Source organism: Phoca vitulina, unplaced genomic scaffold (assembly GCF_004348235.1).
Source record: "Phoca vitulina isolate PV1807 unplaced genomic scaffold, GSC_HSeal_1.0 scaffold4, whole genome shotgun sequence".
NCBI classification, from domain to species: domain Eukaryota; kingdom Metazoa; phylum Chordata; class Mammalia; order Carnivora; family Phocidae; genus Phoca; species Phoca vitulina.
In genome coordinates this window covers 24,717,537-24,789,625 of record NW_022589707.1, presented here as the reverse complement: position 1 = coordinate 24,789,625, position 72,089 = coordinate 24,717,537, and the positions used below count along the sequence as shown (strand labels likewise).

Sequence of the window (72,089 nt, the reverse complement as noted above, 5' to 3'; positions counted from 1 at the left end):
GTCACAACTTCATAGGACAGTTCTGCCACACAGGTTTCTGCACGGTGATTTAGCTCAAACCCAGTCAGTAGATCGGGGAGGAGTGTCAGGTCAACAAAGCACATTGGTTCACACCAGTGTCTCCTTAGCCAACGGAGAGTAGAACTATACTCGTCAGCAGGAAGAGAAAGCCCAGCTTGTATCCACAGCGGCAGCTGGAGCACTTCTGGCTTTAATTTTTAAAATGTGAAGCAAACATCTGCACTCGCAGAGGCACGCGGACCCTGCACAGCTCTTGGCTCACGGCAGCTCGTGCTGCCCTCAGTGCCTACTGTACTACGGCCCCGGGGCTCCGAGCTCGGCTTCCAGCCACACTGGCTCTGGGCCATCCAGCACTACTGTCTTCTCTTTGTTCTCAACTGGTTCAGAATCTTGAAGGAGAAGGAGAAGTGAGGGATTAGATCCTCCTCACCTTTTTTTTAATTAAAAAAAAAAGATTTATTTATTTATTTTAGGGAGAGCCTGTGTATGAGTGGGGGGAGGGGCAGAGGGAGATGGAAAAGGAGAGAGAATCTCCAGAAGACTCCCCGCTGAGCACAAAGTCTGACTTGGGGTTCCAAGCCATGAGCCCTGAGATCATGACCTGAGCCGAAACCAAGAGTCCAAGAGTCGGATGCTTAACTGACAGAGCCACCCAGGCGCCCTTATATCATCCTCACCTTTAACTCAGCGGACACGGGCTCTGGTACAAGCAAAGCTCAACCCAGACCTTCACTTACGGATGCTCAAACAGCAATCATCACAGTAACAGCACCATGCATTCAGAGAGTGTTTGCTATTTGTCAGGAATGTTCTAAGAGTATTACACAGTCTTATACACTGAAGGGGATCAGGATATGCCATCCCCAAAATATGCCACTTTAACAGGATTATTTTGAGCTGAAGGCATTTGAGTTCTTGAAATCCCTTATCTGCCTAAAAGCAGGGCCTCCCAAAAGGACTCAGTTGTCACAAATCCCCTCCCAGAAGCCACTCTACTAGCTTCTGGGAGACAAGAAGTCGGCACCACACCCAGACACACAGTGTCACAAACTATCATATCTCCCGTATATGCCTCGAAGGACCCATTTATCTTTCCAAAAAGCCATTTGCTCTTCCATAAGTGCTCTTTCCCGTCGTTTCCCCTGCTAAGTTAGGTATATAGACCCCAAATTCTAACCACTCCTTTGAATTCCTCATCTCTAAGTGTTCCAACTGTATTCAATGTACATGCTAAGAACCTGTTTTCAAGTTAATTTTTTGTCAGCCAATTTATAGGGCCCCAGCCAGAAGGCCTAGGAGGGTAGAAGAAAAAAACAATTTTTTCCTCCCCTACAGTTTTGTGTATGAATTCATTTAATCACCACAACCCCATGAGGTAGGTGCTTTCAGCTGAGGAATGAGACATGGAAAGGTTAAGTGGTTTGGCTAAAGACACTGTTATTACAATGGCATAACCTGGAGCAAAAGCAAAGTTCTAGAGATGGAATGACAGCTTTGGGGGGCTGGAGGCAGTGCTGAGTGGATAAAAGGAAAAAACAAAAAAAAACTAATATCAACATTCTTGGGTTGGCATCAAAGGGAAACTGTGGGCTCAACCTAGATAAACCGGAATTTTGGAAAGTCCTATGGTTTGTGAATGTCATCCTGGGGCTGGCTGCCCAGATAATTGATAGCTTATAAAACATACTAATTTTTTTTTTTTAAATCATGTAACACCAAAATGAATTCAAGCTAGTCTTCAACTAGAAGAGCAGCCTAAAACAATCCTTAAATTTATCGAAAATAGATTTCTGATAGAAGAGCTGAAATTTTCCACAAGGGTAAAGCAAAGTTATTACCCCCACCATTCTTTATAACTTGATTCTTAACGATCAGATGCTGCTTTCAGATGAGTTGGACACAGTCCCATAGAGAACAGAAAGATGAACAATGTTTTACAGGCTAATGATGTGCTTATATTATTATCTCAAATCGTGAGTAGCTTGAACAAACAACAGGTTCTGCAAGCTCATTATTGCCAGAAAAGAGAGTTACTGACCAACTTTTTAAATGTGAAAATAGTTATTTTTGGAGGATGTCCCAGAACCTTTAACCAATTTATAAACAACAAGCCAATACACAAGTTGTCTCAATTATCTTGGTGAATACTGAACAAATAGAACATCTTGGAAGATGTGTGAGGAAACGGCTCTTCAAGGTCAGGTATTCTATAGGTGCTAAAGGGAGGTTTTCAAGAATTCTGTTTTTGTGGTTTTTCACCTGAAGCAAGTATCTGATTATAACGGCTTTAAATTGTTTTCAAGCTAAATCAATCATTGCCATGCTACACAGAGCAGAACTTTTGGATTCCATTTTATGTTCATTTGTATGCTAGAAAAGATCCAAACTGTATTTTGGGGAGAACTTCAGCCTTTTGCAGGTATTTTTCTATATTCATCTCAAGAGATGACAAAGGCCAGCACAGAAGCACATGTATCTGGATATATATCTGCTCTGGGCCTCACCCTGTTACACTGCTTTTATTTTAATTCCAATACATTCTACCTGGTCACATTTATGTATCATTTTAAGTAGCTATAAATCATTTTTTGAAGATGATATACAAATAAATTGTAAAAGAAATATAACTTAAGTGATTACTTCAAATATATATCTTCAAATATAAATTCAACTAGCAGTGTAAATACACACATATACATATTGAAACTATTCCAAAGTTTGCATAAAAACTTCTCTCAATTGAACAACTGAATTATTTACTGAATTAAGGTGCCAGCTCTTAGCTTATACACCACATTTAAAGGTTTTGCACTGAATATTTTCTTTTCCTAAAACAGGAAAATTTTACAACAGTCACCTTTCCTAAGGGGACAGTATTATCTTTACAGTAAAGTTTAATCTATCTTGAAGAAAGGAAAGTTGTGTGCACATTTAAATGCACTATTTCTAAATCTGGAGCCATCCAACTTCTTTGCAGGAATGGCCAAGACAGAATGAGTCATCCTATCCAGTTGGTTTCCATTTAACAAAGGACTAAACTTTCCCCACCACTTCAATTAGCTTTATACACTGAAACACATTTTCAGCCCTTAGACTATAAACCCTTTTAATGAAATGGAAAGATTGGAATTTATAGACACAGGTTCAACCATTTTCAGAAGTCCCAACTTTCTTCTTTAAAAGAAACATGAAAGGATTTTTCTCATTATTAGATAAAATGCCTAAGTTTGTTTCCCCAAAAAAGAAGAGTCAGAAAGATCTTGAATGCAGGTAGTTTATTTGGGTGGAGATCCTAGGACATAGGAATGAGGGACCAAGGAAAATGAGTTCAAAAGGTAGAAAAATCCAATATAAGTGTCCATAACCAAAGTTCTCTGGGCAAAAGGAGCTCAATTTTTTTTTTTTTTTTGTAGTTTTTAATTTTATTATGTTAGTCACCATACAATACATCATTAGTTTTTGATGTAGTGATCCACGATCCATTGTTTTCGTGTAATACCCAGTGCTCCATGCAGTACGTGCCCTCCTTAATACCCATCACCGGGCTCAATTCATCAGGACATACTGAGGGTCCTAACGCATAGATCATGCTTCCCAGAATTATCTTCCCCAGGGACAAGAGGCTGGAGCTTCCATCTCCCACTGATATAAGGTTGTTCTAGAAGTTAACTCACCTGTATTTTCAGGTTCCCTGGTATCAGAGAAGGATTTGGGGCAGAGCGCCGAAAAATCTGGCTCTCACTTTTAGTGAGAAGTGCAAAGTTAGCCTGAGCTTGTACAGAAGTATACACTTCAGCTTCAGCTGAAACCAGAGGTAGGCCTAAGGAGTGTGATTCAGTGTTCTGGAGGTGTCTAATGAAAGTACCCAATGTGACAGATAAGTTAATGAACCACACTTCTTGTGCAGTCCTGCTTCCACAGTCTCTGGGCTGGGCTTCTGACTACTCTAATAGAATAAAACAGAATTGATACTATGCCTGTTCTGGGTCTAGCCCTCAAACGACCCAGAAGCTTCTGCTTCCTACTTCTTGGAATGCTTGCTCTTGGAACCCAGTCACAGTAACTTGAAGCTCAATGTAAGGACCATGTGGAAAGAACTGAGATCTGGCTGAGAGGTCTGGCTGAGCTCCTGGTCAAGCCTTCAGATGACTGATGCTGTCTCAGTGACCCTGGACAATACCATGTTGGGAAGAACTGCCCAGGGACACTGTGGAATTATAAGCCATAAAAAAAATTATTTTATTCCCTAACATTTTGGGTTACTTATTTTAGTCACAGCAATCAATTAAGATATCAGTCAAGAAACCTTAAAACAAGTAGACGAGTAGGGTTGTCAAAGTCCCTAAGAAGAATAGCTTCCAGATACATCCATAGGAGAACCGAATTTTCCTAGTTTTGCCTACTCCTCACCAAGCCCTGTGGCAACCCTTATCATATCTCTGACCATTAGTTATGGCTCTGAAGGATTTCAAGTAATTTTAGTGATTCTGAGAGGAAATGTTTTTTGATATTTTTTGCCAAATTACATTGCTGAGTATTATTGTGTAACAAATTTTCATGTCTACTCTAACCTTTCTCCCCAATGTGGATGGTTATAGGGTTACCAGATTCATTTGATGTTCACTCAACAAGAGTCATTTAAAATTCACTAAACAAATATTGAGTACCTACTGTGTGGCAAGCCCTGTTCTAGGTACTGCTATTATAATAATGGACAAAACAGACAAAAATCCCTGTCCTTTTGGAGAGGGAAGATTGACAAACAGCAGAAGAAATACACAGAATATAAATATATATAAATATAAATACTATATATAGTATCTAGAGAATGTTAAGTGTTAAGGAGAAAAACTAAAGTAGGGAAAGAGTATAGAGAAAATGTTTAAAAATAGGTGTTAAAATTTTGCCCTTAGGAAAAGGGAACCACAAGGGAATCTAGGGGAAAAGCAGAGGAGCAGCAAGTACAAAGAACCTGAGGCAAGACTGTTACTGAAGTATTCAAGAAACAGTGATGAGGCCATCGTGGCTGGAGCTAGATGAGCAAGGGAATAGTAGTAAAGAAGGTCTAAGAGTTAACAGAGGCCTAGAACACACAGGATCTTTTGGAAGTCAGTAGAGAATTTGAGCAGAGGGGCAATATGATCTGACTAAGTTCAAGAGGATTATTCTGGCTTCTATATTAAAAGCAGAATGGGAAAGAAGACCAAAGAATACTTAGGAAAATCAACCAACCCATCACTGCAATACCAGGTGAGAGGAGAAGGACTTGTTCCAGATTAGACAGATTTGGGATATAACTGAAAATAGAGTCAGACAATGGAATTTGCTGACACTTCAGATGTGAGATGTTTTTAATACAAGAGAGGCAGTATTACGCATTACTCCAAAGTCTGGGCCTCAGCAAATGAAGAATTACATTTCCATTATCCGAGACGAGGAAGTTTGGGAGTTTGTATATAGAGTTTAGTGTTAGACACATTAATTTTGAGAGGGAACTAAAGAGGTTGAGGAAGTTTAGGCAACAAGCCTGGAATTCAGGATAGAGGTTTAAGCCAGAGATATAAATATGGGAATCATCAGCATATGGTATTTAAAGCCATGACATTGGAGAAAATTATGAAGAAACTGAATATAGATAGAAAAGGAAGAGTTCTCAAGACTAACTACAGAGCACTCCAAAAATATAGAGGTTGGGAGAGGAAGCATGTAGAGGGAAAGCAAGAGACTAAGGAGCAAACAAAGCAGAAAGCAAGCCAGCAAGGTGTGGTAGCTAAGAAACCAAGAAAATGTTTTAAGGAGGAAAATGTAACTGACCATATCAAATGCTGCTAATAGTTCAGGGAAGATGAGGTGTGAGAGCTGGTTATTGAATTTAGCAATACGAATTGCCCTGGCGAAAAGCACAGTTTTTGTGGAGCAGTGATGGTGAAAGCCTGATGGACCTTGTTCAAGAGAAAATGGAAGCAGAGAAAGTCAGCCGGTCAATATAGAGGATTCTAAAAAGTTTATAGAAAAGAAGCAAAATAAAGCTGGCACAGTTAAAAAAAAATTAATGGGAGAAATAACAGCAGTTGGCATGGTGATAGGAATGATCCAAAAGAGAGGGAATAATTATGATCCAAGAGAATGGGTGAGAATTACTGGAATCATGCCTTTAGTGGTGAAAAGGGATGGAATATAGTATATCAGTGAGAGGTTGGTCTTAGCTAAGAGTACAGATGGTTCAAGTGCATGCTTAGTAACGGAGAAAGAGGTAGACTGAATGGACACAGGTGCATGAGGTGAGTAGATGAAGTGTGAGTCCATGAAAGTTCTCCTATGAAGGCTTCTATTTTGGCAGTGAAATAGGAACCAAGATCATCAGCTAAGAGTGACTATGGTGGAGAAGGCCTTGGAGGTATGAAGCTCAGAAAGCATGAAGTAATCAACAAGGAAAGCATGGATTGGGGATATACATATTGCTGCAGGGCAACATCACCTACCCTGGAACAGTGGTAGTAACAGCAAGTGAGAACAGTCAGCACCATTGTGGGCTTCATTCCCTTCAGCTGTGTAGGTGAAGGAACAGCACAGTTGGTTTAGCCAGTCTGTGTTTGGCTAATCACAGCACCATCTTCCCCTACCCCCACCCCCGAAACCCCTCGCCTCCTCATGGAAATATTAGCTATTTTCTCCCTCACAGAGAACAATACTGTTGAGAGAGCTTGGTGATTCTGACTCAGCTTTCAATACTTCTCCCAATGATGTCTTGCAAAAGTTTTGTGTCTTGTCATTTACTTTTTCTCTCCCCATCCCACAATTCATATGTTTTTCTATTTTCAATGTTATTACATTCAGTTGTATTCTGACTAATTTTCCAAAGGGGCGAAGACAAACTGTGGAAGGGGGGATATGACTGGACTATTCACAGTATCGCAGTAATGTTAAACCCCATTTATGCAGCACCTTTTATGTCCTAGGTATTTTACATACATTTCTAATCCTCTCAACAAGTTTCCCATTTTAAAGGAATGGAAACTTAGACAGTAAAGTGAGTCACCTAGCTAACAAATGCCAAAGCCGAGATCCAAACCCTGGTCTGCATGTCCCACAGTGCTGACTCTGGCCACTTGCCCTCTAACCCTTATTAGCCAAGGCAAGATCAAGCTTGTGTTGTCCTAGCTCCAACTGTACATATTCAAAAGCCGTTCAGTGAGCTTGCCCAAATATCTTCAATCCAAGGTGCTGTTTCCAGCCTTTTTTCTCCCAAACACCAGACCTCATCTGCTCCTGATCTTGAGACAAAAATTATAGCTTTCAATTTCCAAAATGCTGAATTTTACCTGTATTCTCCTGTCCAGTTCTAAACCTCTAGGTTCATTTACCTAGTTACAATACCTTGGTGCTGTTGACATTTTGGGCCAGGTAATTTTTTTCTTGTGGAGGCCTGTCCTGTTCATACTAGGCTGTTTAGCAGCATCCCTGACCTTCACATACTCGATGCCAGCAGCACCCTCTCCCCAACTGTGACAACGAGAAATGTCTCTAGAGGGGGGCGCCTAGCTGGCTCAGTTGGTACAGCGTGTGACTCTTGACCTTGGGGTTGTGAGTTCAAGCCACACAGTGGATGTAGAGATTACTTAAAAATAAAAAAAAATTTTTTTTTTAAATGTCTCTAGACATTGCCAAATGTACGGAGGCAAAATTGTCCCTGGTTGTGAACCACTGGATTATAAGTAAGGATTACATAGGAATTAGTTTCATTTTTTGAGACGCCTGGGTGGCTCAGTCAGTTAAGCATCTGCCTTCGGCTCAGGTCATGATCCCATGGTCCTGCTCAGTGGGGAGCCTGCTTCTCCCTCTGCCTCTGCTCTCTCCCTCTCTCTCTCTGACAAATAAATAAAATCTTTAAAAAAAGGCAATTAGTTTCATTTTTTGATTTTATTTTAAATTTTACATTGTCACTTTATCCATAACAGTAAAAGATAAGTTATTTTTGTACTTTTTGCTTTAGATTATGTTTTTTGTTTTGTTTTCTAGGAGATAAGCTCCTCCTCAGACTTTTACATTCTCTATAACTTTCCAAGAACTCCTTGCTTGTCTCAATGTCATTGTCACAGGCAGAATTAATTTTCATAGTCTTTACGTCCCATTATACTTTAAAATAAAAAATCTATAATAATAGTGTTTACCACAGTCTATTAGTGCTTTAAAAAACAAAAAGACCTCACACCTATCTCCAACTATCATCTCTTTGGTGACATAGGTCATATAACATTCATTTTTGTGTCTCCAGCATTTACAAAAATCCTAACATGTAAGTATCTGCTTAACTTGTGTATTTAAACTGTATTGAAAGGAATTCCATATGTTGACTTTTTAAATTATCTATGCCTACAGAATGCCCCTTTACAGTGTTTTCTGACCCACATGCATATTACCGTCCTGCCATCTAGTGGCCAATTACCCAAATTGTAATTGCAACACCTAGTATAAAATAAACCATATTATCTATGCCTACAGAATGCCCCTTTACAGTGTTTTCTGTCCCACATGCATATTACAGTCCTGCCATCTAGTGGCCAATTACCCAAACTGTAATTGCAACACCTAGTATGAAATAAACCATATTTCTCAAATACTAACTTTTAAATTCCATTCAATATCATAAGATAAAGAAACTTCTATACCACTTTTACACATATACACTTTTCAACTAATGAAACGTTCCAATTTTTAACATTTTGCCTCTGAGTAAAATTAATTCACATGTATAAGGTTTTAGCTCCAATATACAGCATTTTTATTTGCTAATAAGGAATATATAATGTCCACATTACCCCCCCCTTTGATTTTATCCAATGTCCTTTCCCAATAAAGCTCAAACTTTACTGCTTTTTTCTCTTAGAGACCTATCTCAAGAGTCTTAACCATTCAACAAAACACCTACCTGGACACCAAACTCAGCTAAAATCAAGACATCAGGACAAACTCCTCAGCTGGTAAGATCCATCATCTGATTGGACCCAAAGTTGTTCCACAACCTGGACTGAAATAAAGTTTTTAACCAGTAGGCTATTAGTGTGGTTACAGGGTTGACTGAACTGATCCATCAGTTCAACTAAGTAGGTTAGTAGGAAATTAGTCTAAATACTAAAAAACTTGTGAAGCATTTTCATTCTTGATTGAATGAACCTCAATAACTCATTGCCTTCACCAATTATAATTGTATACTTTCAAGTATCTCATTCATGCATTATTCTACTGTTATAATAGCAATAATACAGTTAACTAATGATATAAACTGAATGGGGAGGGGAATAAGAATGGAAAGAGGATGGGAGATAAGGGTTGGCAAATAAGTTTCAACTTTAATTACTACTTAGCATCTGAGATATCATAAATCTATTACTCTTTCATATTTGTGAGTTAATAAAGTATATTTGCTTTAGCAGGAAGGCATTACCAAATATCTCTAAAATATGCTGGATTGTTCTGTCATGTATCTCTGTTTTGCTGAAATCATTAACATACTTTGAAGCCAAATGAGGCATATGTATAAACTCTCAGATATCTTTCTATCTAATATTAACTCTTGATACATCATTGATTTGCAAGATAAATATTTATTTCTAATACTGCAAGCTCACATGTGGCATGACCCTATTCCTTTACTCTCAGGTATTTAAGATGCCTGAAGTTCAAGAGATTATTTAGACCAATTCCTTGCAGCATAGATGGAAAAACTGAGGTTTTGAGAGGTTTAGAGGCTCACCCAAGCTAACTGAGCTCATTGTAACAGATGAATCTAGAACTTTCAGTTACTGAAAGAATAACCACTAGTCCCGAGGCCAATACACCACCAAGAGGATTACAAGGTGAGTCTCTTGGGACCGATGCCATCATGCTTCACTAATTTGAAGGAGTCCCAGCCCAAGTCATTCTTTTTCTCACAAACTCTTAATCCATAAGCTGTATATCCTCTCCACCTCCCTCTCTTCCCAAACAAACGCTTTGAGTGTCTCCTGTGACCCCAATATGAATAAGCAATTCCTTGTTCTTCAAATATTTATTCCCTTTACCTCCTTGCCTTACCTGAAACCTGCCTGGGCCCTGAACAAACATTAGGGCCAGGAGTTGATTACACTGAGTTGACTGAGGTAGGTGTACTCCTTGCTCCCCTTTTCTGTTTCCAAATTATCTCACCCCTTCCCTCCTGCAAAAATCACTGTTCTTTCAATGCTAACGTCATTTGGGTAGATCACTGTTTCCTACACCTTCTTACATGCTTTTCCCAACCTCTTAGTCCTACCTCCACTTTCACTAGCCTTCTGTTCCTGGCAGTATTCCATTCCGGTTTCCTTTCTTTATCCTGGGTGATTTCAATACCTACGTGGATGACCCATCAAAAAGCCCCAGCTTCTCAGTTTCTTGATTTCTATATTCCATTGACATTTTTCTTTTCCACTTCAGTCCCTTAATTTATGGTCACACCCTGGACCTTTACATCTCTTAAAAAATGCAAACCTTTTAAAAAATTTCCTATTGAAACATTTAACTATGGCAGCTTCCTATGTATTCAGCAGCACAAGTACTTCCATATGACCACACAATTCTTCAGTGATGTGGGGACATCTGATCCTCTCATCCCCCCACCTTCTTATTATCCATCAGTCCCCTCCTGTCATCACTTTCCATCGTGTTTGGCACAGATTCTGTTATCATCAACATGATGCCCTTTTACAAATACTTTCAACTCTCAGTTCCTTCTCTCCCTCAATTGAGCTCACCCTACAAAACTCCAATCCATGTATGAACTCCTCTGGCTTCAGACTTTCTCCTTGTTTACACAGGAGTGTTAGTGACCACAGATTTTGTAACCACATAACTAGTTTCACCGTGAAGTTGTAATCTCAGGCCACAGTTTGAATCTTGATATGACCCAGAAATCTTGCTATAGTTCTCCAATAATTTTACGTTTCTGGTCCCCAGAATGGTCATATTGATCTGGATCCTCTTTCTTTGATCTTCTACTCTGCCTCTTCCACCTTTGTCTCTCAGCAGGTATCCTTGTCCATCATCTACTGAGAATATGGAATATCAGACAGAAGCATTCTCATTCTCCCATAACCAAATCCCCAAGCCCACCTGCCACCGAACCATCTTTCCCACTGCCATCAAATCAGGAGATATCAAGGAACATTATCAGACTATAGATGGAAACTTCAGAGTTTGAGGCAATTGACCCTAAGTGGTAAGTTAGTAATGCCAGATTTAGAAGGATGGTGAACATTATGTTCTATAGAAAATGGAAAGGCTTTGGTGGGGAGATACATGATCCAAGTTATGTTGTAGGATAGGGGTCAGCAAACTATAGACCTGGGCTTACTAGCTTACTATTTTTATAAGCAAAGTCTTATTGGAACACAGCCATACCTAGTCATTTATGTATTCTTGTCTAGTGACTAGCATATTACAACAGCAGGGTTGAATAGTTGCCACAGAGACCACATAATCCACAAAGCCTAAAATATTTACTATCCCTTTCTAGAGAATTTATCAGCTCTTTTTTAGAAAGATAACTCTGGCAGCATGATGAAGGATAAATAGTAATGGGGGAAAATTAGGTGCATGGCAAATATTTGGAAGGAAACTGTGTTAATTCAGTAAGAATAATAAAGGCTTGGTCTAAGCCAACGGAAGTGGATATAGAAAAGAAAAAAAAAACAAACATTTTGTATATAGAATCAGGATTAGATAAACAATTAGGAGAAAAAACAAGACAGAAATAGGTTATAAAAAGTTATCTCACGTTTTCTATTCTCGGTGACTGGGAGAGTGGTAGTGATTTCAACGGTAGTGAAAAGAGGTGAGAGAAATGAGTTTCCATGAGTAATAACAATGGGCAATTTAGAGAAGTTCAATACCTACAAAAAATATATACATGGAGCTTGCTGAAATTATCCCCAACTTGATCGCTAAGGCCAATGGAGTTGTGGAGTCAGTGGTCTATAACTGGTAGCTGGTGTGATGGGAATAGATGAAATCACTTTAAATAATAACAACAAAGTCTCTTAAAAGTTTGTATTCAGGAGTTGAAAACAGGCCCACACAAAAATGTGCACACAGATGTTTATAGCAGCTTTGTTCATAACTGCCCAAACTTGGAAGCAGTATGCCCTTCGGTAGGTGAATGGATAAACGAAGTGTGGTACAACCAGAAAATGGAATATTATTCAGCACTAAATCAGAATGAGATATTAAACCAACAAAGACATGGGGGAACCTTAAATGCATATTACTGAGTGAAAGAAGCCAGTCTGAAAAGGCTACATACTATATGATTCCAACTGTAACATTCTGGCAAAGACAAAACTATGGAGGCAATAAAAAAGTCAGTGGTTGCCAGGGGTTGGTGGGGAGGAGGGAATGAATAGGCAGAACACAGACGATTTTTAGGGCAGTGAAACCATTCTACATGAAACTGTATGGTAGATACAGGTCAGTATACATCTGTCCAAATTCATAGTACTTACAAAACCAAAAGTGAACTGTAATGTAAACTATGATTTTGGGTGATTATGATGTGTCAATATAGGTTCATCAATTTTAACAAATACCACTCTGGTGGGGATGTTGATAATGAGGGAGGTTATGCAAGTGTGGGAGTAGAGAGTATATGGGAAATCTCTATATTCCTCTCAATTTTGCTGTGAATCTAAAACTGCTCTAGACAATGAAGTCTTAATTAATTAATTAATTAATTAATTTTTTAAAAAGATTTTATTTACTTATTTGACAGTGAGAGAGGGAACACAAGCAGGGGGAGTGGGAGAGGGAGAAGCCTGCTTCCCGCTGAGTAGGGAACTCCATGCGGGGCTTGATCCCAGGACCCTGGGATCATGACCTGAGCCAAAGGCAGACGCTTAACAACTGAGCCACCCAGGCGCCCCTGAAGTCTTAATTTAAAAAGTCTGTATTTAAAGGGTAGTTAAAACTGTCATTAATTTATAAACAAAAGATTACAGAGAAATTAAAATGAATTAACTGAATCTAGATATATCAAAATAGGTAAATCTCAAATAATGTTCAGGAAAAGCAAGCTACAAAAGATGCTATGATTCTGTGTATGTGAAATTTTACAACATAAAATAACATACACTGTACGTGGATACACAAATGCAGAACAGTGTATCGATGATAATACAACTTCAAAATAGGAGAATAGATTGGAGGGAGAGAATAGGAGATTAGCTTCGTTTGCCACATTATATTTCTTTTTTCAAAAAAGCTTGCAGTAAAATACACCAGAAGAGAGAAAGGGGTATGCACTCTCAGGAGAAAAATTAAGAGGAGAAAGTAGGTCTTGGACATCACAAAAGGAAGGAGGAATGTTTTCAAAAGAACAGCAGAAAACAGACCAACTCTGCAGTCAAGTGAAAAGAGGATTAAGAAGCTCTGTTATCAGTCAGAAACCTAACAGGGTTTCAGCAGAATAATGGAGGTGGGAGCCAGATGGTAGGGGGTGGAGAGGGGAGACTTGGCACCAAAGAAGTGGAGGCAGTGAGAGCAAATGGCTCATTCAAAAAAGCTGGCAATGAAGAAAAGAGAAAGATATACAGCAGTTTGAATGAGAAATATTTAATGTGATGCTTAAAAAATTTCGGGCAGGTGGGTACTCAAATAACTCAACATTTTTTTGCAAAACATTGAGTCCTTACATTTTCAAAAATAAAAGACAGAAATTAATATCTTTTTTTCCTTAAGAGGATAGCTGCAAACTACCTCACATGGTAATATGGCATAAAATAACATTAAGGACTTGGTTCAAATCACAATAACATGAACAGCATAGTTGAAAAAGTTAAGAGAAAGTGAGCCTGGAGACGTCGGGATTTTCCAGATGTGCAGTTCACCCAGATCCCCACAAAGTAAGCATGTATGTTCATGCAATCACCAGTCCAAGATCTGGCCTTCAACCTTTCAGATTTAGACACTTAATCTCATCAATGTGAATATAATTAGCTTCTCAAGAAGCTGATCCACACTACCAGCGCTCATCACAGACTGCTGTTTGAGCCACTTTACTTATTGATAAGGAGTGTAACTGCCAAGCAGTCTAGATACCGCAGTCTGACCACTGAGCCCAATTATCACAAGGGTGTTTGGGAAATGAGGACGCAGAACAAGGACTTACATTACTGGAATGTGTAACGAAATCTGGCTGCCATGTGACAATAGCAATATTCTTGTCAAGTGGCTTCTTAGGCCAGCCTAACAGAACATCCTCTCTCTAGGTGAGGGCTGCTCTTGCAAACTTCCTTTTTCTGCACCTATATTTCTTAACGTCCTTCTTCTAAGGTACATAGCCATTCTTTACAGTGTTAATACCTTTCTGCCAAGGAGAAATCAGTTTATGGATAAATAATAATCTCTGTAAGCGGATTCTGCTTTTCTACACTTTTACTGTTTAACTTTCTGAGTTCTTTGACAAGTCTAGGATCACCTTCACGTAGAAGATAACATTTCATTTGTATTTACAAGCCCATTAGCACACCCTGAGGGGCAAAGTCAACATTCCCTGAATTTCAATCATACCTATACCACCTTCATGATGTTACTCCACGTGAGGACATGTCAATACATACATATATACATATATATAAATAAATATAATGACATATAATTTCATTATTTTACTTTTCTTCAAATAAACTCACAGTGTTACCTAAATTTATCTGTAAAAGAAATTTTATATTACTACCATTAATTAGCAACCCAGGCTATACTTGACATAAGCAAAAACAGTAAGAAAAAATAATAAAAATAATGTTTTAATAATTTCACTACTACTATATATGCCACCACTGACTATCACAGCCCCTAAAATGTGACAGATTGTTTTGTCCCTTATGGAAGGTCTAATACAGCCCACGCAGAACATCAGCACTGCTCTGATTCGTCAGACCCTGCTGTGAAGGCTAGTTCAACATTTAAAAAAAAAAACTTTTTAAAAAATTGTAGAAAATATGAATTGTTTATATTGTTAAAAAGAAACAAAAAGCCCCAAATGGAGTCACCTGCTAAGCCCCACCAACTTAATGTCTAACCTAACTGCAGCTTCAGCCTCTTCCAGGAGTGGAATTTTAAAGCAGTCTGGAATTTCACGGTCAGCACTAGTGAGGTAATCTGCCTGATAAGACCCCCTGACCTCCCCTGGGAAGATAACTTTACCTGAAATAATACACTCTTTTGACTTTCTTGTCTCACCCTCCTGCCTATAAAAACTTTCCATTTTGTGCAACTCAGAGCTCTCTTCTATTTCCCAGATGGGATGTTGCCTGATTCATGAATCATTGAATAAAGCCAATTAGATCCTCAAACTTACTCAGTTGAATTTTTTTTTTTTAACAATATGGAATGTTCCTTAGGATAATATCTCTAAAATGAGAACAATTTCCATGGAAATAATCTGGCAGGTCTTTCATGAAATTCTAGAGAGTTCTAATGGTGCACTAAAGGGCTACCATTAAATGATTTATTGCTGTGTAGGTGGTAAGTTTTTAAAATATTTTCTCAGACATAAAAAGGTATAGTTCTTTTGGACCTACAACAAAATGTTTATTTTGCACCGCTCATTCTATTCAATGTGTATAGCACCCTAAGATATGGAAAAACGTTTGAAAGTAATTATTAAGGAAACAGAATAAGGAATTATAGGGTTTGTTGGGAAAGGTACAGAGAGTATATTTTCAGAGGCTGTTTGAGAATGTGCAGGGGAGAGGTGCCTGGGTGACTCAGTCGTTGGGTGTCTGCGCTCGGGTCATGATCCCAGGGCCCCAGGATCGAGCCCCACATTGGGCTCCCTGCTCCGCTGGAAGCCTGTTTTTCCCTCTCCCACTCCCCCTGCTTGTGTTCCCTCTCTCACTGTGTCTCTCTCTGTCAAATAAATAAATAAAATCTTTAAAAAAAAGAAAGAAAGAAAATGTACAGGGGAGGGGCGCCTGGGTGGCTCAGTTGGTTAAGCATCTGCCTTCGGCTTGGGTCATGATCCCGGGGTCCTGGGATGGAGCCCCGCATCGGGCTCCCTGCTCGGCGGGAAGCCTGCTTCCCCTCTGCTTCCCACCCCCGCTGCCTGTGTTCCCTCTCTCGCTGTGTCTCTGTCAAATAAATAAATAAAATCTTTAAAAAAAATTATGTTTACAGAGAGGTTTTCTGGAGTGTGTGTGTGTGTGTGTGTGTGTGTGTGTGTTTCTTTGGAGGGGTGTCAGGAAAAGACACATTGAAGATAAAGTATCAACCGCTAGAATTCAGGTCAGACTGGGAATTTCTCAAGTGTTTGCAGTCTATTTGCATAAGTTCATTTGTATGGGATAGAAAAAAAGATGATGAAGACAATCTTTTTCTTCACCCCTCCTCACGGTAGTATCTAAAATCTGGGAGCATGGAGGCAGGTACAGACAGAAGCAAGAAAGAGTTGTTTTCACAAAGATTCTCTGAGACTCAGGTACACGTGCAGCCCTCCTTCAGAAACCAATAACGAGCTATGCTACAGAAGCCCTTACAATCTGAATACAATACAGCTTTAGCTCGGGAAAGATACTGAGAACAGACTATTATTTTGGCAACCTTGACAATGTGAAGCTCTAGAAGTTTTGGGAGAAAATCCCCTTTCCCCCCAATCTTCCAGAGACATTCATCTTGTCACTGCAGGCATGAATCACTGTTGGAAAGGGTCACCCTGAAGAAAATTCTCAACCCTCCATGATCAGTAAAGAAATCGAGAATAAAAGAAAAGACTCCTGGTGATTTACTGCCAAATACCCTAGATGGATTCCCAGAATGACCAGCAAGACTTTGAATGAGAGATGGAAATCCTGCATGAGACAGGTTAGGCATGAACTTCAGAAATCTGAGTTATTACTGTTATGATTTCCTCTGTGCCCTCAACTATGAAAACTCCTGGGCAAACCGGATTACATATATTTTAAAGAGCAGTCCAATGATAAAGTGTGCCAACAAATGTTTCAGATGTCACAGACGTCATGATGTCACAAAAATGTATTCTATATAGTGCATAATTCTCTCTAAAAATCCTTTTTCATTATAATCCCTGTCCATGTACCAGAAGATTGCCTTGACCACAAATGAATGTGTTTGGGGGCTGTAAACCTTGTTAACAAGAAGTGGAAACATATTTTTTAAATCTCTTGTACCAAACTGTAATTATCTTCTGATCCTCCTAATATTTTCCCACAACAAATGGTCCCAAAACTTAAATGGACAAAAAACTTATATCGCCTACCGAAGTGGACACTCTTGGTGCTCCACTCAGATCCCCTGGAACTGCTTTCATAGTTTCTGGGCATCTCTCTCCTGGCTTCACATGTGTTTACTTCCAGAGGCCAGGACCTGCACTCTTTTCCAGAATGCTGCCTACCTGTGAGTTGGTTGGGTTTTGCCTTCACTTACAGTAAGCTGGAAGTCTGCCATGCCCACCCCAGGCAGGGAGTAGTAAAGCCCAGGTCCCTTGCCTCCAATGAAGACAAAACTGCAGTGTCAAAACACACACCATCACTTCCCTGTGGGGTGCCACTGAAACGACCCTAGGTGAGAACTAGCCTGCAAATGCACCTGTGCTTGGGTTTCCTCCCCTTTCCTCTCCTGCTTCCCTTGCTTCCTTACTGATTCCTCTTGGGAACACTTCCTGAACAAACCATTAACATAGAAATCCTTGCTTTAAGTTGTCCTTCTGGAGACTCTGTCCTAAGACATTCTTCTAAATAGAAAGGTCTGTAAAGAGATCACAGGACTCAGAGAGGGAATATAACAAGGCCAGGCTCACAGAAAGGTGGAGTGCACTGTCACCATCTTAGTATGATTCTTATTTTTTAAAAAGATTTTATTTATTTATTTGACAGAGAGAGAGAAAGCACAAGTGGGGAAAGGAGCAGAGGGAGAGGGACAAGCAGACTTCATGCTGAGTGTGGAGCCCAACATGGGGCTTGATCTTATTACCCTGAGATTATAACCTGAGCCAAAATCAAGAGACAGACACCTAACTAACTGAGCCTCCCAGTATGATTTGAAGAAAACTGGAGAAGCCTTTGCAAACTCAACATCCCATATCCAGTTATTCCAGGAAAGAGACATGGATGGCTCAAACCTTCATTTCCACCACCAAATCACCAAACTGTGAGTTTGGCTCAGGCTTCTGAATGTCGTAACTACTTCACTGTGGTATTGAGGAGGAAGGTGAGCTCAGATTTGCCAAATGTTTACCTAAAGAGCCCCGTGTTTGGGAGATGCACAGGTTTATTGGGGGCACCTACCTACGGCCGGACCACAGGTTGGACGGTGTTTGGGGATGGGTCTGCCTTTGACCCAGTAAGCAAATGGAGCAGAGGATACACGTGAGATTAGGATACAGATTGGTCGCTGTGGCAACCACGAGGCGCATCCAGAGCCCGGGGATCTCAGCCTCCCAGAGGAAGGAGTCAGCGGATCAGAGCAGCGCTGAACTATGGGCTTGCTCTACGCCTTTTATACCACTTCAGGCTTGATTAAGGAACAGCCGAAGTCAAGAGTCTAAGTTCTAACATCATCAAGTTTTCCTATGTCATAGTCAGATAACTGAGTGACTTCTGCATTCATTTCCTGCCACACCACTGAGCCTAACTGAAGTTTCAGTGCAGGAACCTAGTTAAGGCACCATACACAGGTGTTTCGTTTTTGAGTAAACATTCCACTCGAGACCAACTTTGGTGGCAGCGGTGATTGTTTACCTAGGGATATTTAAAGAGGCCTGCCTAGAAGCCCCATCTTGTCCTTTGCATCATGTAAAGGGTGATCAGGTGAAATCAGATGATGACAAGGGCTGTGGTTAGGCTACAGCTATTCTCAAACTCAAGTAAGATATAGATCCCTTTGAAAGGAAGAAGTATTTATGATCTCTCAGTGGGGTTCCCCCAGTTGCAGATCCTGAGGCAAGAATTCAAGTGCAAGTACTTTCTTTAGGGACAACCAGTAAGGGGGTAGAGGAGTGTCACCAGGACAGGAAGGCAGCCAGTGAAAGGTGCACTATTAATACAGCTACTGTACTGAATGACTGAAGAGATCCCAACTGAACTATCCCACCTTGGTAAAGGAGCTGAAGTATTTATAAACCCGCCTTGTCAGTCACTGACTGAAGACTGCTCCCTGCAGATGCTAAGTTCCTAGCATTTCGGACCTACCACAACAGAGACAGGATTCCAGAAAAAGCCCTCAAACACAGAAATGCACATATTAACAAGCGAAAGTCACTGAAGCACACCGAAATAGTTTTCAGAGAACTGGAAAATGGTTATTAATGCACCTATGTATCTAGAAATTAAGTTAAAAGGGACATAAAATAGGCCCAGGTAGAGTGACTGGGACCTTATATTCATAACACACCCAGAAAGGATGTGCAGGGACATTCAGTTCTCACAGAATTCCTGGTAACGTATTTATTTAAATTGAAAAAAAAGTCAGCTCATGGGTCTGATCTGCAGTGCCAAGGTTTTAATGAAAATGTATTTCTTTTTTTTTTTTTTAAAGATTTTGTTTATTTATTTGACAGAGAGAGATACACAGCGAGAGAGAGAACACAAGCGGGGGGAGTGGGAGAGGGAGAAAGCAGGCTTCCTGCAGAGCAGGGAGCCCGATGCGGGGCTCGATCCCAGGACTCTGGGATCATGACCTGAGCCGAAGGCAGACGCTTAACGACTGAGCCACCCAGGCGCCACCAATGAAAATGTATTTCAAGCACATACACAAAATACTATGTGGCAGAAATAGCATTCTTTGTAATTAATAAACTTAAGATACAAAAATTTTTAGTTTAAAAAAATGTAGAAGATGGGCACCTGGCTGGCTCAGTAGGTGGAGCATGGGACTCTTGAACTCAGGGTTGTGGGTTCAAGCCCCACGTTGGATGTAGAGATTCCAAAAAAAATAAACTTTTTTTTTTAATGTAGGAAAAATAAGCAAAAAATGTTTGAAGATTACTGTAGCTCACTGCTAGAACATTTCTACAGTCAGAATTCTTAGTTGTCAGTTTGAAACCAGAAATCCACTTGAGCTGATTTAAGCAGGAAAGGGTTATTAAAGTACATTCAGTAGCTCCATAATTGTGAGACAGGCTGGAGAATAATATTCAGAAGTTACACAGCCATGCAGCACGTCCTAAACACACAGCAAAGCTGGGTCAGTCAGGATCCTGCGGACCCCACTGCCCAACTATACAGACGGAAGCTGAGGCCACCGGTAGCCTCAATAGGACGCCTCCTTTATGAACTTGCTCTTGCTGCAACTGGTGTGACCACAAGACTGCATTCTCTCCAGGTCCCAATTCAAAGTCTGACATAGTTATAAGCAGAGACTGGTGCTCTCCTGTTGAAAGAAAGACCAGGGAAAAAAAAGTACCTGACATACTGAGCTCTATCTCAGACCTTCTGATGATGAATACCCAAAAAACAATGATTAATATCCCTGACAAAGAGGTGTGTTTAATTTGAATTACCACTTTTTGTTTCATAAAAACTATCTGCTGATGATTTCCTTTAATCCACTGCATTATGATATGTCTGTGGTTTTTAGTTTCTGATACATATGTTAAAAGGCAGATTATTTTTTATTTTATACTATTTTTATGCATGAAAAATCCCATTACATGAGTTATCATCACATGGGGTAATGACCTGGAAAATGTTTCTGCCATTCTGGACTGAAATGCCAACAACAGGAAGGAAGGAAGGAAGGAAGGAAGGAATAAAGAAAGGGGAGAAACAATACACATACTTCTGAAGTCTAATCTGACTTGTTTTTTTGTTATTCATGGTATGAATTATTAAATTCAGAAAAATGGAGGAATCATATCTCAAAGCTGTCAAAATGGGTATTATGGTAATACCTAAAGCTCCTAAGTGGAGCTTGACTGCCTAGGTTCAAAAACCGGCTCTGTGATTTACTAACAAAATGACTTTAGCCAAAACAAATCTCAAAGAAACCAGAACCATGGACCATGTTCACAGGAGAGATGGAGGCTGAGAAGACTGTGAGTGCTTGATCAAGAACACTTAAGATTTCAGTAAAGGTTGAATATGTACCACTCCTTGCCCTTATGATAATGTCAGTGTAAGTCAGAAAATCACATGAAGTAAACAGTAATTTGGGTTGAAGAAACCCACGTTTTACTTAATTTCACCGTGAAGGAAATTCTGGGGAGAAGTTTAGAATTTAGAAGGACTTCGTACCACAGAGAAAGATGGTCTTGAACAATAGTACTTAAGTTGTTTATAAGTGCTCCAAAATCAAATATGCTCCAAATCTCTAGGATATAGTACAGTTGATTTTCCAAACGACGTCTTTAGTCAAAATCCAGGAAGATAATAAATTAAGACATTGACTATCTCTATTAGTTTCTATTGCTGATATAACGATTACAACAAACTTAATGGCAGAAACAACAAAACTATTACCTCATGGTTCTGTAGGATCAGAAGTCTGGTGTGGAGTGGACTGGACTAAAATCAAGGTGTTGGCAGAATGTGTTCCTTTCTGGAGGCTCTGAGGGAGAATCCATTTCCTTCCCACTAGGCCTACTGGAAGATTTCAGTTTCTAGCCTTTGTGGGACCAAGGTCCCTGTTTTCTTGCTGGCTGTTAACTAAGAGCTGTTCCCAGCTAAAGACGACCACATTCCTTGGATCATGGCCCCCTTTCTCCAACTTCAAAACCATGAACAGTGGAACCTGTTCTTCTCACATGCATCTCTCAGAGCCACTCCCCTGTCTCACTCTTTCACTTTTAAGGATTCAAGTGCATAGAGTGGACCCACCTGGATAATCCAGGATATTCACCCCATCTCAAGGTCCTTAACCTTAATCACATCTGAAAAGACTCTTTTGTCATACAAGGTAACATTATCACAGGTTCCAGAAATTAGGATGTGGACATCTTTGGGGTGGGGTGGGGATTACTCTGCCTAACACGATATCCTATTTGCTTTTCCTAGTCTTCTCAGTGGTACTGATATCTCAAAAATGCAGACAGCCTTTGAGTATACTCTTGGGTATCAGTTCCTTCTGATCTTTAAAAAAAGTCTACATACAAAGGCAGACAATGACATAGTGTCTGGACATTTATGGACATGCATCTATACAGATTCAAATCTTGTCTTGTGAGTAAAACAATTTATTACTAATTATTGTCAAGATTACTGATCTAGAATCTAGAAGGCTCTGCTACGTGACCTGACCTAGTGAGAGTGCCACTGAACTTCTTTGGGACTCAGTTTCCTTATCCACAAGATGAGAAATGTGGACTTGGAAACTCCTAAATTTCTTTCTAGCTCAAAAATCTAGATCCATGGTCTGAAAAAAAGGAGGGGGCTGGAGGTGGGAGAGTAATTATATCTTAGGTATAAAAACAAAACAACAGCAAAACTTATATAATAAGAACTTTTCAGAAATAGTAAGAAAGCTTTGATTTTTTTTTTGTTTTTCTACCCAATACATATTTTAAAGTAACTTCAGCATTTGCTTTCCATTAGTGACTGAAGGTTATTCATGCTTAGTTTTTGTCAATATAATTCATATAAACTGAGGGTTCTAGAGGGGAGGGGGCTGGGGGGATGGGTTAGCCTGGTGAGGGGTATTAAAGAGGGCACGTATTGAATTGAGCAACGGGTTTTATACGCAAACAATGAATCATGGAACACTACATCAAAAACTAATGATGTAATGTGTGGTAATTAACATAACATAATAAAATAAAATTAAAAAATATATATATATAATTCATATACTTCACTCTACCACTCCATTCATCTTTCTGTACTTTCTCACATTATTCATCCCTCATAGCCTAACTTCAGTATTTTTCCCCAAGGGTACCAATAAATTAAATTTGATCGCTCTTTTTTTATGATTTTATTTTTAAGTAATCTCTACACCCAACATGGGGCTCAAACTCACAACCCTGAGATCAAGAGTCACATGCTCTACAGACTGAGTCAGCCAGACACCCCTAAATTTGATCTCTCTTGCGATATAATGTCACAACAAGGCTAAATCAATCTATGCCTACAGTGTGAACTCTACCATTCAGGAATGAGTTCAGGTGAAAGATTCTAGAGATCTAAGTCAAAGTAATTTCTGTCTTCAATATTATTTTCCAAATTTGTCATGCCAAAATCACAATGAAAAGGACAATATAATTTTACCTGTACTGCAACCCAAGACACTAAACACACTAAGCTTTAAATGCTAGCAAAAATAACAAAATGCAAGTAAATGCACAGCTTAAAATAATGTTTCTTAACTTGCTTTGTGATAGTGAGAACATATAGATGGTAATTTATACCAAAAAAAAAAAGATATTGAATGGCTCAGTTATGAGTGCTCCATCTGGATTAGTCCTCCTCTTTACTTGCTATTTAAATAAAGCCACCCCATTCTCTATGAATTCAAGTATCCTCTTAGGGCAGAGTCAGAGGCTTAAGACCTGCCTGTCCAAAAAACTACCTGGTGCTAAGAGACAGGATGAGCCACAGGAGAAGAGAAGTAAATAGGAGCAGATTAACCGTATTTAAAGCCCAGATTCTCAGTGGAATAGTAACAGTCTGTTGTGCTACAGCACTGTTTTGTATAATACAAATCAGCTCACGTGATTATTAAATAGGGGAGTAATTAAAATAACATGGAAGGTGGGTTGGTTCATATTTAATTTTTCCTAGCACTTTGTCTTGTGCTACCGAGAAACAACAGCTGAATGTAAAGTACGCAGCGGACTCCACGATCCCACCAGGCCTGGAGGGAGATGGTATATAAATGCCATCTTTCATTGCATGGCACCCCATTCTTCCCTTGGCTTAGCTCAGCCCTGTGTTCCACTTTGACAGTGCTTAGTTTGCAATTCTCCTAAATCTTTGTGCAAAAGCCACAGCAGACAATGAATCAGGGCTATCCGTCTCTGGCATCTCTACATTTTGTGCAAAGTTTGCAACTGCTTCTCCACCCGCAACCTCTGATGATAACGTTCTCCTGCTCTTGCTTCCATCACTCAGCAGTACAACTCTTCCATAAACTCATTTTTCAAGCTACCTTCAACCCTTTTTAAAAGTAAATAAGTAATGATAGATTTTCTTTGTTAGGAATTGTGCAGTTCAGTAGTTCCCAAACTTTGCTTCATGTTACACTCACCTGGGGAGCTTCTGAGATGCCCAACCTCCCCCCGATACCATTTAATTCACAAAGTCTGGGGGTGGGGACCAGAGCATCAGTAGTTTTCGAAGATCTCCAGGTGACTTCAATGAGACCAAAGTCAGAGAACTACTACTCTAAGTCAGTTCAGGTTTTGAGTGGTCCTTTCCAGATCTATTTTTTTTCCTTAAGCTGTGATTTTAAGTGAGCTATGTTTTTGAACGTAGTATTTACAGGAATGTACACTGTAGCCAAAATGTTTGTATTACTCTGTAGGTTTCCAAGATAAAAATAATGTAAAGAATGCATAATAGTGGGGTGCCTGGGTGGCTCAGTCAGTTAGGCATCTGCCTTCGGCTCAAGTCATGATTCCAGGGTCCTGGGTGGAGCCCCACATCGGGCTCCCTGCTCCCCACGGAGCCTGCTTCTCCCTCTCCTTCTGCCCTCCCCCTGCTGGTGCTCTGTCTCTCTCAGATAAATAAATCAATAAAAATCCTTTTTTAAAAGGAATGCATAAAAGTATATAGAAGTATTTTATTAATATGCATTATCCTTTGTAAAGTGAAACAGTGGACCTCCAGAGATAGACTGGTTCTCCAGCCCGGCAAAGTAAAGTGAAAGCCATCTGAAGGGTAACTAGTATGTTCTGTGGCCTCGCCACTAGCTGGTGAGCAACATGTGTCACATGCATGCAGTTCTATGGATTGGCCCCCCTACTTCAGGAGAAGCAGTCCTGTCTTTTCCTGGGTCTCCCTACTCTTGCCATCCTTCCAATTCACCAACCACTATCACTGTGCAGCCCATGATTTGCTGTCTTCCCCACTGCCTTTCTTAACCACTATCTCTGAATCATATTTTTCCTGCTTTCCATTCCTACTGCTACAAATCAGAAACTCACACCTGCATTCCTGCTAGCCTTCTTAATCCCAGTTCCTACCACCACTAAATAATTAATGTCAGATTATTACGTTTCTCATAAAACCTTCCAAGATTCTAACACATATGCCTCTTTCCCTTCCTTAAGCACTTAAAATGTGTAACCACTCAATTTGTCCAATCAGGAAAAAAAGCAGTGAAGAGAATATTGTAAGGGAACAAGCACTGGGACTGAGAGAAAGGTTACCTGTGATGTATGTCCTTCAGTAATCATAACTAACATTTATTAAGTGCTTATCATAGGCCAAACTTTACAAGAATTACTTTTAGTCCCCCAACAATTTGATGAGGTAAGCACCAAAATTTTCTCCATTTTACAGTTGGGGAAACTGCAGCAAAAAGATTAAGTAATCCACTCAAAGTTACACAGTATCCAAATCTGAACAGGCTAGTTCCTGAGTCAGTGTTCTTAATCATGATTCTATACTGCTTCTCAATTAACAAGTTGGTTGTATTTGATTCTTTTTTTTCCATCCCTTAACAAATGGAGTTTAAAGTGACTATCTTAATACCTTAAAAGACAAAGAAATATGAAAAACACTTTGTAATTTATAGTGTTAAATGAGCTAATATTTCCACATCAATTATCTTTCTTTATAATTTGGAATATTTATTGTTTTTCCATGTACTAATTATTTCATGTTTATAATTAAAGTTCTGTACTTACTCAGGAATTTCCTTGTAAGGAGAGATCATGATTTATGTCCTTTTCTGTCTTGGAAAACCCTAGAAAGATTTATTCAAAATTGCTAACTGGTTGACACAATTGGTTGACACTTTTGGAACTCACAGGAATGTAAATCAATAAAAAATAAAAGTAAATAAAAGTTCATACCATGTTAGGTTAAAAGTAATATTTTCCATGGGCCATTCACAGAAAAGTGCAAATTTAGTCTCGCCAGATCCTAGTATGAGTCTGATGCTTCAGGTTAATGAAAGAATACAGGATACAAGGGGAGATGAGTTATGTCCTGCTTCTCAGGACAATCATTAAGATCCTCCTAACAGTGCATCCAGAGACCCATTTTATATACATTGGTTTCTACTAACAGAAAGTAACTCCCGGGAATGTCATGTCTACAGATTCTCCTTTCTATCTTTCTTCTGTGCTATTCTTGATAAATCTTGACTGTTGTTCTAGATACAGGCAATTGGATTACTAATGAGGGGGAGGCTCACGACTGGGGTGGGAGATATATACAATATTAGATTAGTCTTAAATGAACTAAATATGAAAGCAAAATTTACTGTTCTGCTTAAGGTTTAGATTCAGAACTAATGGGATAAAATGAGTATGTATTCCAGCATTCTTTAGTTGACTCCTTTTAACAGTATTAGAGTATCATTTAAATGAGTAGCACTTTGAGAGGTTTTCACAGAAACTAAAGGTCTCACTGTACCTCTTCATTTTTTAGTTGTCAGATGTTTATACATATCCTTGTCCTCTGTTGGAACTTAATTTTCCTTTATGAGGTGTTGAGCTCTCTATGTCCATGTACTCCCAAGGTCATCTGGATGTAACTCATTTTTTTTGTCTTACTAACTGGACTCTTCCTTATCCATAGGCTTTCTCTCAGCCTCTGTGATCCTTAGCGACTACAGAAAACACAGCAGTGTTAAGACTTGCGTAAAAGAATTTCAAACCAATGAGACTGTGATGCTCCGTAAACACTAGACATCTGCTATTTATCTGGCATATTAATTTAATGGAAACTACACAAGGTCATAAATTTGGGATGTATCTATGATAAAATTATTTCTGTAAGTTCCTATATAATGTTACTAAACATTTTGAAACATAAGCACTCTAAGAGATGAAAAACTACATGGATTATTATTCATTTTAAAAACATAGCACATTATTTTTTAAAAACTCCTTACTAATGATACCTCATTTATCACTAATTAGTACTTTGTTTTTCTTTTATTTCAATGTCTAACATTTGCAAATCACACAATATCTTCATTTTTTCACTTATGGAAGATACTTTCATTTTTCCCCCTAAAAATAATGGGACACTCACCACCTAATTCCTGACTATATGTGGTTTCAAACAGGTCAGAGTAACTTTCAGTATATAAAATATTAACCATTCGGGAGTCATTTTTGTGGGTATGCTGTAAGGAAAACAGATGCTTCAGTTTTCAGAAGAAAACTGCTGACGCTGCAAGTTATTTCAAAACCACAATTCTTCAGTTAAGAAACCACAAGCCTAATAAAACCATAAAGAGATTTTATAAAAAGAATAGCTCTCGCCGGTATTTTGTATATAGATCCTTTTCTAACTTCAATTGTAAGTTACAGTAAAATAGGAGTGATGTTTTCTAGTGATGTGGGTAACACCCAAAATAATACCTGTGACAGGACATAAGGAAACGGAGGCCCAGGTAAGTTGCTGTTAGTTGTGCAAGGACATTCACATAATTCGTTAGCAGAGCCGAGTCTAAAACCCAGTCGGGTGCTTATCTGGACGCCTCTTCCTGCATCAGTCCTTTCCGAGGTGGTCCAGCAGACCTGCCATTTATTTACTGATTTCATCCGGAGGACAGAGAGGCTTTGTGGCGTGGTAAAGGGGAAGCAGTTTTCGGAGGCTCATATATCTTTGTGTTTGTAGTCAGTTTCTTAAATAAATGAGTAACAACACCTCCATACTGGAGTACTTTCAGAAGCAAACGCTATATGCGAACATGCTTTTTACTGTAGTGTTCTCCAGAGATGTATACCATATGGTCTCAACGTGCATAATTTTGTCCTGGGCCACTGAGTTCCTAAAAGATGAATTTTCGGCCCGTGTGGCAGAAAACCAAGGATCATACACCACTTCCCTACACCCACATTTCATATGAGAACAACATTCATCTCTCTACTCGTGATGAAAACACCTTGTTTCGTTTTCTCCCGCCTCCCCTGTCTTCTCTCAACGTTTTCCGCCAGTAACTTCTATCACATTGTCTTTCCCTCTACTAGAAAACTCGCTCTCCCACCTTCTCTTTCCTACCCCACCTTCAGGAAGCTTCTTCCCTCCTTCCGCCTCCTGCTCGCTTTTGTCACTCCGGGCTGCTGAGATCGCCGACCCGAGAAACAGCGAAAACACTACGCACGCGCACTAAGTCGCCAGCCCTTTGCCTCTCAAGTGTGGTTGGCCGGTTTCTTTCAATCTCTGACTGGCCCAGGCTACGGGGCTGTAACTCTCGCGATATTTGCTGCCACCAGTCGGCGGGAGCCGCCACTCGTTCCTGGCGGGCCCTTTTAGCTCCAGTTGTCGCCTGTGTTCCTGGGGTGCCCAGAGCGGCCGGGCAGAGCATCATGACGTCCGCCTTGGAAAACTACATCAACCGTATCCTCGGGCCGGCTGCCGCGGGCATCAGTCGGGGCCATGGCGAAGCCCGCGTCCGCACTGGAGAGGGCTGGTGCTGGAGAGACCGGGGGTCGGGAGCGGCGGGCGGTTGGGATGCCCGGCCACTGCGGGGCCTGGGCTGCGGGTGAGGGGCTTAAGGACCTGGGACCCGCCAATCCCGCTCCCGGGGCTGGAGCCCGCCGCCCCTGGGGGCCCAAGGCGCTTTTTAATTTTAACTTAAAAAAAAAAAACAAAAAAACAGGGCAGTGTTTATTCCGAACTTTTCCCTGTCTCTATAGAAATCAGCTATCTGTTCCTCTATACTACCCTAGGGCCTATACGTTCACATTTGGGAATAAGATCAACAGTCGTCCTAGCGGCGAGGAGGGTCTCGCAATCCAAGAATTTGTTTTATTCATAGGCTTTGCTTATTGTTCGAAGATACCAAAAACTTTAAAGATGGTGCACAAGTTGAATTTTTGCCCCTTTACCACTTGAAGTCTCAACTTCTTTGTTGATAGAATGAAAATAATGCTTGCTGTTGTAATTGATACGAAGGGCAAATAACTTATAAAACCCCGTGTGAAGTCTTAATGTACCCTATAGAAGTACTACCATTTTAAAATCTCAGGATAGAAACATTACATTGCTCTCATGTATAAATTTGGGACAAAAGTGAAATACTAAAAGGCTTAACGATGCAAGCATATTGGCACCTTGTGACATTGACTATAGCTTCTTTTTTGAATTCCATAGGCCAGGTCCTGGAAAAAAGTGTCTCAGCACGCTTGAAAACATTCAATATTGATTAATTACCACAATTCAATTTTCCTTTTAGAGATGAACAGTTCTAGGAAGGGGGGAAATGCCTTCCTCCAAGTCCTATGGGGAGCATTCCCCAGTGAAAAAGAGTACCAAACATCTCCGCTGTTTTGAGATGGGGAAAAAACTGAGCACATACAGAAAGGGATTTTCTTTTCTATTTTTCCCTGTTTTAATTGTGTAATTATCACAAAGATTTGAGGAAGTTAAAAACTTAAAGATACGTTGTGAATGTAGTGGCTGTATTAAGTAGTTGTGTCTTAATTCTGTCACCTTTTTCCTAGTAATTCAAACCATTTCCTTAGGAGATCCCAAGTTTTCATTTTTATTCCCTGAGAATGCTTTCCTTGATTCAGTTATCAGGAACTGTTGCAGTTATAACTTCTGATGGAAGAATGATTGTGGTAAGTAGTAAGCATATTCATTCTCTCCTTGTAAGCTTATTGGTTATAAATTTTTATGTAAAACTTCTGATCTCTAATGCCTAAGCATCACAGTACACCTTCATTGCAGTTTTGTTATGGTTCAACTCTTTCTTTGATAAATAGCTGCTGCTTCATATTTCCTTCATTAATAAACGTTGGGTGTAATTTACATAAAAAGTTTCTAGGAGCCAGGATGAATAATAGATTCTGTCCTCAGAGAGCTTCTAGTCTGGTCTTCAGACATCTGCCTGTATTTTATATTTATCTTCCTCTTCCATTTTTTATTTCCTTCCCCATTCAGTGCTCTGACATTCACTGCACGAATCATAGTTGTTTTGAAATTTTGTATATGCCTCTTAGAAACTTCTTTATGATTTAGATACTACATATGTAGAATAATGAACATTTAGGGCTTGTATGGTGTTAATATACTTTCAGTCTCTGTAGGTTGTAGAACCTCTGTTTTCTGTAGGACAAATTATGATGATTGAACTTTTATTTCATCTCATTTGTCCTTTTATCACAGTATCCTCCTTAATTCTAGAAAATTCTTGGATTCTCTCCTTGATCTGTTCTTGACCTGAGGAATTTATTTCATGATTTTTTGCTACTTAATTATTTCTTCAGTTATAGTTTATACATTGCTTGCTTTCAAAAAAGTTTTAAAGCTGTTAAGCTTTCTCTATTTTCTAACTAATTCATATATTTTAATCTCTTCTTTTCCCATTTTGCAGTTGTTTTTGTTTCTTTGCTTTAATTCTTGTGATTTTTCTCAGTGGGTCCATATGTGACTGTTATCGAAGTGTTAGACTCAGCCATTTATTTAAATGCATATCATGTACCAGGAACTTTACATGTATTATATCACTTAATCTTCAGTACAGCTTTGTGAAGAATTATCCCTGAATTTGAGGTTAGGAACCAGGCTCAGAAAAAGTGCATCACTTTCCCAGAGTCACTTAGATAATAAGTGGGAGAACCAAACTGGAATTTAAATTCAACTTGACTCCAAAGCTAAAGCTAGTTGCCTTGCTTCCTTCTTAATCAAGAGAACACTTTTCTTTTTAGGCTCCTTAGTGTATTTTGTCAAATAAGGACAGTTTGAAATATTTTTATCTCATCTTAACACCTCAAGACATCTATTACTATTAACTTTATTTGCAAATAGTTTTTTTATTTTGTGAAAACCTCAAATTTAAATTTTCCTATTTTTAACAGGATTGATAATAACTTTGAGAATTAATTTAATTTTACAGAAGAAAGAAAATTATTTTAAAAGAGCATTTTGAGTGCTGAAGTTCAGTACTCTATTTTATTGACACATGGCTCACTTGATAGAATAGTTAGGTGTAAAATGACTTCAAGAGGCTATGTCTGGGTGTGTTAACAACTCTACTAATTAGTTTAGTGAATACCCCATACTTTGTTTCTCTTCCAAATTCTAGGTTATCACTTTCTCTTTATTGTATTCTGATTTTACATATTTTGATTTTCAAAACATCACACAGTTTAATAGTGTGCTTTAGAGAATTAACCAACCAAAACTAATATAAGTTGATATTTCTTCAGAAACTTAAACAGCATCTGAGCTACTGTGTTGTGCTAGACCCATATCTTCCTTTATTCAAAACCAAGATTCTTCCATAAAATTTTCTCTGAATATTTCCTTCAGGTTCTGGTTCTAATAATTACAATCATATTTGTATCTACCTTACCGGATTTTGGGAAGATTCAGTTAAGTAAATACATGCGAGGCCCATAGAACACTGCAGATAGTAAGTACTCGTTAAGTGTTAGCTGTTACTACCAGTTGAAGTTTGTATATATTTATGGGACTGATTTGAATCTCCGAAGAATGGTAAATTATATTTGTTTGTTCATAGTAATATAATATAGTGGTTCAGTGGTCTGGGCCTGAAGCTAGCCTTTTGTGGTTCAACTCCTAGCTCTGCTACTTTCTACTCATGAAACCTTGAGAGATTACTTAACCTCTCTGTGCCTCAATTTTTCTTCTCTGAAGTGGGAGTAACTAATATGTACCTCAAAGGATAAAAATTATTTGAGATAATGTGTGCAGTGTGTTTAGCACCTGGCCTAGTACTAAGGTGTGGCATGAAGTGATACTGTTACATTGCTATGGCTGGTATATATGCTTCCCCCTTTTTATATGTTTATGTAGTTTTCCCTTAAATTTCATTTGTTTTAGTCTGTGTCTAATATTAGCTTCTGAACTATGTGCGCTTTTATGCTACCTCCTTACACTCTACTCACTAGTCAGATGTGTGGTGGTTTTTTCCCCGTCTTAAAAAACCAAGAGGTAAGTTTGTTTCCCTGGATACTGTTGGTTATAAAGAGGTATTCTATTTTATAATGGATTTATATGTGAAAGAAGTACTTCTAAAATGATTAAAAATAAAAAAATAAGTACTCTTGCTATACCTGGCAACTAAAATTTTTGCATCATTGAAATTACACATTCAGGTAAACCACAATATTTGTCTTTTTCTCTTGAATGTTTTCTTTACAGGGAACACTGAAAGGGTTTGACCAGACCATTAATTTGATTTTGGATGAAAGCCATGAACGAGTGTTCAGCTCTTCACAGGGAGTAGAACAAGTGGTGCTGGGGTTATACATCGTGAGAGGTGACAATGTGTAAGTAAAGTATGTCCTCTTTTTAAGACAGGTTAAATATACTACAGGTATATACTGCTTGCTATATGGAAAAGGTTTTTATCCACCGAAATTGGTCCATATTTCTGATAGTTAAGTGGCCTAGATAGGGTCCAGAAAGGGTCCTCCCTTACACTGAATGCTTCATTAGAGAGGCTTTTTAAAATGTTCTTTCAAAATACCCCTAATTTTAGAGCAACATAAATACACTTCTAGGGTCTAAGGCTAGGGTTTGAAGGTGCCTTCAAAATCTCTTGTGTGAACAGTTTTAAATAATTCATCTTCTATAAGTGTTAAATTTATAAATAAGTACTTATCCATTACTTACTAATTATACTAAATTGGAACACTTAAGATGCCCCATGTTTATGCTGTAAAGTCAGTGAACTTGTGACATACTGATATGGCAGTTTGAGAAGACATATTTTTGTGGTAGCAATTTAAGAAAAGTCTGCAACAGTATAGAGAGAGTAATACTGTCCAATAGAACTTGTGATGATGGAAATGTATATCTGCATTGTCCACTATGTTAAGGTACTAGCCACATGTGGCTATTGAGTGCTTGAAAAATGGTGTGACTAAGGAATTGAATTTTAAATTTAATTTAATTACTTTTAATAGTCCAATGTGGCTAGTGTAGTTAGAGAGGCTAGAAGATTGTTGGAATCAATTTTCTAGGGAGTATAGAATTAAAACATAGCTGGAAGTCTGCAAAAGATCTATTACACAACTCACATTATTTTGGAAGACAAATAGGATATAGAAGATGAAAGAATACTTTATTCATTTAAATTATTTATCTTAAGAAAATCACCTTTAGATAGATAAATTATTTGATCTTTAATTAAAAAATCAGGGGTTTATAAGATATTCTAAAGAGGTGAATTTTAGGTGTAAAGTTATAAAGTGAGCTCTAAAAAAAAAAAAAGAGAGAAAGGCAAAGCATTTAGTGGGGACCAGTTTCCCTGACAGAATAATAGTGATTATTTATATCGGGGTTCTGCCTAATAATTGATTTTAAGAAACTTTCTCCTACTTTGATTTAAAAAAAATTAAAAAACAAACTTTTTTTTTGAATTTCAATTTAAAAAATTTAAAACCTTGTTATAGATTCAGTGATGTGCTACAGCCAGCTTGACTGGCTCACGGAAGCAGATTGTTATATTTTCAGGAATTTTGCAAGCTGGTTGATTGATGTTTTGTTGGTGGTAGCTTGAAATTGACCATAGTGGGAGTATTTGCACTATGGATATGAGTAAACACTGCAGAGCTGCCTCCCCCTTTTCCTTTGGAGAGCCAGTTTTAAAACATGTACCAGCACTGTGCTGTCTTCCATAAGGATTTTAAATGATACTAAATTTTTTTAAGATGGAATTGAGATCATTGATTTGTTTTATATTGAGAAAACGTAATATATTTTCTCAGAGTTTGGTACTTATCATTTATTAGAGAGCTAGAGGCTTTATATAGTTTAAAGCACACTTGGGCAAATTCTGTATTACAAGTATTCACCTATAGAATTTACTCTTATTAAAGCCAAACTAATTTAAACAACCAATTTTTTATGGAATAATGTTTTATACATATCCTATGGTGTGGCTATAACAAATGTATGTATCCAGCTGCAGAGCTATGGCTTGGTTCCTAGCATGGTATTAATGAAATTAATGTTAACAGATGTTATGGTAGTGTTGAATCAAGGAAAGATTTGCTGGCTTTAACCTTAGCCAATCACATCAAAAAATCATTTGCTAGGATACCTGAGTACCCGTTGCTACTATTATCCTTATATATGAAGAACTGTACTTTTTGGTCTTGGATTTAAATTGAATGAACTGAGAAATCCTGAAAAGGAAACTAATGGATGTTACATATATGTGTGTATATATATATATGTATGTATATTGATGGATTTAGTTCATTGAAGTTACTCAAATAGTAGACAAATAGTAGACATTTTTATTTGCTTATTTAGTAGTGATTTTGTGATCAACCCCAACACGGTCCGTGGATTGAATTGTTGAGTTGAAATCATAGGATTGGTTTTGTACCATATCTATCTGATATGTGTCTTTTTCCTTTAAAGACTCATGATCCAATCACACTATATGCAGTCTGTCCTTTAATACTGGCTTCTGTAATAATGTTGCCTTCAGATTACTTCTTGAAGTAATTCGTGACTTAAATGTGCAATTCACTACTTCATGAAAATGATATTTGCTTTTCACCTTAGGTTGTTTTTACTGTGTCCTTTCAGTTTTTTTAGAAATGAGATTGTTTTAACTGATTTTTTTCTCCTTAAATAACTACAGTGCAGTCATTGGAGAAATTGATGAAGAGACAGATTCTGCGCTTGATTTGGGGAATATTCGAGCAGAACCTCTAAACTCTGTAGCACACTGAGGAAAAATTACATACATCGGACATCTGTAAATCTTTGTATAGAAACTGATTATTCTGAGGATGATGTATGGAATTTTTATGAATGTGTAATTTAGACTTTGACTCCATATTGATTCATTGTAATATGATATGTAAATTAAAATGTTTCTACATTTCCTTGAAAAACATTTTTTTTTTCCCCTAAATCATAGTTTTGGTAGCTTGTTTTTATTTTTCTCTTAAATAGTATGAAAATCTAATGTTTACTTTAGGCACTTTTAGAACAAATATTTCATATTTTAATACTTACGTAAAACTAGTTAAAAAAAGAAAAATTTGTGTGCTGTGTAAATCAAGCATACAAATACCATCAATAGTGCAGGAAACATGTGTTTCCCTATTTTTAAGAAAGTCACAGAAAGGTAAGTCTTGTAATATGAACCATCCTCATTTATCACACTGCCTTGGTGGTTGGTTGCTCTCTAGCACCTTAGAAGTGTAGGTAAAAATGTGTTTGGTTGAAAAAAAGGAAAAATGCTAACAAAGTTGCATATTATCTGAAAAAAATGGATTACATATAGTCTTAAAAGCCATCTTAGCTCTTAATCTTAAAAATGGGGGAATTTCTAGTATTAAAGGAGTTTTTTGTTGTTGTTTATAAATGTGAGTAAATAAACCTGACGTTTATATTGAGGCAGTGCTTGCTGTTATTGTCAACAACTTCCCGTGACTCCTTGGTTCCATAAACCTGTTTTCAAAAGAAGTAAACATCGTTTCTCAGAGCAACAATCAGTAGAATTGGTTGATTATTTGAGTGAATCAATTAAGTGGATAATGTCCCTCATCTACAAGTAGGCTGTTTTCTAAAACCCTTTGTACAGCTGTGTGGACTTCTTAAAGAATCCATAGAAACAATGGTACAAATAGTGTTGAGATATCGAGACTAGTCCACAGAAATTCTCATCAACTCACTGAGGGCTAAAGTGTGTAACTTTGTGGTGAGTAGAAAATAGAAAAATATTTACATTCTTGTAATTCAAGCAAAATTTAAATAGTTTTTCTTTTTTTTAAATGAAAGTGTTTGGCAATAGGGGTTGGCAAGCTTTTTTGTAAAAATGCAGATAGTAAATATTTTAAGCTTTGAGGGCCATATGGTCTCTCACAGCTACTCAACTCTGTTGTTGTAATATGAAAACAACCATAGATAATACATAAATGAATAGTTGTGGCTGTGTTCCAAATAAACTTCATTTACAGTAACAGGTGGCAGGCTGGATTTGGCCTGTAGGCCATAGTTTGCTGACCCTTGGCTTAAAATAATACAAGCTCAGTAAGAAAAGATGAAGGCTAATTTGTATAAAATCTGAAAAGGGCTTCTGGAGTAGATACTTTCAGAGTTTAGAGGTAGATTTCGTTCATATTTTTTTAATATTTAAGACTCTACTTATTAGATATGATAGTTTTTTGGTTCACAAATAAAACATTTTCCAGAGGAAAATATCTTCATAGAAATAAGACTTGTAAGAAGAGAACTGTTGAGAGAGTTTTCTTCACTGGTCAGCAGGCACCGTCACCCAGCATAACTTGCTTGGTGTTCTGTTACTCAGGGCTGCCTCAGGATTAGACAGGGTTTCGTTAGTATTGGCTATCATAAATATTTGGCTTTTGTAGTATATGGTTTTATATCAATAATAAAATGAAAATAATGCAAAGTGAGTAAAGCAAACAGACAATTTAATGAGGGACTATAAACCAAATGTTCTATATAAGTAAATAGTGGTATTTTAAATGGGTAAACTATTTTCCAAAAATCAAATAAGGAATACAGATCATTCATTTGCTAAGTGAAATGTATTAGAACAGTGCAAATGAAGTCCCAAGTCAGATTATTTGCCAACATACTTGACATAACACAAATTACACATAAACCAGTAGACAAACCATCACGGTAATGAGTTTCTAATATGATGTAGCCTTCTGAAATCTTATAATAATGCATTTACCTGACTGATGTCAAAAAATCATTCCCCAAATATGAATTGGATGTTGGTAATGGTTGGTAGGGAAAATGAATGAAAACACACCAAATGGTCTATGCAATTTATTCCTGGGTGCACAGGGTAGGCTTTCTGTGCTTGTAACCAATTCAAATTGGATTTCTTTTTGCATGAGCATTGTAAAGGAACCACAACTATGAGTGGTAACTTGATTAATATGCAGTGTCAAGTTTTTTATGTTCTTTAATGAGATTTTTATTCTGTAATCACTTTTATTTATAAAGAGCCTCAAATCAATTTTAACCTATAATTACCTCTGTGCTCTGTGATTCAGGCACTATTTAAGCCCAGCTTAATAATGAATCAAAGAAATAAATCTTTCCTGGAAAGATATTTTCACTCAACTTTTTTGTAAAGGGCAATTAACTGCAGAAAGGACTTAATTTGTTTCTTTTTAACTGAAAACATACTGTCCAAAGTAATAGTTTAAAGCATTGCTTTTAGGCTAAAGCACTTTGCTAAGTCAAATGGCCTTAACATGCCGACAGTTTTGGCTTAAATATTACAAATCTTGATGCCAGAAGAATAAGAGATAATTAAAGATAAACTTTATTAATAATTTGCTTTACTTAAACATCCTGTTTAACACCTTTATAAAATCATTCAGAATTTTTAACCTATTGTGAGATATGATAAAAAACTTTTAGTATTCAATATAAATATAGGCTATCTGTGTCAACATGTTTCTCAGACGTGTAACAGAAGATTCACCATGTGGATGAGAAAGTATACAGTGCCTTCACAAGGGCATGTGAACCTGCTTGGGTAGTGGCCAGAATTATAAAGCAATCCGTAACTGGCAATATAGTGTATTCTGGGCCTTCACCTTCAAAATTTAGTAGGTAGCATTTACTGAGTGCATATCCTGTGCCAGGCATGATGCTCAATGCTTACAACAGTGACCATTTTACATATGGGGAAATTGAGGCTCAGCAGGGTTAAGAGCCTTATGAGAGATCATATGGGTAACATGGCTCTAATTTGACCAGGTCTTTGTATTTTTATAAACTGCCTATCAGTAGAAAGTATATTATCAAATTCCTGCTGTCAGATATCTATTAGAAACCTGACTGAAAGAAATATTTAGATGATCTAAGGCAGTTTGCAAAGCTTTGTTGTGGGTCATTTTCATAATTACCTGAGTTGCTTTAAATATTCTTGGGCCCTACTCTCACTGATGTGGTTCAGTAGATCTGGAATGGGGCAAAAAGGAATATTCAAAAAATAGCTAAGTAAGGAAAGTAGTCGAATTATTAAAAGACCTATCATATGCCTGGATGAGTCCTAGTTATGCTTCAGAATCCTTACCTTTCAGACATGGTAACAGTATGTATTTTTTGGTGCTGTAACAAATGGAATTAGGCTCCATTTAAAAAATTTGGTATGATTTATGGGATTTAACAGTAAAACAGCTTATTCTAGGTATTCAAAGGCCAAAGTGGAAAAGTTGCAGATGTGGGTCTTGCCACCTTGGTTTTTCACAGTGCCTCTGGCTACCATATCTCTCCATAAGAGACTGGATTATTTCAACTTTGAAGATTTAAGGTTAAGTGGAAGGTATGTGTAATAAGTTTACATTATTTAACAAATAGTATGATTATACTTGTCCTATGGCAATCATATACTCTTGACTTGTGGGGTTCAAAAATGAAAACTCAGGTTTAACTTTTCACATGTAAACTAGGATCCCTCCATTCTGAACTTGCATATAGTTCTATATCTCATGTTATAAGTTTACTTTCATTCATTTTAATATATTTTTTTTTTTTTTTACTAATTTGGAGCTTTCTTTTTTTTTTTTAACATGGGCTGTTATTCTCCGTTTTTAAGTCATTGGCAAATTTGGTAAAAAAATTCTTTACATGTAAGACTGAAAAAAACAATGTTGATAAGGCAGAGCTCTCTCCACCTAGATTGATACTGAGCCATTAAACAGCACAGTGTTCCCATTCAAACAGCTACAAATTTGTTTAATTACAAGATATTTAGTCCTTTTCTCCCATCTTGTTTACGAGGTTATTTATGTGAAATTTGGTCAAATGCTTTGCTGTGATCTTTATTCCTCTTTTAGCAGAGAAACTGACATGGGCATAGCTGGTCTTCGTGAATCAATGCTGCCTCCTAGTGATCACTGCTCCCTTTTCTATGTTTCCACAAACAAAAAAAGTATATTTTGGAATATTGTCAGTGACATTTGTAAAGCCATTTTAAGGCATACCAGGTACCGGGCTTGCAACTGTGGATATACCAGGGAATGATATTAAGAAGTTTTTGTCCTTGTGTAGCTTGTATCTGTCCTTAGCACCTCAACCAAATCATCTTGACTCAAATGTTTACTCTCCAGGGTCATGAGTGAGTTTGTCAAATTCCTTAAGTAGTCTAGGATGTAACTTATAGGGCTTGGATTCATTTAAAGGACTAGAAACTGTCTTTTTAATTGGATCTAATTTGCATTAATCATTTTCCCAACCTTTTTTCTGTTTTAACATTGGAGAGTGTGTATAGGTTGTGTAACACTAAGGATAAAGGCAAAAGAGGACTTTACCAGCAGTTTTCTCTCATTAGTTAACAATACCATCTGCTGCCCACTGGCATTATTTGGTGAATGGAGGAGTTGAGAACTATTCTGCAAGACACCTTTCAGATCTTAGGTGCAGCATTAAATTTTTTAAACATCCACTTTCTGTATTGATTTTTTGTTATAACTTGCTTCCATCTTTTTTGTACATGCTTCTTTTTTAAACATCCTTTTATCTTATAGATGTATTATTTGCCAGAAGTGGCACAGGTCAAGTATTGCTAAAACTAGGATCCAAATACCATGCGATTCTTTCTACCCCAGTGTTCTTTCAACCATATGATAAGGCCTTTCTCCTCACTAGGGCAATATTCAATTATACTGTGAACCTTTGGTTTTTGTTTTCTTTTTCCTATATATTGGCCTTACGAATACCAAATAATGCAAATGGTACCGAATTGTTATTACATTTGAAATATGTTAAAAGGAAAAGAATTCAGGAGCAGGGGATAGGGGTGGGACACATCTCTGGGGGATACATCACTTAGGTCATGTATGAAAAATGTGTGTGTGTGTGTGTGTGTGTGTGTGTGTTGGGGGGCAGGCAGGAAAATGTTTCTGTTTGATGTCTGAAAATATGCACACTGTATCTTACGTTTCACTTAATTTGTCTTCTATCAGGAAAATCATAGATTATAATTACACTCTACAAAGTAAATTCATAAACTGATAAGTTGCCAGAAAGCACTGCAATATGGCTTATATAACATTTTAAAAATAATTTTTTAAAGAGGTCAAAATGATAGCTAAATTTTTTTAATTTTATCTTAAAAGTTTTAAAAAGTGTTTAGATCTTTCAACCTGACTTGGGTAAACTTTACCACAGTTATGTAGAAAAGGACCAGAGATACTAAAGATAAGTAGGAGGTATAATTTTGAGGAATTTTTAAATTAGAGTCAGGTGAGGCCAGTGTAGCATGGCAGTGAAGGAAATCAGACTTAGCTGGTAGTTTAAGCAAATTAATCTCCCATGTCTTGGGTACCTCAATAAAAATGGGACAACCCTCCTTGAGTTGTTATGAAGATTAAGATAATAAACAGTACTACCTGGAACAAAGTAATGTGTCAGTGTTAACAATAGCTAACATATATCCTAATATTGAATGAAGGACTCTAAGTTATCTATTGTTACCTAGGAAAAGTACTCAGAAGTAATTAAGAGCATTCCTTGATAAAGCTCTTTGATGGAAAAATACTAGTAAAATTCTGTACAGAACTGTAAGTTTATTGGAAATAAGTATCTTTCCCTTGTGCAAAAGGTGATGTGAAGTTTTGATCACCACTTTTTTTTAAATGCCAGAGGTAGAGAAAGTATAGAGAAAAACAGTCAGTGATTAGATGTCATATAAAGATTAGATCTCTTTAGTGTGAAAAGATAAATGGGAAATGGGAATATGCTAAAAGTCTGAAATTGAGAATGAATGAGAACTTGCATATTTTATTTTGTATATTAAAACTAAGTATCCTATAAAGATTGGAAGGATAGTTTAGGGCAAATAAAATTCTACATTAAAGAATGAATAATCTAAACAATTTATCAATAATAGTTCATTTCCTGAGAATTTACTATAGGAGAACCTTCACTGAGAGAGGACATGACCGGTAAAGTGTTATTTGAAGGCAATATATAAATGTGCCCAATGTATGGCAGAGCTTGCAAATGCTTCTATGTGCAGAGACGTGGGGGAGCACAGAGGAGAATTCAAGTAAACAGACAGATTTGTGCTGGGTCCTTATGGATAGTAAGGCTTTGCATAAATGGTTGAGAAAGCTTTCCACGTTGGTCAACACAAAGGCAAGAATGAGCAAGATGTGTAATAATTCCTTGAGTAATAGACTGATTTATCTGTGCAGTAAAGCTCAAATCCTGCACACTCCAAAAAAAGGACTGGGCCTTGTCCTTCTGTCTTCTGGGGAGATAACCTTTGAGCCCTTGGAATATCCTTTCTGATAAGAGAGCTTTTGCATGCCTCAAGTCTTGGGCCATGCTTGTTTCGGTTGAACTTCCAGGGGTTGGAGACTAATGGAAGTTAGTCATGTGGGAGCTACTTGTCTATGTATCTATAAACAGTATTCACAGAGCCCTGGTAAAAACCCTCTAACACCAAGACTTCAGAGAGTTTCTCTGGTTAGCAACACTTGGCATGTGTCGTCAGATATTATTGCTGGGAAACTTAGGTGCTATCGGCACAACTCCACTGGGAGAGGACTACTGGGAGCTTGTACCTGGCTTTTCCGGGATTTTACCCTAAGTATCTTTTTCCTTCGCTGATTGTAATCTGAGAAAAGAGAAAGCAATCAAATAATCTACAGTCTTGAGACCAGAGCTAACTGAGGTCTGCCCTCAAACCCTTGATGGTGAAAACAAAGTATTGATTACTATTTTAACTATCAAACATTTTAGAACAAACTCTAGGCCTTTACCTGTGTTTGCTTTGGTTTAATTTTTTTTTTTTTCTCAGAAAAAGCAAATACAGTTAAATCTGACTTCTTGAAGATCGAGGATCCAGGATCTTAACTGGATCCTGTCTCCTGATACTGTGGATACAAAGCTACCATGGAGGGGCGGGGTGGGAGGGGGGTTGGTCTGAAAGCCCGGCCGACTTGGAGTTAAATTATGGTTCAGCACATTTTAACTGTGGGATCTTGGGCCAATTAATCAAGTGCCCTAACTCACAATTTTGTAATTAATAAAAAGAAGAAAATGACAGCATGGTAACTTTGCAGAGCTATTATGATTATTATATAGAGAACACATGTTAAGCACATAATGTCCTATCTAGTTCAGAGTAAAACACTGAATAAATGTTAGTTCCATTTCTCTTCATTCCCTTATTTAAGAGGTAATAAATCTATAAAAATCCTACCTGCTAATGGGTCTTCTTCAGAACTCTCATCCATAACTAAAAAGTAAGAATGAATTTGAATCAGCAATAGGAAAATATATAATAATATTATGAGTACAATACTCTTATGCCTGGCCACAAACTATCCCTTTGGAACACAACTGGAGAATATTCCAGAGTATTAATTATACTCTTGGTGGGCAACTGATACATTAAAATCCTCCCCACCATCACAAATTATTATATGCAAGGGAGAATGTGATTTATCAAAATTTGATACAAGTGAATTATAGTTATCATAATCCTAACCCAATAAAATCAACAGAAATGGCATCATGAAAAGAATTGGTATTATAATTGGGGAACAACAAATTTAAACAGCACGATTTTTCTAGACCTCATCCATTAGGGGCAGTAAGGAGATAGCATACTTAGCTAATTCTTTAGTTCAAGGAGGGAATGTAGGTAGAGACTGTTCAGTTTAGCATGAAGAACCCATCATAAGGTCTAGAGGCACCATACTCTGCCACATTAGAAAACAAGTAAGAGACAATGATCCTTGCAAAAACTTTCCAGTGGCCAGGGGAAGGGAGTACAGAAGAGACAAGTGTATTTCCTTCCTGTTCTCAGAGAGATGGCAGTAAACTCATTTAATCCTAGCCATTTTATGTACCCTGTGAATAGAGTCCTGCAAACATGGCTATTTCTTCTTTCTTGGAAGAATAAATGAAAAGGTCCCACGCTAAGAACTTACCTACTCTGAACTACTTGGAGGTTCTACTTAGTAAGTTTAAGATCAACCATTTAGGGATACCTGGATGGCTCAGTCAGTTAAGTGTCCGACTCTTTATCTCAGCTCAGGTCTCAGTCTCAGGGTCGTGAGTTCAAGCCCCACAATTTTCATTACAGCAATTTTGTTTTTGTGACCTATTTTTGCACTTCTATTAAAACTTTAAGTCCAGAAATGGGATGTTTATATATTTATTCTACAAATACAAATCTGGTTGATGATAATAAAATGTCTTGTTCTAACAAAATTAGTAAATGTTATGAACTAAATGTTTATGTCCCCCCAAAATTGACATGTTGATACCCTAATTTCAATGTGGTGGTATTTGGAGGTGGGGCCTTTAGGAGGTAATCAAGTCACAGAAACCCTCATGAATGGGTTTAGTGCCCCCATAAGAGACCAGAGATCGCTAGCTAGCTCTTTCAGCCATCTGAGGACACAAAGTAAACCAAGAAGGCCCTCCTCAAGAACCAGACTATGCTAGCACCCTAATCTCAGACTTACAGCCTCCAGAATTATGGGAAATAAATGTCTGTTGTTAAACCACCTAATCTATAGTACTCTGTTATAGCCCGAATGGATTAAGACAGTAAATCATGATAATTAGCCAACAAATGGAAGAAAAATATTTTGTTCTAATGGGAACAACTCATTCTCTTCAACTTACAAAAGAGAAAGGTTAATAGATTATTAATGTAACAACATATAAAAGAATTTGTGATTCTCAATAAGGAATTGCTTTTCCAAATTCTATACTGATCTGCAAAAGTAAATTAAGAATATAACCTGACATCTTTTATTGAAGTTCATATTTCTTTGTGTTCGTGTACAGTCCCAGTTTAAATAGGTGCTTTTATTATGAATAAGTTGCTATCATTTATTACAAGAAATAATTTGTTGTAAAAATAATAAACCCATTTTATAACAAACCCAGTTTCTAATTATATAGAAATAAATAACACTTGTTTTCTAATGTATACAAAGGCACCATATGGATTTAATGAATTTAGTAAACTTCTGAAACTAAATTTCTCTTCAGACATTATTTCAGAATCTCACAATGAACATCTTAAATAATAATAAATTGTAGAATTTTAAGAAAAACAATGAAATTTACATATTGATTTTTAAATAGCTCTTTTATTACGAAAACTTTCATAATCCTACTTTCTATATCTTTGGCAGAATCAACAAGAGAAAATCCACTACCAGAAGTTTTAACTGATAGCTATGTTTGAAATAAAGAATATTTGGATCTCCTTTATTATTTTTTTCTTAGAAATCACATGGTGATTATTATATAGAAGAAAATGTAATAAATAACATTACTATTTTAATACTGATATGATGTACCAACTATATTCCACAATACTCATATTTCTCATAACAGACAGAAGCTCCTAACTCAGTTATATAAAATTGGTATATAATTTCTATACACTTCAAACTTCTGAGCTATACTAGCTTTATATTAGCATTTAAGTGAAAAATTATCACTGAGTAGTCCTGAATTGAAAGCAGTACAACTCATTAAATTAACCAGAGGTCACATGATAAGATCCTGAAGTCCTGAAATTAGTTCTTCTCCCAGTTTAGACACACAGCTATTTTTTCTTGGTAAAGTACTTTCTCTTTGGCTCCTGTAAGATGTGGCTCTTGCCTGACCTTCCTAACTCCCAAGTGTTGTGGGGATTTAATGACATAACATATACAAGTATTTTGTGAGATAGTGAAGCAACAGAAGAATGTGCTCATTAACTTTATTACTGTCCTATTCTGGATCCTTCAATAAAACCCACTGTCTGTTTTTACATAGTTGCTAAGGTCTCAAAGTTCTGCAGTTTTCACAAAATGTTTTAAATCCTAATATTACTTTATTAGGTGGTTTATTGCTTGTGGTTTGTAATTTCATGACTTGCACTCATGACTTGCACTCAGGTAAGTAATTTCATGACTTACTACATCACTTGTAACTAAAGTTACATATATTATAAATCATTAGATAACAAATTTGTGATTGTATATAAGAAACTTTAGGGTCTCTATTAACAGTGGCCAATCATGCTAATGGGAGACAGCTAACAGATCAAGTCAAGACTGATGTGGAAAACTATTCCCATTCTATTCACTCACATTCCAAACCAGAAAATCTTTGTGAGAATAATGCTTAATCTCTATGTTGATCCCCAAATGTTTTGGAAGATGGAAACTATTTTTTATACTTGGATTGTGATACATGGATGGGTTTGAATAAACCTTCCCTAAGAGACTTAGCTCCTCTAGATTCAGAGGATCCTGTTGAACCTTGAAAATTATGGCAGCCTCTCCTAAAACTGAGGTACAGACAGGAGTCACATGGGAGGTGTTCATTACTATATCAAATTTAGGACTTGAGTAAATGACCTTAGTAGTGGGAATCTAAGGTAAGCAGTCCCCCACTGCTCTGGAGGAAGATGACAGGAATTTTCATAGTCTGACACAGGCAGCTACAAAGGACTTAGGTCTTGGGAGACCATCTAGGAGCAAAGAAAGGAAACTGATGCCTTTTTGCAATACTATCGGAATCTGATGGCTTCAGCGGGTCCCTATTAGCAACCCTTGGATTTCCATCCTAAGTGTCCTGCTTGCCTCATCCTAGTCACAGCCCTGATTTCTTAGCAAGAACAACAAAGGTCTCAAAAGGGAACCTAGCCTGAAGATCTGGGGGATGATCTGGGCTCCACGTAAAGTTCTGACTGAAATGAGGGATTGCTTCGGAAACAATACCCGAGCACTCCGCTGTGCACTAACAGAGCTATACTCTAAGAGTCCACGTATGGTTCACTACTAGAGATCTGGCCAGCACTTACGAATCATTTAGCTTTTCCCTACTAATTTGAATTTTCATAATGATCAAATACTGATTCTCATTGATATTTGGATGTGTTTCTAAACTTTCTATTCTATTCCATTCATTTGTCCATCTATTATGCTGTCAGTAAAACAATAATTAGTGGAAATTTATAAATCTCTTTATCTTTTTTCAAAATTTTTCTTAATATCATCATAAAAGTATACCAGAATAGCATCACAAATAATTCTAATTTTTAAAATCTTGATATTTTGATTTGGTTTATAGGAAATTGCTAAAATAATAAAAGTTTACATATTTTAGATAAATGAGTCTCTTTGTTCAAGAACATGGAGCACCTCTCCACTCCAAAGGTTTTTCTTAGATGCCTTAGTAAAGCATATAGTTTATACCTATCTATCTATCTACCTACCTACCTACCTACCTAAAGTGTGTTATTAAAACAACAAAGAGATCTACATACCTATTAGAACAGCCAAAACCCAGAACACTGACAACATCAAATACTGGTGAGGACGTGGAGCAAGAGAAACCCTCATTCATTGCCAGTGGGAAGGCAAAATGGTACAGCCACTTTGGAAGATAGTTTGTCATCTTCTTACAAAACTAAACATACTCTTACCATATAATCCAGTAATCACACTCCTTGGTATTTACATAAAGGAGTTGAAAACTTATGTCTGTGAAAAATTTTGCTCATGAACATTTATAGCAGCTTTATCCATAATTGCCAAAACTTGGTAGCAACCAAGATGTCCTTCAGTAGGTGAATGGATACTGTGGTATATCCAGATAATAGAATATTGTTTAGTGCTAAAAGGAAATGCACTACCAAGCCATGAAAAGACATGGAGGAAACTTAAATGCACACTACTAAGTGAAAGAAGCCAGTGTGAAAAGGCTACATACTATATGATTCCAGCAAATATCATTTTGGAAAAGGTAAAACTGTGGAAACAGTAAAAAGAGGTTGTCAAGGGCTGGAGGGAGGGTGGAATGAATGGGAGAACACAGACAGGGCAATGGACCTATTCTGTAGGATACTGTAATGGTGGATGCATATCATTATACATTATACATTATACATTTGTCCAAACCTAAAGTACATACAAGACCAAGAGTAAATGTAAACTACCGATTTTGGATGACTATGATGTATCAATGTAGGTTCATCCTTGGTAACCAATGTATAGTTTTGGTGAGTTATACTGATAGTGTGGGAGGCAATGCATGTGTTGGGACAGAGGTATATGGGAAATATCTGTATCTTCTGCTCAATTTTGTTGTGAACCCAGAAGCGCTCTAAAATATAAAATCTATTTTAAAAATCTCTGATCTTATCAAAAATGTTTTTACTTCAGAAGTTTCTATATTATGGGAGTTTTTTTCTCTCATTATAAACTTTCCTATAATATGCTAATATTTGATAATTTAAAATGTGTATACTGGAAAAGGAAATGATGATTTATGTACTTTCTATTACTATTTAAATTTAGTTAAACCTCTTTAAAATTGTCCGTAATGTGTCCTATAATGAAAGGATCAGGATTCCACTAAAAGTTTGTTGTTGTTGCTGCTGTTGATGTTAAAATATTGATTTATGAATGACCAAGAGACACACTGTCTGGGATCCTATGTGAAGTTACTATTTTAAGTGCTACAATGCCCCAGATGCTGAGAAGCCTTAGAAAGGGAAAAAATGCCTCACTGGGGACGCAGACCATGTCTAGCTGCACATGTAGGTGGAGTCAGGGCAGGCACACCAGTTTTTCCCAGAATATGTCTCTACCACTTCCTGGCCGCGCCCTATCAGCCTCCTATCACACTGTCCCTATTACCTGTTTTTTATGACTCTTAGGTGAGGCTATGGATCCCCATCAAAAGATTATAGGGCACTTACCTCACGTTCCCCACTCAGCACCCCTGTGGATTTCCTGAGCTCTCTTAGTGGGACTCAGGCCTGTCACTACTCACGCCCACGTCCCCGCAGTCTCTCCTCTGGCTGGAAGAGGACCTGGACTGCCACTTGCCCTTCCTTTCCAAGAGAGAACACAACCTATTTCATCATCCTGGGGAGTGGGTTGAGGATCGCCTGAATGAATCCAGATGCTCCCCAAGTTTCCTGTTTCTCGCTGCCGCCTGATCCCACCCCGGAGCTGGAGGTCATAGAAGCAGTTCTCGCAGTGGTGACGCCCAGCATCAAAGCACCGCTGCTTGTAACCTCGCACTTTTGGGGAAGGCAACGAAGCTAAGGAAACTCTTACGAATCCTAACTACCAGGCAGTAGCTCTGGGCGGGTGCACATGTTCTAGCCGCAGGGACCCAGTGCACAGGCGCTGGTCCGGCCCCCTTCTCTGGTCTAGGAAAAGCCCAGGGGCTGCTGTGTCCTTTGCTAGACCCGGTGGTAGCAGAGTGGTTGGTGGCGGGGGGGGGGGGAGTGGCGTTCGGGTGGGCACTAGAGCCTATGGACAAGCTGGCTTGCACAATACCAGGGCCCTGCCGCCCTGGGGCTGCAACACCGGGAAAGCCTCGTCACCCAGAAAACTTCCCTAGGCACCCTGCAATTTCCGCCCTCTCTGATTCTAGTGGCAGAAGCTTCATTCCTGGAGCTTACTCCACTCCCACATCTGGAAGGTAGTGGGGATTATAATTTGGGAGCCCATGCAGCAACCCCTGTCCCTGCCATGGTTTCAGAGTCTGATAGCACACGTCCCTGAAGGGAAACCTATGAGGACAAAGGGGGAAGTACCCTGTCCAGATGAAAAGAAAAAAGGCATTTCACAGTCTCTCCTCTCCTCTTCCGGCTCTGCCTCACTTAATAAAAGCTTTAAACTTTATCCCTAATGCCAAATGAGTTTCATGAATTCAGTCATAGAGTGATACTGACAAGATTTAAAGAAATTTCTCTACAACTTTAAAGAACTGTGAACATCATCAACCCTCTACTTTTGTACCCAGCTTAATTACATGCAAAATGGTTTTGTGTTAAGGAATTTCATTTTAAAATCTATTATTCAAAATAAATCTTTCATATAAATCTATTTAATGTGTTTCTCTCCTCCCGCTCTTATAAAAGAATATAACTAAATGGCCAAACAAGAAAGTAGCTTTGGTCATCTATGGTTTCTGGTCTTCCATATTTTTCAACACAGTCAAATCTTTTTTTCAGTCAACTTTTGATTCAAGTGGATCTTAAAACACTGAAAGACTTTGGAAAAATATTGGTAGTGTATTTTATGAAACATAAATACTTTCATACATTGTAAACTAGTAATCTCAGTCATAGAACTGTCTCCAATGGACATAATTCCCAAGAAGAAAACATGGATAGCAAGATAAGGTTTTCAGTATTTAATGATGGGAGAAAAAAAATGGGAAAAAAATGTAATACCCCACAGTAAGGGAATGTCTGAGTGAATCATAGTGAATTAGAGTATCATGTAGCCGATCAATATAACTTATATCAAAGATACATGATTCCAAGGATTCTGAAGTAGTATAAATGTAGTATAAAGGAGAAAAGATCTGCCTCATGAGAACAATCTTGGGAAGTGATTCGTTTATCTTCTTTCTATTACATTGAAGGAACTGAGGTTATAGTTAAGAAGCTTGAACATTCTTCTGCTTCTAAGTGGCTAGGTAGGTATTTGAGTTTACTATATCTTTTCCACTCTGCTACTAAAACATCAATGGAAATAATAAATATATATATATATATAGGAAGTAGAGAAGTTGGCAAATTTTTTCTTATAATGATTGTAGAGGGCAGAAAACTCATTTTAAAATCTTAATAATAATTCTTATTGATAAAGTACTTACATTTTGTCAAGACTTAAAATTCAGAAGTCAGGAGATAAATTAATCTTAGAATATTTGTGAAAGAGTGAATATTCAAATGGACAATAGCCAGACCATATATGAAAATAGAACTCTGATCCATAATCTCTGAAATCAGCCCAGAATTCAATGAATGAATGAAGGTTTTGACCAAAACCTTGTCATGACTGCCAATTTCACTTCTCCCTCTTTCTGCTTCCAACTCAACACTAACCAGAGAAAGCCAAATATGCTCTTCAAATTAATCACATAAAATGCAACACTTCTAATTAACCAATCTGCAGCTTCCCCATGCCAACCACCCCCAATTAGACTTCAAGTATGAAGTCTTCCATTTTTTTCAATGTTAGAGCTTTTCCACTTTCCTGCTTTCCTTTGAGTCTCTGTCAAATGTAAGTGATGATGGCTGACTCCCTCACTACTATCTCTGAATAGCTTCTATTTATTCTCATTTGGGTTATCTTTATTTCCAAAGTTTTCTTAGACCACCCAGCAAGATTTGATTTACATCATTTATCACTGCAGATCCCAATTTCAACTGGGCGCAGGTCCCATGGAGACTTCTTCTGCCTTGCTTTTAGTGGCTTATTGAGTCCTTGCTAACATAGAAAGTCCTCACAGTCTGAACTCTGCTCTCTTCCTATTGAGTTCCTGGGCTATTTATTCTCATCTTGGTAATAAACTGAGATGAACTTTTTGATTTCCCAGTGCATATAAAAGTTATGTTTACACTGTACTGTAGTCTATTACGTCTGCAATAGCACTGTGTCTAAAAATATAATGTACATATCTTAATTAAAAATACTTTCTTGCTAAAAAAATGCTAACCATCATCTGGGCTTTCAGTGAGTCCTAATCTTTTTGCTGGTGGAGGGTCTTGCCTCAATGTTGATGGCTCCTGACTGACTAGGGTGGTGGTTGCTGAAGGGCAGAGTGGCTATGGCAATTTCTTAAAAGAAGACAACAGTGAAGTTTGCCGCATCAATGGACTTGTTTGCAAATGATTTCTCTGTAGCACACAATGCTATTTCATAGCATTTTACCCACAGTAGAACTTCTTTCAAAATTGGAATCAATCCTCTCAAAACCTGCTGCTGCTTTATCAACTAAATTTATATCATATTCTAAATCCTTTGTTGTCATTTCAACAATCTTCATAACATCTTCATCAGGAGTAAATTTAACGACAAGGATCCACTTTCTTTGCTCAACCATAAGAAGCAACAACTCATCCATTAAAGTGTTATCATGAGATTGTAACAATTCAGTCATATCTTCAGGCCCCACTTCTCATTCTAGTTCTTTTTCTATTTCTACCACATCTGCAGTTACTTCACTGAAGTCTTTAACCCTTCTCCTCCAAGTTGTCTTTGAGGGTTGGAATCAACTTCTTCCAAACTTCTGTTAATGTTTATATTTTGACCTCTTCCCATGAATCACAAATGTTCTTAATGGCATCTAAAAGGGTGAATCTTTTCCAGAAGGCTTTCAATTTACTTTGCTCAGATCCATTACACAAATCACTATCTATGGCAGCTCTGACCTTACAAAATTGTACAAAAATGTATTTCTTAAATAATAAGACTTGAAAGTCAAAATTACTCCCTGAGCCATGGGCTGCAGAATGGATGTTGTGTTAGCATGAAAATAGGCATTAATCTCCTTGCACATTTCCATCGGAGCTCTGGGGTAACCAGGTGCATTGTCAATGAGCAGTCACATCTTGAAAGGGATCTTTTTGTCTGAGCAGTAGTGGGCTTTAAATTTTTCAGTAAACCATGTTGAAAAAAGATGTGCTGTCATTTAGGCTTTGTTGTTCTATGTACAGAGCATAACTGGAGTAGATACAGTGTTGTTTTTAGGGGCCCTACAATATTTGGAATGGTAAATGAGCAATGGCTTCCTCTTAAAGTCACCAGCATTAGCCCTAACAAGAGAGTCAGCCTATCTTTTGAAGCTTTGAAGCCAGGCATTGACTTCTCTCTAGCTATGAAAATACTAGATGGCATCCTCTTCTAATATAAGGCTGTTCTGTCTACATTGAAAATCTGTTGTTTAGTGTAGCCAGCTTCATTATTTATCTTAATTATTATTAATTATCATTAGCTAGATCTTCTGGGTAACTTGCTGGAGCTTCTATATAGGCACTTGCTGCTTTACTTTGCACTTCTATGTTATGGAGATGGCTTCTTTCTTTAAACCTTATGCCAACCTCTGTGAGCTTCAAACTTACCTTCTGCAGCTTCCTCACCTCTCTCAGCCTTCACAGAACTGAATAGAGTTAGGGCCTTGCTCTGGATTAGGCTTTGACTTAAAGGAATGTTGTATCTGGTGATCTTCTATGCAGACTACCAAAACTGTCTCCACATCAGCAATAAGGCTGTTTTGCTTCTTATCTTTCATATGTTCACTGGAGTAACACTTTTAATTTTCTTCAAGAAGTTTTCCGTTGCATTCACAACTTGGCTAACTATCTGGCACAAGAGGCCTAGCTTTCAGCTTACCTCAGCTTTTAACATGCCTTCCTCACTAAGCATAATCATTTCTGGCTTTTGATTTAAAGAGAAAGACTTGAGACTCTTCCGTTCACTTGAACACTTAGAGTCCATTATACAGTTATTAATTGTCCTAATGTCAATACTGTTGTGTCTCAGAGGATAAGGAGGCCAAGGAGAGGGAGACAGAGGAGGAACAGCAAGTTGGGAGTAGTCAGAAGATACACATATTGATCAATCAAGTCTGCCGTCTGATATGGGTGTGGTTCATGGCACCACAAGGCAATTATAATAATAACATCAAAGATCACTGATCACATCACCATAACAAATATAATAATAATAATGAAAAAGTTTAAAATATTGTGAAAATTATCAAAATGTGACACAGAGACATGAAGTGAGCAAATGAAGTGGGAAAAATGGTGCCAGTAGACTTGCTTGACGCAGTTACCACAAACCTTCAACTTGTAAAAAAAAAAAAAAAGCAGTATTTCCACAGTGCAATAAAATGAGGTATGACTGTATCTGGCAACTGAATATTTACTATCACCAGACATTTTACAAGTGATGAGGATTTAACTGTGAACAAAAAAAGTTCAAGCTCTCATGCATCTTGCAATCCAAAGGGCAAGGGGGAGAGGAGTAGATAATAAAGCATCGTAAGTGACAGAATGGCAAGGCAACCAGAGAAGCCTTCACTGATGTCCCTTACGAGGAAAGGAATGTCCTAGGATACAAGGATACAAGGAAGAGTCTTCCCCAGAATCATCCCGAAGCTAGACTGTGCTGGATGTGTTCAAGGTACGGCAAGGAGCATAGTGAAAACTATGTGCTCAGTATTTTGTTTTTAAATGCAAAATTGTAAATTCCCTTTGAGGAAAAAAAAAAGTTTAGCAGATTTTAAAAGATTACGAAAACATGCCAGAAATTTAACAGGTGTTTGTTTGGGTCATGAGACTATGAGTGATACCTTTTCTTATTTCCTTTTTTCTTTTCTGTAATACCTAAATTTTCTCAATATGTATTACTGTGGTATTTCTAAAAAAGAAAAAAGGTTTTGTCAATGAAAGTGCTTGTAAATAAAAGAGAATTTCCATTTACACAGGGTTATTTATAATGTTTTCCTCTATTTTATAGCTGACATAGTAATATTTTTACTTTATTTAAATGCTCCAATGCATCAAAGTTTACACTTACGAATACTCCATTCAAAATTCTGACTAAAAAGACTTTTGCTGACTATAAGCTGAACACAAATTGTATCCTTTCAACTGATAGTTCATGATCTAGATGTTTGTCTTTTGAAATCTCTTCACATCTTCTAAGGTGAAAATTGTTCTCCATTAACAAACTTTTCTTCAAATGAGTAGTCAATGAAATGCTGTGACATTTCATTTAATTGCTCTTTCAAAACAGACTTTTCTAATTCAAGGCAGCAGCAAAGGACTTGTAGAAATGAGGTTATATGTCTAGAAAACAAGTAATATTTGTAATGTCTTCATTTGTGTTCAAATATTTTCACTCCTAAGTATATTTCTTAAATTCTACGCCTCAGCTACAAAACAATTAGCATCAATATTTCTGTATTTTATGGTCATTTAAAAAAATGAATAATTAAATTATCCCCTTGGAATCTGACAGAAATACAACCTTTAATGTTCACCATCTTTTTTAATGTGTTTGGGCAATTTTCCTGACCTAATATTTCTATTATGCTTCAAAACGTACAAAGATTAACATTTCATTAAAAACTGCAACATGTATTGCCATGGGTAAAAGGAATGGGGGTGTTTTTAATTGTTTAGCCTCAGGAGATACTCAAAATATAAGAGTGGTATTTTTAACTTTCTACTGCTTTATTTCCCTAAAGAACTGAAGTATTAATCACAGAAATTCTTTACTTCTTATAGCTGCGTGAACATTATAAGAGAGAGAGATAGAGAGAGAGACAGTAGGAGAGGAGCATATAAGGATGAAGAACCAGAGTCCAAAAAACAAAATTTCTTGAGTGTGTAAGATTAAGTTACAAAGGAAAATTCAGGTAAATTCTCTCTTAAATTCAGTCACCTCGAGGCAATAGGACCAAGCACTATTCTAAGTATCATAATGATAGATTTGAGGGGATGAAGAAAGAGTGAATAGTTGTGACAGTCATATGATCTCCTATTGCCATCAGGTTCCCTCTCTGTCTTAAATTTCCTTTTTTTTTTTTTCTTCTTTTTTACACTATAGTTGAAGGGTAGGGGAGGAGTGTGTTTGCTGGTGTATTCACAGAGTATAACTGTAAAAATTTTTATGTCATCCAATTAAAAAAATGTCAAAGTAACCTATACCCACCAAAAACCAAACAAACAAAAAAGCTATGTTTTACAGATCTAAATAACTCTTTGTTTTTTTGAAAATAAGCACCAAAAATTATTTTAATAGATGCATAGTATTTTCAATTCACAAATACTGCTACCTAATTTTAAGTTTTATGTAATGATTAAGTATATATTATATTAACAATTATCAAATATACTTAGCTGAAGTGTTTTTAGAATAAACTTAGAAATTTACTAATAGCTTTATATTATTAAAAATTTTGTTTTTTATAACTGGTAATTATTATAACTAGTCATATTTTGTTTTTTATAACTAAACTATGGATAAAAAGTATCTTAATCATTTGGTAGCTCTTTACATTTTCAGTCAACACAGTGTCAAAATGTTTTAATTACAAAGAACAGTTCTTAAAAATATTTAGCAATTCAAAATTGGAGAAAATTTCTATTTCGAATTTAAATATTATTTAACTGAGTCCCTTTCTAAAAAGCAAACCATTAAAACTATTTGTTTAGTTTGTGTCTTCTTACCTTCCTTCAGTTCTTCTCTATCAAATGTAGTGCCCAAGGTTGTATCTTCAAAGTTAGTCTGTTCAACTTTCTTCTCCTTTCCATAACTGGCAATTAATTGATGATATCTATCCATAAAGAGAAAATATATATGAATTCCAGGATTCATAAATAGTTAAATTCATAATATAGAATCATCATATCAAAACCTTAGATGTTAGCTAGTGCCTTTCTCAGTATGTCTTACACTTGCTGCTGACCTCAAGCCTCCTTTCAAGCCAATTCCCTTAACAGACCCCATTTTTATTTCACATACTCCCATTCTCTGGTCCTTTTCTTCCTGCTATCACAAATAAACTACTAGCAAGGTAGAAAAAATAGCTTTAGGTTATTGTTGATGTTTTAGGTTGCTAGGGTTGCCTCACAAAAATACCACACACTGGGTGGCTTAAAACAACAGACATTTGTTTTCTCACAGTTCTGGAAGCTGGAGACCCAAGATCAAGGTGCCAGGAGGGTTGGTTTCCTCTGAGGGCTGTAAGGGGAGGATCTGTTCCAGGCCTCTCTCCTTGCTTTGCTGACTCTTCACCTAAAAGTTGCCCCTCTGGCAACAAGCACTGTTGGTGTCTCAATATCCTAATCTCCTTTTCTTACAAGAATACCAGTCAAACTGGATTAGGACCCACTCTACTGCAGTCATTTTAATTTAACATCTCTTTAAAAGCCCTCTCTCGGGCGCCTGGGTGGCTCAGTTGGTTAAGCAACTGCCTTCGGCTCAGGTCATGATCCTGGAGTCCCGGGATCGAGTCCCGCATCGGGCTCCCTGCTTGGCAGGGAGTCTGCTTCTCCCTCTGACCCTCCTCCCTCTCATGCTCTCTGTCTCTCATTCTCTCTCTCTCAAATAAATAAATAAAATCTTTATAAAAAAAAAATAAATAAATAAAAGCCCTCTCTCAAAATACAATCATCCAAATTCTGAGGTACTGGGGGTTAGGACTTTTTAACACATGATTTTGAGGAGGGAGGAATGGGACACAATTCAGCTCATAACACTTGGCCTTAATGAACAGGGGGAGGGGCACAAGGAGAGCGACAGAATCCTTAAGCAGACTCCCCACTGAGCGCAGAGCCTGACACAGACTCTATCCCAGGACCTGAGGATCATGACCTGAGCTGAAATCAAGAGTCGGCTGCTTAACCGACTGAGCCACCCAGGTGCCCCTATATCCAAACTTTTTAAATGATAAGGAAAATTCCCTATTTAAAAGGAACAGGAATTCTTTTTATAAAATGAAGAATCCTTTCATAGCATAGAATAGCAGTAATTTATCTCTATACTTAAATTTTTATAACATGGTTTGCTTAAACCAAGGTAAAGCAAGGTACATATGTCCAGTATTGCAAAGAAAATACTGTATTCAATTATGGTTTATATATTTAATGGGTTATGAATCCCTTAGTTTATAAAGTTCAGTTTAGACTTTAAAAATAAACATCTGAATGTATATATAAAAATTACTTCTCTCTCTCTCCTTTCTTTTTTTCCTCTCCTCCTACCCCTATGATGTCCATATGGAATTAATGATTAAAAGATATCACTAAAATGTGGATAAAAGGTGGAAGAACAAGAAAACAATAAACTAGAAAAAAATACCTATGTATAATTAAAATTTTACTTTAAAATGAACTTATAAGGAAAATACCTTTATGTTACTTAACTTCATTAGCTATATGTAAATTTCTGTTCATCTTACTTTCTCATTGACTATTAAAATTAGAAATGCATATTTATACATGAAAAGTTCTGTCTTTTGGGTTAATGAGAATATATACTTAAGAATTTTGAAAACTTATCAAACTAAAGTTAGCTAACAAAACAATAATCAAAACTTGAATAAAATTTTTACATTACTAATGTGTAAAAACAATGAAAGAGGCTTGTGTAGATTAATCAACTTTTGCCCAACACTATTACCCAGATGTTGTATTATTGGCTATGTCACTATTTGCTGAAATCACTGTCCTGACATACTTCAAATTCCCATGCCACTGGGAGTTAATCTGCAGACTCAGCATACCTGCAGTTCTTATATTGATTCGACCCTACAAACAGGTGAAATCAAGGATCCCTGGATCCATGTGGCCAGAATTCATAATATGGTTACCCCTACTGCAGAGCTTTGTCTTTGTCAGCTTTGTACTTTCGGAGCTCATGGTTCTTTCCTTATGATCAAATCCCATACAATTGTTAAAAGATATGCAGTACCACTTACATAGTAAAACCATTGAAAGAAGCATATTCCTCAGCTGTGAATCCGTAAATATCTTGGCAAGATAGGTCCACTTCTTGCTGAAGAAGAAGACTGACTAAATTTGTTGGTTCTTCACTTAGAGCAATCATAAGGGCTGTTCTGGAGCAAGAGGGATACATAAACGTGTATTTATAGATCTTAAACATGTCTTGTACTTTTTTTTAAAAGTTAGTCTTCCAAATTTACCGTTCAAATGTAGACTATCAGGGAAAGAGTCAGGGCAAGAATGTAAAAAGTGGGGCAGATCTGCTCAAAAAGGTATACCAATCACATTATATTACAGAGCCTAAAAATAAGAGTCTCTAGGAAGCAGCTAGCTCAATGTTTGTTTATTTATTTATTTTTTAGATTTTATTTATTCATTTGACAGAGAAAGAGCACGAGCAGGGGGGGAGCAGCACAGGGAGAGGGAGAAGCAGGCTCCCCACTGAGCAAGGAGCCCAATGCGGGGCTTGATCCCAGGACCCTGGGATCATGCCTGAGCCAAAAGTAGACACTTAACCGACTGAGCCACCCTGGTGCCCTAGCTCAATGTTTTTTAGTCCCTGCTCCCTGGAACCACAGTGTTTTCAAGATATCTCAAAATGCTAGGGAAGGGCATGTCTGGGGCTCTGGGTACCTACTCCCATTTAGCTACAGCACCTAGGATTTAGAGATTGAGTTTCTGTGTAAGATTGTAATTCTAATGTTATAAAGAATAATAATAATGACCTACCAATTTGGACCAATTGTTTGATTTTACAGAAACAGATCCTGGGAATTTAGGTAATTTACCTAAAATATATAGCCAGATCTTTTATCAATATCACAAAATGTACACACACACACACAAATGTATTGTCTTGTTAGGTAGCTATAGTTGTAGGTCTTATTTAGCATTTATTATACCTTTGATTCTTATCTGAAGCATTCACATCTGCCCCTCTCTTCAGAAGATATTCTACCATTTTTGCATTATTTTCAGTAATGGCAAGTAACAGTGGAGTATACCCATCCTGAAAAGATTATTTCAAAATGATTATTTAAAATATTGTACTAACATTGTATGCCTTTTAGATTTAAGTTCAATTTAAGAGATAAGTGTGTTAGTAAGAAACGTCTGAATATACACTTTAATTTTAAAAAGGTTTTGATATATACCAAAATATGATTTCAGAGACTAAGAAAATAAACTGGAGTTGGGTCATTCAAAAATAAAATCAAAGTTTTTACTTTAGGCCTAATTCAAATTGTGGGCATGAGCAGCCTGGAGTATTTAAAGCGAAGAGCACCTAGTATTTAATATAAGTATTACAAACCATCAATTCACATTTCATAATGTTGTTATCATTGAGATTTCATAGACCTCTAAGGCTGACACTTATTTTGGGCTGTGAACTTAAGAAGCTTAAAAAAAAAACCCCACAAAACTTATCTCAATAGGAGAGTTGGATTACTTTTAGTATAGTAAGTGATTTTCTAATTTAACCCTAATATCATTATCCATGAGTATATAAATAAGACAGGCAAAAATGTAGGCTTATGATTTTTAACCAATATCAACTTATAGGGAAACCAGATATTTCTCATTTGATATAGGCCTTTGAACAGTTATCAATGTTAAATATAGTATTGTTTTGGAGGTCAGTGTTATAGTTTGAAATGAAATGGACCAAGATCTTTTAAAAAGGAAAACCTTATCAGTGTTTGATCATCTCATTCTTCTCCTTTTCCCCAGTTTCATTTTGGAAAACTCACGCTTCATCTAACATGTGTTTCAACAGATATGAATATCTGCAATACATACCTTCTTCCATTGCTTTCTAAAATATAATGTTAGTTTTAATAGACTACCTTATTTTGATCTTCAAGATTAGCTTTGTGCTCAAGCAATTTTTCAACTAATGAGACACTTTGGCCACAGACAGCATAATGGAGAGCAGTATTGCCATCTAAATCTGCCAGATTTGGGTCTGCACCATGGCCTAGAAGAATAGTAGCACAATCCTCCTTAGCACACTGGACTGCCTGTCAATACAACAAGAATAGATGAGTCACCAACTTACTACTCAGGATGGGATATATTAAACTAACGTTTAATACTATGCTTTAAACTATGAAATCCAACAAAAGTTAACTAGAACTCAAACGCATTCCAGAAAGGAAAAATTAACACACCTTAGTCAATGGAGACCGGTTTTCACTATCGCAGACATTTATTTTGCACTGTTTCTCAATTAAGAGAGATACAATATTTGAATATCCATTAGCACAGGCCAGGTGCAAAGGTGTTCTATATGAATATAACAAAACACAAAGTTAGAGGTAAGTCTTAGTTCGAGAAGTTACGATACTCAAGAACATGCCAGATCATATACTGTTAAAGTATTTGCTTCATGTACTTATTGATATTTATATACAAGTTATATTAATTATAATTGCTTTCTACTGAATTAAAAAGGCCATGCAAATGCCTTTAAGATCAAATATTTAACTGGTTTCACTTCAAGGAAAGTTTATAATGAGTTAAAAATACATATGTATGTATGTATGTATGTATGCATTGTATTCATCAAAAAATATCTAGTAAGCATTTACTATGGCTAGGCAGGGTTCTAGGTGATGAAGATATAGCAGTAAACAAAAGAGACAGGGCGCCTGGGTGGCTCAGTTGGTTAAGCGACTGCCTTTGGCTCAGGTCATGATCCTGGAGTCCCTGGATCGAGTTCCGCATCGGGCTCCCTGCTCGGCAGGGAGTCTGCTTCTCCCTCTGACCCTCCCCCTTCTCATGTACTCGCTCTCTCTCATTCTCTCTCTCTCAAATAAATAAATAAAATCTTTAAAAAAAAAAAAAACAAAAACAAACAAACAAACAAAAAAACAAAAGAGACAAAAATACCTGCTCTTATGGATCATACCTGCTAGTGGAAGAAGTAAACAAAAAGCTTAAAATAGAAAGCATACCAGACAGTATTAAGTGCTAAAGAGAAAAATCGGGCAGGGAAGATAGGAAATGTCAGCAAACAGAGAACTTGCCATTGTACAAAGAGTAGACAAGGTAGCCCTCGCTGATAAGGTGATAATTAAATAAACCCCGGAAGGGAGTGAGAGAGTGAGAGGAAGCCATGTGGATATCTGGGGGTGGGGGGCAGGGAGAAGCACTTCAGGCACAGGAAACAGCAAGTCCAAAGGCCCTAAATACATTTCTGGCATTTCTGTGGAACACTAAGGAGGCCAGGGAAGCTGGAGATGAATGAAGGGGAAGTTGTAAGACAGAAGATCAGAGAGATAATAGGATGGGGGTACATGTCATGTAAGGCTGAATGAGCCACTGGAAGGACTTTGGCCTTGACCCTTAATGAGATGAAAAGCCAGTGGAAGTTGTTACCGCAAGGAATGACTCATTTCACATACATTTTATAGGATCTTTCTGGCTACTGTATTGAGAATAAACTGAAAAGGTTAAAAGACAGAAAACTAGTTAGGAGGCCACTGCAGTAATTTTGGTTGGATAGGATAGAGATTTTGACTAGAATGGTAACTGTGAAGGTGGCAGGAAATAGTTGGATTTTAGCTATATTTTGAAGGTGGAGCCAACAAGATCAGATGGATGATATGAAAGAAAGAGAGGAGTCAAGAATGACGCTAGGGTTTCTGGTCTAACAATTCAAAGAAAAGAATTTGGTTATTCTAGAAAGAGAGATGCAGATCTGAGGACAAGAACAGGCGCACAGTTTGGGGATATTTGAGATGTTTAAACAGGGATGTAATGGAGCCAGCGGCTCTCACAAACCAACTGTTAAATTTTCAGGAACTATTCAAGCCAAATGACATCTCATTGGTAGCTTGGAATCGGGGCTTCTCCTCCCTTTGCTTTGCCCCCACCCTCAACTAAGAGCCTGTTATTAAACATTTGCCAGCACACCACAGTCTATCAGATACCCACGTTGAAGTGTAGGTGTTTGTATACACGACTCTAGAGTTCAGGGGAGAGGTCTGGCCAGAGATAAAGATGCTGGAAGGCACTGGGATACGGACATTTACAGATAATCTCTCTTCACCAGGCAGGTGAAGATTCAGACACACAGAATCATTTCAAGTTCTGAGCCCTCAAATATTTACCAGACAGGAAGAGGAAAAGAAATCAGCAAAAGAGTCTGGAAAGAAATGCCCACAGAAGTAGGAGAGGTGCCAAGTGAACCAAGTTTCCTGAAAGACAAGACATTATTTCAAATACTACTGATAGGGCAAGTAAGATACTTGGCTGAGATGCCAGCTGGGTAAGACTGAGAACTGACCCCTGAATGAAGTCATACTGAGGTTACCCATGACCCCGTAATGTAATTCAATGGAGTGGTATAGGATAAAAATTGGAATAATTTAGATAACTCTGTTTTTGACAGAGGGAAGGACATAAAACTATTGGCAAACCGACATAAACCTTCTTTATAACCATAGCTTCCAGTTACCCAATTATGATGAAAAATGATGTTTTTCATACCCTATGACTTGAAAACTTCCCACGAGATTTTAAGGTAGGCATAGACAGTACATATTTGCTGTTATTAATGCCAAACACATAACTTCTTTGTTTCCTAATATATAAAATTACTTTTGTTTTTGCAGTAAGTGGTTGTGATGGGCTTTTTGAAGATATTCTGCAATTGGAAAAAAAAATTATAGGAGATCCAAATTAAAAAGCCAATTGTTTTGCTGTCTCAATGTCTTAAAATCTTAACAACCACTGTTCTGGGAGGTCTCCTCTACTTTTTTCCTATTAGTACATTAATACTATGGTAAATCTTGGGTGGCTGGGGACAATATATATATATATATATATATCAAATTAAAACCAGCAGTTTGGGTAAAGGGTGAAGTGCCAGGTGGAGATTAATGCAGTGGGAGGAGTGGAGGCCATCAGGGAGGACACAAATAACCTCAAATATGCAGGTAAGCATTTTAAGAAGTAACAAGCTGGAAGTTGGGAGTGTGACCCCCTGACAGTGTTATCAGACCTCTCCACTATGGGAAACTCGGAGTGACAACCAATGAAGCAGCCCAGACAAGTCCTGTTCCTGATTACAGGACCCAGTGGAGCCGGCTTCCTCTCCACACTGCCCTTCATCAGTCTGGTCACCTGTGTTCTCTGTCCCGTATATTCACATCATGTTTCTTGAGCTGAAGGTACTCCTTCACCTTCTCCAAATCCCCGACTGAGGCAGCTTTGTGAAGTTTCTTTAAATCCTTATCTCGAAGGTTGTAGCCTGGCTGGGTGGGGTGATGAGTGCTGGCCCGGCCTATGGGCAGGTGTGAGGAGGGGCTATGGGGCTCATCCTTCCTTCTCCAGAAAGTGAAAAGCTTCTTCATGGCGGCACAGGAGACAAGTCCTTCCGTTGGATCAGGGTGTCCCTGCAGTTCCCAACGGCCCCACCTGCCCCTTGGGCCTGGCCCCTCCCTACCTCCCCACCCCCTCACCCTCTCACTTCCCACCCCACCCCCCACCCGGCTCGAGGGAGTCTCTGGGCGTGTCTTCACCCCAGAGTCCAAGCTAGCCAGAGACCGGAAGTGGGCCAGTGACAGGAAGTGATCAAGACAAGAAAGGGGTTGAACCACTTGCCTGGGGCAACACACCCACCTCAGTTGCCTGGCAACCGCCAGGGCCTGGCGCAGCACCCACACCTGTAGGGACTCAGTACTGAAGGCGTCCAGACCCAGATTCTCAGTTAAGATCTTTGACTGACGGCTACACTATCAATCTTACTGGTAGATCAAGAGCCTTTTGGCAGAAACCTACCAATTTTCTTACAAATAACCCCTTCTTCTTCAAGGATAGACCTAATGACTTGAACTCTTGAAAACAGATTTACCTTCCTTGTGGTGGGGATGGATCTTCTCCAGGGATCTTGCCCTCCAGTCTAAGTATCCACCCACCCCCCAACGTTCACATGATCTAACACATCTTTAACAATAACTGAGATCCCTCTATAATCTCAATTTCAAATTTACTTTTGAATGCTACCTCTCATATTCCAGCTCGTTTTCTCATGTCACAAAATTCCAAAAAGGCTTCCAATTCATTGCACCTACAGTCCATTAATTTCTACCACCTTTCACTGACCTTGACCACCCCACTCTGTGTACACATTTCCCTACTTAACTAGATTAAATTCCATTGTTCATCATCATCATCACTCCCTTGCATATACCTTCAATGTTTGCACTCAATCTTTTTCTTACTTTCTGCCTAAACCTCAGTCCTAGTTAAATCTAAAACTCCCATCTAAAATGGTCTGTCCTGAGCCACTCTGACTAAAGGAAAAAACAAAGCCATGCTGCCCTGTATCACTTTTAGTTCATGAAAATTCACCTTAAGTGGATTGGAATGCTTTCCAGCAACCCTCAAATATTTCCCTAATCCATTCATACTCACACTTTTCTTGACCATTTCATATCTTCTCTACAAATGCATTCTTGGCTGATGACCTGGTTTCCTGACCCATTGAGAAAAGAGAATTAATCAGAAGAGATATTCTGTAGTCTCCCAGGACATCCACCTATCTGCCTATCCTTTCCCAAAAAATATTTTACCTTCTCTTCTGTTCCTATTGATGATGTGTCCATGTTTCTAGCAAAGGCCAGCCCTTCTCTTGTGGACTAGAACACATCCTCTGTAGCCTGTCCATGAACACTTGCTTAAGCAACCTCTTACTTTCTCATGTGTTGACAAAGTTTGTCTCTCTGTTAACTAATTGTTATTAGCATAAACACACGCTAATATTTGTCCAACCTACAAATCAACAAAACTGATCACATCTCTCTCTGTAACCATTCATTGTCTCATTTCTCTCCTTTACAGCAAAACTCCTTTAAATTGTCTATAATCTTGTAATCTCTGTATATAATTTTTCTTCCTCTGTTCTTACAGCAAATCCTATCATTACCTATTTTTTATTGAGGTATAATTGATGTATAATATTATATCAGTGTCAGGTATACAACATAATGATTTGGTATTTGAATATACTGCAAAATGATCACCACAATAAGTCTACTTACCATCTGTTACAAAAGTTACAAAAACTTTTTTCTTGTGATAAAAACTTTTAATATTTACTCTCTTAGCAACCATTCTTTTGTTCCCATCTCTCTCAATTGATACTGCTTTCAGTATGATTGCCCATGACCTCTATCATGTGAAATCCCACTGTCATTTCTCAGTTTTCATAGAAATCCAGTAGCATTTGACACAGGCTTCAAGGACCATTGCTTGCTCCTTGAAACACTGTCTTCACTTGGCTTCTAAGATATCACACTTCCCTGGTTTGATTCCTTCCTTTCTAACCATTCCTTCTCGGTTTGCTGATTCCTCTTTCGCTCCAATATTGGAGGGCCCCAGGATCAGTCTATCAATAGCTTCATTTTTTTTTCCCTCCAAAACCCCTGGAGTCATCCTTGAGTCTTATCTTTTACATCTACATTTAAATTGCCAGCAAATCCTGTTAACTCTAACTACAAAATATATCCAGAATTCATTTGATTTATTCCTGTATCCAGATTCCCATCTGGGTGATCGTATTTCACCCATGGCTTTAAGCCATCTATGTGCTCTCAACTCCAAAATTGAGAGTTCTAATCTGTCCTCTCTCCTGAACTCCAGACTACTATATCTAGTTGCTTATAGATTCTAGCGGCATCTCACACTTAACACGTCTAAACTGACCTCCTCACATTCCACTCTGTCCCTGTCTTTCTTACTTAAGAACAGGTAACTCCATTCTTCAAAAGTCAGGTCAAAAGTTGCTCAGGTCAAAAGTCTTAGTGTCTTCCTTGACTTCCCCCCTTCTCAATGGCTATATCAGTTAGCTAATCAGTCAGCAAAACCTAAAAACATTACCTCCAAAATACATACAGAGTTTGACCACTGCTATCCATGTAGCACAGGACAACATCATTTTTTTAATTTGCACTATTTTATTTTAATATTTTATAGGAGAATCCTGACTGGTCTTCATGCTTCTGCCCTTGCACACTGCCCTTGCCCCAGTTTATTTGGAACCCAGCAGCCTGAATGATTCAGTTAAAGTGCCTTCAGATGATATCATTTGTCTGCTAAACATACTTCAATTATTTCCTAAATCCCTTGCAATAAAAGCTAAAGTTCTTATAACGATGCCATGGCCCCGTGCAATCTGTGACCCTACTCCTCCATCCCACCCTTCCGGCCTCAAGTCCTTCCTCTTACTCAAGCTCCCATTGCTCCAACCACTGTGGTTTCTTGGTCGTTCCCCAACATACTAGGCGTATTCCTGTCTAATGGCCTCTAACCTTGTTGCTCTCCTTTCTGAAAGTGCTCTTCCTGCCACCTTAATGTAAGTCTTGAGAAGGCAGCAATTTTTTATGCTTTGTTCCAGGCTAATTCTCAACTTCCATAACAAGGTTTGGCACATTAAGTGCTCAGTAAATGTCTGTCAAATGAATGGATAAACATTTAAGTAATAACCTCCGTTTCTATCTACCTTTTAAATTCGTTAGTGCAATTTTGGACACAGAACTTTTCCTTAATTTCATGGAGCAGAGGTAAAAACCAGGATGTCTTGTTTAAACAGAAACTTGAGGGTGGCAGATGAGAATGTGAACACAAAACTTAATGTGAAACTGGCCCACCGGATCTAACTCTTTGCCAAATCACACACCTCAGTCCATCTCCACAGGAGCCTTCAGTAGGCAGCTTCCTGGCCATGAGGAATGCCAATCCCTAATCTATCCTCAGCGTGCTCCTAAAAGCAGAAATCATCAAAAAGCAACACATAGCACTCAAGGCATACCAACAAAATAATCCAGTGGGCGGGGAAAGAAAATAGCAGAACCTCTTTATACCTATTATCCTATGTTGCCTTGAAAACGATTGTATATGTTTATATGTTCTATAATAGACATGATATGTTAGTATACTGACACATGCACACATACACATATGTAATAATAACCGACGCTTGTCACGTATTGCTCCAAGTGTTTTGCATAGCTTATCATGTAATCTTCACTTAGTCTTGTTGAGATAAGTACTATTTGTATCATCATTTTATAATGAGGATACTGAGGTGCAGCAAAGTCTAATGATTTGCTCAAGGTTACTGAACTAGGAAGCTGAGAGCTGGGATATAAACACATGTACCATAGATTTGAACCTACCCAGTCTGACTCCAAAATTTGCCTCATTAGCCAATATACCACATCATCTCTCTCATGAATAGATATTATCCATATAAACCCTATTTTTAATGGCTCAGAGGAAAGATTTTAGTATTATTCACAACTTATTTAAATCACTTATTCAAATACATTTGTTGAACTCCTTTCTAGTGCTGCATGATGTAAAAGATGTAAGGTAGAGGAAAAAATGTGACAATTGCTGACATCAAGTCAACGCACGGTATGGTTTAGATCAGTGGTTCTCAACCAGAGGCAATTTTATCCCCCAGGGAATATTTGGCCACATTTGGAGAGATTTTTGGTTGTTAAGACTGAAGAAGAATACTGCTAAATATCCCACAATGCACAGGGCAACCCTCTATAACAAGTACTTCCCTGGCCCCCAATGTCAATAGTTCCCAGGCTTAAAAACTCTGATCTAAGTTCTATATTATTTCAGGGTAGCAAAGATGAAAAAGGTATCTTATGTCCTCTGCCTTCAATGAGCTCACAAATGTTTAGTTAACCTCCACCCCCCACCCCAAATCTTTCTCAACTATATAAGTTAGTGAGGGTCAGATTATGTGTGCTCTACCTTTAATATTAGCATAAAGGGAGGGAATGACAAACTACCTAGAGTAGGTTACCAAGGGTGATTTTAAATAAAAAAGAGTTCTTGGGCTGGGCTTGAAGGATAGAGTTTTTCTGAGTGTTCCAATAACTTACCCATCATCATAAAAGTTAATTCATAACAGAGGCATAAGCAAAACACCCAAGAATTAGAGGGGCACCCAATATCATCTGTGGAACCTTGACCAAGGTTAGTCTGGGATCTGAAATGGGTCCTGAAGGTTGGGTGGAATTTTGATATGGTATATCTAACTTAAAAAGTAGATAGAATAGAGAAAGAACTTTGTATATTTTATAACTAAATTCATGTTAATTACCCATTTGGGGAAAATGCATACTTTAAAACAGTATGTTGTAGTGTAGGTATAGTGCAGTGATATTTGAGTCTAATTGTGACTCATTGCTGTGAATTCTCCTAAGTATCTAAACTCTTAGAATGTTGCCAAATTGTGAATTACTTTTTAGTGTGCTGGGGAATATCTAAAAGAGAGCACATTTATTCTTTGTTTAAGAAGTTTAACAACAAGGGTGCCTGGGTGACGCAGTAGGTTAAGTATCCAACTCTTGGTTTTGGCTCAGGTCATGATCTCAGGGTGATGAGATGGAGCCCCACATTGGGCTGTGTGCTCAGTGAGGAATCTGCTTAAGATTCGCTCTCTCCCTCTCCCTCTGCTCCTCCCCCTGCTCTCTCTCTCTCAAATAAAAATAAAAATAAATAAATAAATAAATTATTTTTAAAAAAGTTTAACAACAAAAACCAACTAATACATATCCAACTTTAGGTGACTATTTAAACCTCCACTAGACAGCCATATAAATAGACTACTTTTCTCATTCATGTGGACAGCTTGGAGGATACCCTTCTTTATGATTGAAATCCTTAACTTCCACCTCCCCCTTCTTACCCCAACCAAACTAGGATGATGGCATAATGTTGTAGAGATCTAGGCTACCCTCTTGGAGGGAGCAGGTGGGATTGGCCAAATTATGTACTTTGACACAGGTCTGTGACAAAGGAAGAAAAGGCACATTTCTCTAACTTTCAAAGGTACTTCTAATGGGCCAGTAGTGCCCCTATTTCAGTTCTATTATAAATTCTTCTGAATTTATTTCCTTGGTTATCTCTCTAAAACTGTAGCTTCAGTTGGCACCAGACAGTCTCCTGGGGGCTGGAGCTGCACCACTGTTTTCCAGAAATCCATGGACCATGACTTTGCCTGGTCTACTGATCCAGCTTGTTTTAACCTCATTTCTATGCAAAACAAGTCCTTCCCAATTTTGATGGGGGTTGAAATCTTTTCGTACTTTTCTAGCCTTCCATTTTTAAAGAGTCACTTCCTATGCCCTTTGACTCCTTAGTTCAACTTTCCTTAATGATACATTCCTGAATTACCATCACGGAATACAAACTATAGGAACTTGGGCAATATTCTTAACCTTTCTGAGCTTGTTTTCTCACCTCAAAAACCTGTGAAAATAAATGAGAATGAAACTATTCAACACAGTACCTGATAAAGAGATGTTACTTATCAAAATGTTGGTTCACTTTTCTTTTCCTTTGGGTTAAAGAAATAAAACTAACCCTGTTTTTTCTTGGCTGTTTTCCTTATTCCCTCGGGCTTACTGTTTCAGTCCTGTGCAGACTTCAGTGCAAAACTCAGCATACACTCTGGCTTTCACCAAATTTCCAGTGACACCAGGTCTACCATTAGTTTCCCAGTTTGCCTGAAGTGTTATGGGACTATAGTAGATTGGAATATTGGTCAGCAAATATTCACTCTCCTCTTCCTGAAGTGACAGGTTGCCTTCTTCTAAGAGAAGCCCATCACCCTCCTGCATTCTTACCATCCTCTGTGAGAACAGTATGCTTAGGTAGCACTTCTTCAGTCTGGGTCCCTGCATGAGACACACATAGTTCAGCTCGCAACCCAGGCCTAGTTGACACCAGGAACCCAGCTGGGCCCAACAGAGCCACAACCAACACTCATGAGCAAGACATTTGATTTATTGTTTAAGCCACTGAGACTACGAGATTGTTTATTACCCTAGCAAAAGCTGATCAGTATAGAAATGGAAAGGGGGTTCTGTAGCTCCTGACATTTCATTCATCCAGTCCCCAGGACATAAACTGTGTTCTACTCCTGGATTCTGCCTCCCTCCCCTAGTTGTCCCAGAGTAGCTCAGTCCGGCACTCCATTATCAGTCTCTTTATTATGCAGAATTGTTTTCCTCTTGCCTGTGAAACTTGCAAGCAACCTGTCAGCTCCAGAGTGTGTGTCTCCCGTAAAATGTCCTTACCTAAGAACATTATCAAGAAATCAGGCCTTTCTCCACAAACAATTATTTTATCATCTACAGGGAAAAAAATTTCATTATCTGTTACATAAGATGGATGCTTTTATCCTGTAGTCTTTTCTGAGATATTAAGTGAATCTTACTCAAGTTTAGGTAATCACTTTCTTGCTTTAAAAGAAACAGCTGATATTTCTTTCCTAAGGAGCTGCATTAGTTTCTTATTGTTGCTGTAACAATTTACCACATACACAGTGGCTTAAAACAACACAAACTTTTTTATCATACAGTCCTGGAGGTCAGAAGTCCAAAACAGGTCTCACAGGGCTAAAATTGAGATGTCAGTCTTCCTTTCTGGAGATCTATGGGAGAATCGGTTTCCTTGTCTTTTCTAGCTTCTAGATGCTGACCACATTCCTTGTCTCTAGAATACCAGAAATTGAATTACTTGGACCTCTGCTTCTATCCTCACATCTCTTTCTCTGACTCTTCTTCCTCCCTTTTTCACAAATTAAGGAGCCTATTTGCATTGGTTTCACCCAGATAATCCAAGATAATCTCCCATCTCAAGACCCTTACCCTAATCGTATATTTTTTCCTTTTGTAACAGTGTATCTTGTAGAGAAGTACTTTTTCATGATAACCATCCTAACAGGAGTGAGGTGATATCCCGTTATAGTTTTGATCCACATTTCCCAAATAAGTTGTACATTGACCACTTTTCCATGTACCTGTTGGCCATTTTTGTGTCTTCTTTGGAAAACTATTCATTTCCTCTGCCCATTTTTAAAATCAGGTTGTTAGCCTTTGTTCTCTTCAGTTGTATGAGTTCTTCATATATTTTGGATACTAGCACCTTATCAGATATATGATTTGCAAGTATGTTAGCCCATTCCATAGGTTGCCTTTCCATCTTATTGATCATTTCTTTTGCTGTACAGAAGCTTTTTAGTTTGATGTAGTTCCACTTGTTCATTGATTTGCATGAATACCTGAAATATTAAGGCTACTGATGTATTACTTGTTATTTTTATTGCATATTTAGAGATGATTTTAATTTGGTTCAATAGATTTTAATTTGGTAATTCCTTGTAGTAATAAACACCCCCACTAATATATTTATCCTTCACTAAACTGTTATGTTATTTAAATATGTTCTCGGGTTGCCTGGGTGGCTCAGTCGTTAAGTGCCTGTCTTCGGCTCAGGTCATGGTCCCAGGGTCCTGGGATTGAGCCTGGCATTGGGCTCCCTGCTCCGCGGGAAGCCAGCTTCTCCCTCTCCCACTCCCGCTACTTGTGTTCCCTCTCTCACTATGTCTCTCTCTGTCAGATAAATAAATAAAATCTTAGAAAAAAAATATGTCCTTTTCATATGATCATTCATATTTCCCCTTTAGACATAGTTACTACTTATAAGTGATTACAGTGTTTTTAAATCTAGACCATTTTACTGACAGGGCTGCTTATGGTACATTTTCATTTTATTTATTTCTATTTCAATGATGAATAATTGTGAACCATTTATTTAGTCCCTATAGCTAGGAAACATTTCCTCTTTATAACCTTTTATTTATTTATTTTTGCTTTGTTTCTGATTCATAAATAATTATAAGGTAATAGGAATTTGGAAGGATTTTGTCCCGGAAAAAGGCTTAAGGTGCTTTTAGGATATTTTATTTGGTACTTATTTTATTTGTTAAAAAAATCTGCCTTTTCTTTATAACAAATCTCTAATTCTATAAAATCTTTTTTCTATGGTCAGTCTCCTTACATGATCATTTGCCATCTAGTGGACAATCTAAGTATTGCTCAGCTTTGTAAGAGGGTTCTATATAGGATGTATATAGAGATGGAAACCGATCAGAGATATTCTGGGGCAATGTGTGATTTCCATTCCTGTGTACCAGTTCAGATTATATAAGATAAAAATATTTAATCTTTCATTTTGTCTTTATAGGCTGATATTAGAGATACGTATACTTATCATAGATAAAACATATTGTTCTTATTATAGACTTAATATTCAGAAACAGAAGATGAAAAGCTGATTCATATAAAGGTAAGCAACAATTGTTTAAAAGAGCCAATACTAGTTGGAAGAGGAGGTGAACCAGTATACAGTGGAGAGGAGAACAGGAATCTAATGAGAGATAGGAGAAACGGAGAGGGGAGAAGGATACATGGAGAGAAAGGAAAGTGAAGAGGCAGAAAGAAGTAGCAAAGAAGAAATAGGGAGCTGGCAAAAGAGGCAACTAGACGAAGCTGAAATGGGAAAGGGTATTACAAGTGTGTTCAAAAGAACAGAAAGATGAGTGGAGAGAGAATAGAAATGGTTTGCAATATATCACCTATCTTGAAGCACGGCCTCTCTGATTTTGTCTGCCAGATTCCAAGCAAGTGGTCCATAGATCCTACTTCCTGATTACTATTATCAATGTATAATTTACATTACATATGCATGTGTGATGAGTGATTTTTTTCCTTTTGCATTTTTCTTATTTAGAGCTCTCATAATGCAGGGACATAGTGAGTGGAGTTATGCTTCTTTTATTAGAAACGGATTTCACTTGGGATTTTGTTGGAGTATTCACA

At 37.7% G+C, this 72,089-nt stretch overlaps 2 protein-coding genes across 2 annotated transcripts; one reads left to right on the top strand and one right to left on the bottom strand.

The window, feature by feature from the left end:
• Positions 1-28,358: 28,358 nt before the first annotated feature.
• On the top strand, positions 28,359-35,494 carry LSM8 (LSM8 homolog, U6 small nuclear RNA associated). Its single transcript, XM_032401707.1, has 4 exons — positions 28,359-28,499; positions 29,685-29,725; positions 32,274-32,401; positions 34,732-35,494. The coding sequence occupies exons 1-4, from the start codon at positions 28,469-28,471 to the stop codon at positions 34,820-34,822; spliced, it is 291 nt and encodes a 96-aa protein (XP_032257598.1). The 5' UTR covers positions 28,359-28,468; the 3' UTR covers positions 34,823-35,494.
• Positions 35,495-42,110: 6,616 nt separating this feature from the next.
• On the bottom strand, positions 42,111-62,750 carry ANKRD7 (ankyrin repeat domain 7). Its single transcript, XM_032401185.1, has 7 exons — positions 62,521-62,750; positions 59,562-59,676; positions 59,238-59,411; positions 58,293-58,399; positions 57,366-57,503; positions 55,114-55,220; positions 42,111-42,339 (listed from the first exon to the last, which is right to left on the bottom strand). Exons 1-7 carry the CDS (start codon positions 62,748-62,750, stop codon positions 42,269-42,271), a joined length of 942 nt encoding a protein of 313 aa, XP_032257076.1. The 3' UTR covers positions 42,111-42,268.
• Between the last annotated feature and the right edge of the window lie 9,339 nt (positions 62,751-72,089).

What these genes read in the sequence shown, in the direction of transcription:
- LSM8 (XM_032401707.1), top strand. Translation starts at nt 28,469, where the DNA reads ATGACGTCCGCCTTGGAAAACTACATCAACC. An exon ending in CTGATGGAAGAATGATTGTG is followed by an intron (nt 29,726 to 32,273) that starts GTAAGTAGTAAG and finishes TTTTCTTTACAG; the next exon opens with GGAACACTGAAAGGGTTTGA. An exon ending in ATCGTGAGAGGTGACAATGT is followed by an intron (nt 32,402 to 34,731) that starts GTAAGTAAAGTA and finishes AAATAACTACAG; the next exon opens with TGCAGTCATTGGAGAAATTG.
- ANKRD7 (XM_032401185.1), bottom strand. Translation starts at nt 62,750, where the DNA reads ATGAAGAAGCTTTTCACTTTCTGGAGAAGGAAGGATGAGCCCCATAGC. An exon ending in ATACGGGACAGAGAACACAG is followed by an intron (nt 59,677 to 62,520) that starts GTGACCAGACTG and finishes ATATTCATATAG; the next exon opens with AACACCTTTGCACCTGGCCT. An exon ending in ATCTTGAAGATCAAAATAAG is followed by an intron (nt 58,400 to 59,237) that starts GTAGTCTATTAA and finishes TAATCTTTTCAG; the next exon opens with GATGGGTATACTCCACTGTT.